Genomic DNA, 63,877 nt, shown 5'->3' on the forward strand with positions numbered 1-63,877 from the left:
GTTGGGCTTTGTGGGTTCCCATGAAATGGCACAGACAGATAAGGCACATAGTGAGGATCCAGTTGTCTCATTATGATAACTGCAAAGCATTCTTATGTTAAGATGCTTTCAGCCATACCCATTCCTGTCCACTCTTTGACATTCACACAAACATTCACACTGTTAGAAAAAAACCTTAAAATGAACGACAATTCAGTTCGGATAGTGTCACGGTGGCAGCTTGGAGAGCAGCGGAGCAGAAATTGAAGTCCAAACACTGTTATCCATCACGCGTCGGACATGTGCGAGGAAATGAGCTTTGAAATCCTCATGGACTTCATGTTGACTGAAGGGAAAGCAACAGCTTTATTGATCCACTCCAGCTGCCCGCTTGGTTCGTTTCCGTGGTGAGGTTTTCGGGGAAGCTTTGTCTGCAAGATACAAAGCAGAAATTTGGAAAATGAATGTCAATGCAAATTGCAAGACGGATTTCCTGTTACAGATAAAAGAGGAAATAAAACTGTAAAAAGAACCTACTCATTGCATTGAGGGTCTCCTGAGGAATCCAGCTGATATCCACGTCACTCATCCCGCCAGTGCCCTTCTCTAACTTTACTGAGATTCTCTTTTTCTGAAAAAACAAATTCACAGCCTTTCTTATATTCCTTCACAAGGAAACAAATCACACGGTAGAGTACCAGTAAAATCTCTGAATTGAAAAATTCAAAACAACATTCAAAATCTGAACAAATCAGACTTTAACCAGCAACTCTGATCGGATTGTTTTCAACCTTAAAGCGAAAATCAACCCAAATATAATTTTTTCAAGAATATGTTCCCAGCAGGCCCACAAGTTGAAACACGGCATTCTGATTAATTTTGCGCTTGTGGAATATGAGTTAAGCAGCAAAATCCACCCGTTTTTAGCCATCTCTGGCCATTTTGTCATTTCTGTCAACTGAAAATGACATCACAACTGCCTCAGGGCTCAGGTAACGACCAATCACAGCTCGCTTGACAAAATGGCCGCCCCCATAGATGGCTGAAATCGTGTGGATAAACTCTTATTCCACAAACGCAAAATTTATCGGAATGCCTTGTTTCAACTAGTGGGCTTGCATAGAGCACATTCTTGAAAAAAATATCTTTGGGTAGACTACCCCTTTAAAAGCTCCATTTGATAGGTGATTTAAAACACCTACCGTGCGTGATTCCAGGACCTGGTACATCGCAAAGAGTATCAGCACCACCAGCCCGGTAAGGAAGATGTACATAAACACTCTGCAAGATAATATTAAATTAGATGACAAAATGGTCATTGGTGTGTGTCCATTGCACTAAGTGTAAGAAACAGTTCTCTCTGTTTAAAGCCATTCATTACGCAATTTAGCAAGTCACCAAGTTGATAAATGGAGTGTGTCGAAATATATCTGCAGCATACTTCATGAACAAATAGATTTGAAAAGAGCACACACAGGAAACACGCTCCATTCATCACATTTTAGAAGGAAACTGAACAAAAGGGTTCAGACTACATCAGGTTCAGATATGTCTGATTGAAAACACTCTGTTTTGCCACCAATAAGCATAATTACGTCAGTTAAGGTTTCAAGGTTTATCCTCTGGTATTTGTCAATAAAATGAAGCCGCGGATTTCCACCTAACTCAGAATATAGGCATTTTTATGTATCTAATAATTACATTCCATAATTTTGGATTAAGAAGTAGGTAGGTATAAAAAAAATGATAGTATAGGGTCAGAAAGTCCACATCATAAGCAGCTCATGATTTAGGATTTTGTGAGGTGGGAGGCATAACAAGACGATGAGTTTCTGTGGATTTTCTTGCACTAAAAATCAGATAACTCCAGTCCCTGGGCCAATTTCACACCTCCTTTTACAGTTTGGTACTACAACACTTTGGGGAAATGGGAGCTGGCTCTGTGGGCATTATGTGTGAAATACTTCAGAGTTGTTGACATGATGCCGAGATGTAAAAATATGGCTAGCATCATTTCTTTTCAAATTCAATGAACAAATATCTACAGACTAGGACAAGAAAGGAATGTCTTACGTTTCACCATCCAGTCCTTCTTCTTTCTCAACGATGGTGACAGTCTGGTTGTAAATGGCAGTCTGAAACATACTGCCCTACAGGACAATTGCAAACAACCAGTATAAGCAATGAGCAATTTCTGAGATTTTTGGGATAATGTGGTCATCAGTGCATCACTTATTTCAACCAAACAAAAATGACAAATAACATAAAGCTAAACATACCTGTCAGGGTTTGTAAGATCTTTGGAGCTAAAAGAGGAAATCAACCCAAACACATTTTTCCACAATATGTTCCCAGCAGGCCTACAAGTTGAAACACGTCATTCTGATTAATATTGTGTTTGTAGAATAAGAGTTAAGCAGCAAAATCCACCCCTTTTTAGTCATCTCCGGGGATGGCCATTTTGTCTCTTCTGTCGACTGAAAATGACATCACAACTGCTCAGAGCTCAGGGAACGACCAATCACGGCCCAGCTTCACAAAACAGGTCAGCCGTGATTGGCCGTTACCTGAGCCCTGAGTAGTTGTGATGTCATTTTCAGTCAACAGAAGTGACAAAATGGCCGTCCCCAGAGATGGGCTGAAAACGGGTGGATTAACTCTTATTCCACAAATGCAGTATTTATCAGAATTCCTTGCTTCGAATAGTGGGCTTGCATAGAATATATTCTTGAAAAATATATGTTTGGGTTGACTTCCACTTTAACTTTAACAAACCTGACAAAGTTGTTGTGTAAAGAACAAAACGGAATCTCACAAAACAACTTCTTGACTGGAACAGGAATGAATGGGCACGATGGACAAATACATACTGTACTCTCTAACCTCAGCGTTATGATAGTTGAGGAGAATAACGAGACCAAACGGACGACCGGCCATGGGCTGAGCTGGGATGAAAGAGTACTCGAAGGAGGCCTGCGCGCCCGGATGAACCACCGTGCTCAGAGGCAAAGCTGTGAACTACACAATGAAATAAAAGTTATTAAGAGGGGACTTTGTACATTCCGTCAAACTCATCAGTCACTCAAAATTTCCGTTATACGATACTGATTGGTGATCGTTTATTGAAGCCATTCACGAGATTGCTGTATATAAAATAACATCGTGTTGGAAATTGAACTCCTGTACAGCCACTATTCAACAACATGATTTTGCTGGGATCAAAACAGGAGTTCAAAACATTCAGGCAGAGATTCTTTCATATAATTAATACAAACAACTTGAAAAAATAATTCATTTTCCCAGTTGGTAATGAAGGAATATTAGTTATTCCATAATGATAATACACCACATTAGTCACACTTTTACAATCTAAAGAGCTTGGATTGATATTGTCAGAAAGGTATTGTAATATGTTTATCAATGAGGTTGCATTGTAATATTGTAATATGTTTATTAATGAGGTTGCAGTTTACAATCGTGTAGGACTGCAGTGCATCACACTGGCGGGCGCTTTATATCTTAATACAATACTGTCTACATCACAGCAAATTACAATATAAAGAACTTGCCTGATGACAGGGCGTCATTTGGTTTGTAAAGGCACATTATTGGATAAACTCTTCTATTGCCTCACATTAGTGCATGTGTGCCTACTGTATTGTACTGTTCTTACCAGTTTGAGTATATACAGTATTAATGGACCCAATATAATTCACAGGCAGATATAAATAACTATGATGGAGTGAACTTGCAATGCAAAAAAAAAACGTGCTGGGATGTTTGATGGTGGTTCCGACTTACATTCTGAATGTAGAACTGGAAGTCCTGGGGATAACGGAAGGAGGCCTCCAAGGACTCAGCGGTGAAATCCTGACTTCCCTTGTTGGTGAAACCCACCAGGAACCTCACAATTTCATTGGCAGGAAACTCTAAAGTATTCATTTATGCAAGTAGATGAGTATTAGAGTGCATTGATGAACCAAAAAAAAAAACCCCAAATCGGACTCACCTTCTCCTGTTGTGAAAACGATAGTTGTGTCGGCATCAGCGTGAGATGTTAACAACTTTTCGTCACCTTCAGAGTCGTCGTCGTCATCTCCTTCCTGACATGCAACACGTGACATTAAAGGTACACTGGAAAATAATGCAGCTCAATTTTTATTTATCTTACATACCGAGCTTTGGATCTGATCTTCCTCAACTGGCATCTCTTCTTCTTCATCTTCTTCCTCCTCATCGACAGATGCGTCTGGGTCAATGTCCTCAGCAGATTCAGTACTGGCGGACACTCGGCCTGCACGACAATAAAGACAAGAGGAAATCTGATTTAAAACTTGTAATTTTGTTTGCCCTGATATATCAAGACCGACACTGAAAAAAGGTTGTGTTGAATTTACTCAATTTTATTTCTTCAAGTGGTTGCACAAAATAAAATCAACTGGATGCAGATAAAATGTTTATTTAACTGGACCCAAATGATTGTATTTTTCGCAACAACTCGATAAATTAAAATTGAGTAATTCAACACATTTTTTTCAGTGTGGGGCCCTATTTTGGTAGACTTGCACTGTGCGCTAATGGGTGGAACTTCATTTTCGTGCCAGGGCAAATTTAGTCAGCATGTAGCGGCGTTGCTCCTGTCTGGGCGTGCCGGCGCACAAAGCAGCCTTGCCCCAACACACCTGTTTATTTTGGTGAAAGAAAGTACTTTGCGCTTGGCGTAAAAACGAGCGCATCTTCATTTTTGTGGCGGGGCAACTTCAGTGTGTTTGTTAATTTGGTAGACTCGCGACACCTCACTGGGTGTTTCTGTCATGCCCTCCGCCGCATCTGCAAAATGTAGACTAAATTTTATACTGACTAAAAGGTGGTCTATTTTGCAGAACAGGTGGTATAACACGATTTTGGTGTATTTAATCAAGACGCAGGCAGGCAGATTTGTCGCTCCGCAGACATGCGTAGTGCATGAACCATGGTATTTAATTCATAATATGACACCAACATGCGACAATCAATTTATTGAACAAATTAATAATCACAAATGTTTCAATGGCACCCCGTCACTATACGCTTCTGGAAAGCTTATTAGTTGTATTGCCAGAGCAAGTCTTTAAAAACTGCGACCAAATTACACAATGAAAATTCATTGAATCGCAATTATTCAATCCACTTTAGAAAGGCAGTATTTAGACAGATCCTCATTTGAGCAATTCCTATGGACATTTACACAGCGGCAGAATGGGGCAACTTGACCTATGACGTCAGACAACGCTCCAAATACAAGTTAGCGTTTAACCTATGGTGACGTGTCCCATCAGGCGTGAGCACGGAGTGTTGATATACATTCACACACTTCAAATTAAAACGGACGCATATAAAACATCTGCTTCCTTGCTGGCGAATAAATTCAACTCTGCGTGACCACGCATGCGATAAAGCCTCACGAGTAACTGATGTCGATAACTTTCATTCATTCCAAACGAGCAATTGAAAACTTTGACTGTAGGCGAGCAATAGCTATGAAGTTTGTAGTTTCAGTTAATGAAGAAAAGTAGCTTGGAATGGACACAGCAGACGTGCTTCACATCTTCTCATGGGAAATATGCCACGTCGATATGTTTGGCTGTCTAAGTCACATTTTAACAGCACAAAAGAAACAACACGGCAACACGCGATCTAAAATTAACTTACCCATGGATATCAAGCCGCAGGGGAAAGACAGGAGGAGCAGTAGCAGCACTTTTGATCCAAAAGTGAACATTTTTTCGGTGTGCTTGCAGACTGAAGTTAGTTACACATCAGCGTTCTGCAGAAAAGGGAGACGCGGTTGAAAGGGGCGTGGCTAAGAGAGGTTAGACCCGCCCATTGACTATCCTTGGAGGAGGTGGGGGGTGGGGCCAGAAATTTGTAATATCTTGGCAGAATACAGACGGCCCCCCATACTCGCGGTTCGGTACCCGAGGATACCTATTCGCGGATTTTTCAAATATTATTTACTGTGGAAATTTGGCCATAGTTAACACAATTGGCTAATTAATTTACTTCTCTTTTGCTTTGATTAATGGCACAAGCATGCTCTTTTGACGGTAAAACGGAGAGTGTGCCGCAGGACTGATGTAACCTAGCAGGCTGTGTTTTGCTTAAAAGCCAACTGAAAAACAACAAACACAACAAGTTTTTGTCATCCCTTTCAGTTAAAGTCAGTGGTATAGCCAATCACTTCCTGCCACCCCAAAATACTCTGGTAATCAAACATGAAAACGTCAATCCACCGAAATGAGTCTAACATGCATGATTTTGAAATGTGGGAGGAAGCCAGAGTACCTAGAAAAAAAACATGCACACACAAGGATAACATGCTAACTATACACAGGAAGGCCGGAGCCTGGATTCAAACCCCCATCTTCAGAACTGTGATGCATACATGTTGACCACATTTGCACTCTGCTGCCCAAGTATCACACCAGTAAAACTAAAATAAAATAAAAAAACATTTAGATACCATATGTCTTCTGGCATATGAGAATTACCCTCCTGGCTGTCAACCTTTGAAGTTCGAAAATATGTCTGTCTGAGCAGGTTCTGCTGAAAACAATGTTTTATTTCAATCAGGCTTTTTTTGCAGCTACCTTTCTTGAGCTTGTAAATCATTACAATTTTACACCTTTTCTACTTTTTGACATGGTGTTATTATCAGCCTGTGGTTTTTCTGCAAAAGTGCACATCCTGTGCATCTAACAGTGTCTTTTTTTCTTTTGGATAGCATGCCACTTAAGACGACAACAGCTGCTTGTGAGTCACTGTTCAAAGTGAGCGCGAGTAAACTGTCTGTCTGTGATCAGAGAATCATCAACATGAATAACTGTTCTAATAGGACAATCCCAGACGGTAAGTCTTAAAATAGATATTATATATCTATATTATGATACACCCTCAACACTTCTTAACGCACAGATCTAATACAAGAGCTGTAGCATTAGTTCTGCTTTTACGAAGATTACGATGCTCGGTTTAGATTGACACGATCAGAGATTTGTTAGTTTACTTCGAACAATATTATATACTGAATTGGTAGATGCATGATTGAGTTGACCTTTATCACCCTGTACTTTCCATATTGAAGTGTGCCACGTGTCTCAAATGGTTAATATGTGGGTCACTGTTGACACAATGTTGCTCATTTTTAAAAAAGCAAAAGTTCATCACAGCACTTGGCGACATTAAGCAATAGGTTATCCAAGAAATAATAAAGACAAGTCAAATATTTATTTGCATGGCGTCTACCGAGACCAGAAACTTGTCCGCAATTTAGCTAGGCTGGACGGCATCCTGTCTCGGTGTTCCTACATGCTCACTCTTAATGCTATTATTTTTCATTTTTCATTTACTGCTATAATTATATTTTGAAAGTTTTGCCGATGTAATAAATCCATAATCAATGTATTTCTGTCCTCTCTTTTCCAAGGTTGTAATCCCCTTTATATGTCACCTTTATTCTGGGTGACCAGTGGACTACTGGTACTGTCATTGTTTTGCAATATTACTTTCTGTGTTTTAAAATTATGTCGCTCAGGTAATCAGTTTCTTTGGCTTTAAATCAGTTGAAGAAATGTATTTTAGTCATCTAATATTTGACTTGTTCTTCTGTATGCTTCACTAGAGAAAAAAAGTTGTTGTTCAAGGCTAAGACAAAGGTATTTACATTTTCCCTGATCCAAAGATTATAGGATGTTTGTACTTCTAAAACTCCATTGCTCGATTGAAAAGAAATCAAACCTCCTTTTATTTGCGGTTTTAGTCAGAGTCTTCGCCAGATGGAACATAATCCAATATATGGGAACGTCAGCTGCATGCAAGCTAGTAAGTGAATTTCGGAAATTTCCTCTTGCATTATGAATTTGTTTTGGCTTTCAGTATTTCGTCCATACGTCCGCAGGTACAACTGCAATTTCTCCAGTAAATCCTGCACACTTGACAGTCAGTTCGTCACCTCTGTGGGATCAACTGGGCTCAAACTCTGACTCGCAGGTTTTTATTTTGATGTTTAACATATGTAAAACCATTGGATATGCTATCATTACATGCTTTGACAGCAAGGATATAAGGGTACCATCCACAGTACAGTAAAAAGGAAAGTAACAGAGAAATTTGAAGACAATCACATTAGAAAAGAAATCAAAGAACTGGACTCTATGGCCACTGTTCACATATCTACCCACTCTTTAAAGAATGGATTAAAACACAGTAGAATCAAACTTTACTGCAGAAACAATGAAAAGCAACTTAGCCCAACATAAATATTGCCCTTCAATTGTAAACATGCAGTTAAAAATAAAGCAGTGCTATGTAATGTATCGTAAATAGATACATATAAATACCAGACAATAATCAAGAACATTATGTGAGGCTATTACATTGAGATCTTATTTCTTTCTCTTTTCAGCCACAAACCACAGACTGTTATGCCAACCTGGCCCTAAAGGCCCCTAAGACCAAGCCTGCTTGCAGCTCTCCTCAGATTCACTACTCAGTCGTGTTTCAGTCGAACGAGTTGGGTGAGGAAGACAAAGGAAACGTGCATTCAGCTGCCACTGTGTCGGATGTGTATGCTTCTGTGCAAAACAAGCGCACCAAAACCATCGATAATGCAGAGCGTGCAGAAGACTACGCCAATCATGTTTGAGAGGAGCCGTGACAGGTTTGAAGTGTCAACCTCCAATCAGAAGATGGCACTGTTGATCAAAAATTTGTTGCAGTCCTTGGTGCTAATGGCCCGCTGTCCCGGAACTACCACGAGACTGGCCACCCGAAGTTCACTGACACTGACCCGACTTGGCTACCAGTACAAATTTCAGAAAAAAATGTGATGAAATCAAAATGGTCTTGCTTTATAATATCTAATATTCTATATTGTGAGTTTTATACACTTAAATTGGTCAATCATCTTTGTTGTTTTTCTCTAGCACATCAGTTTTTCATAATAATAATAACAGTAATGTAATTTGCAATATAGTCATGTATTCTGTAATATTTATGAATTAAGGTTTAAATTCAAGAAACAGGCGGATTTTCTTCTGAAACATCATAACAATAAATTACAATGCATGGTAAAATCTGCTTTTATAGAAAAATGAAAATATCTCAAAACTTGATGTACTAGAAAAAATGTAAAGATATTTTTGAAATCAGTGTCAAAAATACCTTTAGGTACACATAAAGCCATCTGTGATTAAAATTTGCAGTTGACCACTGATATTTGATGTATATAAAGGGATTCATTGAGTAGTTTAATATCTTAAATTGGTTTATTATCATTATTATTATTTTGTATAATTCTTATTACTCTTGCTCTTATCACTAACGTTTTGAGAAATTAACTGTGTGAATAGTGACGGATCAATACTGTACATGAACGTTCAGTTAAGTCTGTGATTATGTTCTTAGTTCTCTTTTCAGTCTTACTCTGCCCCAAGTGTTTTCTCATTACTGGTGTTTCCTGACCGTTTTATCAAGATCAGACATACTGCCGTGTGTGTGCGTGCAGTCATGTGCATGTGTGTGTTAAAAGTCGAGGTGACCCTGTTTTCTTGTATTTTTGTATAAAAAGTATTATACTGAATAAAAAAAAAAAGGTTCATTGATTGACTTCAAGTTAAATAATTGCTGGGTAATGACAATTGTATTTTCTTTTTTTACCTTTTTTATTGTGACACAGCAGGAGAGGAGAGAATTTTCCACTTATGGTATGGGATTAAAGTGCAGCCCCTGGGTTGATACAGTGCTAAACAACCTGTCACCTGGATGGACCGGTGCTCTTTAACCATTGTTATTAGCTTACCTTATCTGATAAAATTGATTATAAAAGGAGGTATTCGTGCAAACGAGCGAGTATGAAACCAGACCGTTGTTAGTGCATGTCACCATGAAAGCGTCAACAAGTTTACGAGTGCGTCTGCCAGCATTGGTGTTAGTGTTAGAAGTCGTCATCCTGGCTCTATATGCTGTCTTTGTCACTTATGACGACAACGCCAACGCCAAGCTGCAAAACAACCAGACCAACCCGATGGACAACAGCGTGTATCGCGACTATCCTTTCTTCGCCGACGTCCAAGTGATGATCTTCGTAGGCTTCGGCTGCCTGCTGGCCTTCTGCCGATTCTATGGCTTCAGCGGAATGGTCTTCAACTTTCTCACGGCCACCTTTGCCATCCAGTGGGCTATCATCGTCCAAGGCTTCTTCCAGTTTTACCACGATGGTAAAATTCACCTGGGCGTCATCAACCTGCTGTATGCGGAGTTTGCGTGCGCCGTGGTGCTCATCTCCTTTGGGGCCGTGCTTGGGAAGACCAGTCCGGTGCAGCTCCTGGTGATGGCTTTGCTGGAGATCCCCGTGTTTGCCGTGACAGAGTGGGCTGTATTGAAATACATCCGCATAAATGATGCCGGTGGCAGCATTCTCATTCACTTGTTTGCCTGCTACTTCGGTCTCGGCGTGACATTTGTGCTGTACCGCCCAGCCCTCAATAACGGCCACTCCAAAGAAGTCACCAGCTACCATTCGGACATCCTCTCTGTCATGGGAACCTTGTTCCTCTGGGTGTTCTGGCCCTCATTCAACTCTGCGCTCACCTTAAAAGGTGACGATCAACACAGGGCAATCCTGCACACTTTTATTGGCCTGAGCTCGTCCACCCTCACCGCCTTCGCGCTTTCCGCAGTGTTCAATAAGAGAGGCAAGCTGACAATGGCCGACATCCAGAACGTGACTTTGGCAGGTGGTGTGACAGTTGGAGCGTCAGTGGACATGATGATTTCTCCTTCGGCTGCCTACGCTTTGGGCATCATGGGCTGCACTGCTTGTTTTTTTGGATACAAGTACCTCAGCCCCTTTTTAGCACGACGCATGAAGATCCAGGACCAGTGCGGCATCCACAATCTGCACGGACTCACGGGCCTCATTTCATCCACAGCTGGAATCTGCGCCATCCTGCTCGCCACTGAGGAAACCTACGGACCCAGCTTGTACCAGCTCTTTTCCCACCGCGCTCCGCCTGAGGGAGATCCAAAACTGCTGGAGCTTCAGATGCTGATCCCCGGGTTGAAGCCAGGCTTGGGGCGAACGGCGCAAGAGCAGGCCCTGTACCAGGGGGCAGCGGTCTTTTCCACCATTGCGGTTTCTACTGTTGGCGGGCTGCTGACTGGTTTGGTCTTGACGCTGCCATGCATGGCTTCCCCATCTGATGAGGACTGTTTTGACGATGAGGTGTTCTTTGATATGCCTTCAGATTTTTATGGAGTGGAACATTTCAAGAACTCTATAACCTGCAATGATGTTGTTGTCCATAAAAATAAATTAGCGCCATGAAGTCAAACGTCTGAGGAGACACACTTCACTGCAATTGTTTATATAAATGTGAGTCATTCAGTGTGTGATCTTTTGCTTTTGGTGATTGCATGTTATCAATCATTATGACTGTTATTTGTATTTATTTAATACATTTTTAAAAAGTAACGGTGCCAACTTTTTTTCCTCCAAACACCTATACATCCTACAACATATTTCCTGGTATTCGTCAGCAATTTTTATACGACACATCGTTTGAGATGAACTCAGGAGTGATCAGTTTTTATTATTGAAACTATGTACAGTAAAAAGAGGCAGAAGAGCAGTGTAGAGTGTATATGCGCACAGTTTGAAGATTGTATGCGTAATTTTACACAGAAATGTCACTTTGATCAACAGTAGCCTACTTCTTTAGATGAAAAGTGGCTGCTTATCTGCTTATGGAAGGTGATACCACTGTGTGCGATGATAATGTACAGTATGCTTTGGCACCTGACGTACAAACTAAACTTGAATGTTCAAAAAGTGACAACGTGTACACACAACTTAAGTACCTGAATGGATTAGTTGCCAGCAAAGCTGTGAGAATGTTAGAGTTAAAATTACTTCAATATCCACTTGACCTAGATAAGCTTAGTGAGGATTTAATATTCTAAAGAGAAGGAATAACAGCTACTACTGCTTTTATAGCTAAGTAGGCTACTGTAGTTAAAATCTTAAGAGTTTACAAAATCTTCCCTACCATAGTTTGTGACTGTCTGAATCAGAGGTCACTAACACAACCACAGGCACCAGGTAGCCCCTAAAGCTCACATGTATGGCCTGTTTTGAAAATAAAATTTAGGTCAACGGTGATGGCACATTGTGATTTCCTGGGAATTTTGAAGAATCATTGAAGCAATCGTTTCAAAATGTAAACACTCGTGGATATGAATTGAAATAAAGTGTTGCATATTGGGCACGGTGGTCGACTGGTTAGCACGTCCGCCTCACAGTTCAGAAGTCGTGGGTTCGATCCCGGCTCCGGCCTCCCTGTGTGGAGTTTGCATGTTCTCCCCGTGCCTGCGTGGGTTTCCTCCGGGTACTCCGGTTTCCTCCCACATTCCAAAAACATGCATGGTAAGTTGATTGGACTGTCTAAATTGCCCCTAGGTGTGATTGTGAGTGCGGATGTTTGTCTCTGTGTGCCCTGCGATTGGCTGGCAACCGATTCAGGGTGTCCCCCGCCTACTGCCCGAAGACAGCTGGGATAGGCTCCAGCACGCCCGCGACCCTTGTGAGGATAAGCGGTAGGGATAATGAATGAATGAATGAATGTTGCATATTGATATTTATCTGTTGCCTACCTTGCGAACACATTGTTGATATTATTGTAAGACTATAGTTATGATTAATATCTTGACATCGCTGAATTTCACTAGTTCTAAATGACAACAGTTTATTCATAATAAATAATGGTAATTTGAGGATATTTGTCATTTCAGAAGTGTGTATCAAAGTGGTAGTCTTCACAATTATTAGTACCCAAGAAATAGCTTTCAGTTTAAAAAATGTTGGTGACCCCTGATCTAAGGTATGTTATCTAATCGTTTAAGTCAGAGCTGGTGATCTAATAGTTTATCTAATCAATAAGGGAGCTCCATCCAGCCCAGCCCACATTCCAGTCACCCGTCTTTGTTAACATGTGCTAAGATAATACATACCTTTTGTTTTGTAATAAGTTGACTCACTTCTCATCTTTTTTTATTGTGTTGTGTATCATGTTATTTTGTGAGAACCATCGTTGAAGTTTTTCAGTCCAGCATCAAGGTGTGCTAATATTTAAAATGCATTTTGTTGTAGTTATTCATACAGTTATGATATTTGGTTTGGAGGTTGATACAGTAAAGTATTTATTAAATTCTTATACTTGAGAATGTTAACCTTTTGAAAAATTTGTGCTACTGTATTAAATGAGTCAATTTTGTCCACTTCATGTTTTAAGTGTCTTTTACTATCTAAAATATTAAATAAGTTTAAATTGATGATAGAATCAAATCAAAACAAATTTTATTTATATAGCACTTTTCATACATAAAAATGCAACTCAAAGTGCTGTGCAATAAAAACATCCAAAATACAACATAAAAAGAAGACACGCTCCATCTCTCCCTACCTCCCAACATACACAAAGACACATAACCACAAGAACACCTGCACTCACACACACTCACGCACACACACAAAACACACACATACACACGACCCGATAAAATATGTTTAAAAAGACATGGCAAGGGACAGAGGAACCATATGAGAAAAGAGTCCCCAAGGGGAGCTCATCCACGCTGAGAGGAAAGACAGCCCACAGCCACAGGGAGCGCCAGTATCAATGGTGAATGAATGCTGGTACCTGCAACAAACACAACACAAATTGAACAGCATCTAGTTTACATGGCTGACTGCTTAGCATGACTGTCTCACAGTTCAATGTTTGTGGGCTTAAATCCTGACTCCGGTCTTCCTGTGTGGAGTTTGATTCGTCTTGAAATTTCGTTTCACCAATGTAAGCTAAATTCGATTTAATTTGACTTGACAAAATAAGCACAAAAATGTTGATTAAATGTAAAAAAAAACAAGTTAGCTGAATGTAAGTGTTCAGAACATATTGTGCCTACTAAAGCATATTTTTCTTCAAGCAACATCATGAAAGGAGATCAAATTTACATGATTTGTTTGGATGGAATTTGGGCACTCTATAAAATCATGCTCAGTTAATGATTTTTTTTTGTGTAAATGGTGTAAATACGGTTGTGAAAACATTATTTTTGCTGATAATTGTTTCCCTATCTAAGTTCATCGTCATTCAAAAATACTGCAGTGTGATGGGGAAATACAAGGGTACTTGTCATGTGTGTAATCCATCAACCTGGTTAAACATTGGATATTCTGCAGGTGATGGCAATAGCACTATTGCCACAAGATTCTTTCCGAGGAAGGTTTTATCCCTTTACTGTTGCTTTAAACATATAATGTGTTGATACTTCAGTGTTCAACTGTGAAGTGGAGAGGTGGATGAGAGATGACAAAAAATATTAAACATTAAAGGCTGCTCAAGTAAGTCTGTGGGGGTCTCCATATCAATGACAGAAATGCTGTTGTCCTTAGAAAAGTCATCAATACAAGCATGAAGCATGAAACTGTTATTATTGAGTTCCGCATCGATTGTGTGGTATCAGTTACATCACGTAGGCTACTTGGAGTGTAAAGAGCAGTTATGGCATGGCATCTTCCAAACCGCTTATCCTATACAGGGTCGCAGGGAGGTGCTGGAGCCTATCCCAGCTGTCAATGGGTGAAGGCAGACTACACCCCGAACTGGTCGCCAGCCAGTCGCAGGGCACACACAGACACCGTCACTGAGCGGGAAACGATCCCACGCTGCCCGCACACAACTCAGGCGTGTGTACCACTACACTATCAGTGACCTGTTAAGAGCAGTTATTTAAAAAGAAAAAAAACATGCCTAGTTCAGTCTCTTAAAGGACTGCATTAAAACAATGAACAACAGTGCCACCTGGTGATTGGAGGCCGAGGTTTCAAACTTGTCACTGCTCTCAAATACTGTATGATTGGCATTGTCTTCTGCCCTGACTGCATTGTTGATGGTTTTGGTGCACTTGGTTGGCAAAGAAGCATACATGTTCGATATGGTGGTAGCCCAATCATGGGTTAATGATGGAAAGTCACTAGCCAAGTAAAATTCACAGCCAAATTACATCAGTGTTTGTACTTTTATTAAAAACTTGCTGATTGTTCTTGCGCTAATCTAATCAATGACCTCACTTGAGTGGCAGTACAATTCACCTTTTCAACAGTCAATTTTAATTTGTAGGTCAGGTGCCAAAGTGTACATTATTATCTCACACAGTGGTGTTACCTCCCAGAAGCAGATGATAAGCAGCCGCTTTTCATCAAAGGAAATGGGCTACTGATGATTGAAGTGACATTTCTGTGGACAATCCACCACACTACCTTCAAACTGTGTGAGTATTTAAACTCTACACTGGTTAAGTTAAGTTTAACCTATAAAAGCTTGCGCAATATGGCTTTTACCATGCGTAGGTATGACATTTGACACAAAAAAATTCAGATGTTGCTGAACCTAAACTTTAATTCATAAATATGACTAAATATATGACTATATGACTTTTTATATTATTTTTATTTTTCATTTTTATTAAAACGTGATATTGTAGAGGAAAAAGACGACCACAGATTTGGAATCAGCGGCCAAAAATACCTAGAAAGGATTATTTGCATCTGTGATTAAAAATTTGGTAAACATTTGTTGAGCAACATTATGGATGACTTGTACCAGGAAGATATGTTGTTCTATGTGTAGGTATTTAAAAAAGGAATTTGCACCTTCCCTCTTTTTAAAATGTGTTTAATAAATAGAAATAACAGTCATAATGATTGATAACATACAATCACCTATCAGAAGATCACACATTGAATGACTCACATGTATATAAACAATTGCAGTGAAGCATTGGTGTGGATGCTCAGACCTTTGACTTCATGGAGCTAATTTGATTTATGGACATCAACATCATTGCAGGTTATAGAGTTCTTGATATGTTCCACTCCATAAAAATCTGAAGGCATATCAAAGAACACCTCATCATCAAAACAGTCCTCATCGGATGGGGAAGCCATGCATGGCAGCGTCAAGACCAAACCAGTCAGCAGCCCGCCAACAGTCGAAACCGCAATGGTGGAAAAGATCGCTGCCACTTGGTACAGGGCCTGCTCTTGCGCCGTTCGCCCCAAGCCTGGCTTCAACCCGGGGATCAGCATCTGAAGCTCCAGCAGCTTTGGATCTCCCTCAGGCGGAGCGCGGTGGGAAAAGAGCTGGTACAAGCTGGGTCCGTAGGTTTCCTCAGTGGCGAGCAGGATGGCGCAGATTCCAGCTGTGGATGAAATGAGGCCCGTGAGTCCGTGCAGATTGTGGATGCCGCACTGGTCCTGGATCTTCATGCGTCGTGCTAAAAAGGGGCTGAGGTACTTGTATCCAAAAAAACAAGCAGTGCAGCCCATGATGCCCAAAGCGTAGGCAGCCGAAGGAGAAATCATCATGTCCACTGACGCTCCAACTGTCACACCACCTGCCAAAGTCACGTTCTGGATGTCGGCCATTGTCAGCTTGCCTCTCTTATTGAACACTGCGGAAAGCGCGAAGGCGGTGAGGGTGGACGAGCTCAGGCCAATAAAAGTGTGCAGGATTGCCCTGTGTTGATCGTCACCTTTTAAGGTGAGCGCAGAGTTGAATGAGGGCCAGAACACCCAGAGGAACAAGGTTCCCATGACAGAGAGGATGTCCGAATGGTAGCTGGTGACTTCTTTGGAGTGGCCGTTATTGAGGGCTGGGCGGTACAGCACAAATGTCACGCCGAGACCGAAGTAGCAGGCAAACAAGTGAATGAGAATGCTGCCACCGGCATCATTTATGCGGATGTATTTCAATACAGCCCACTCTGTCACGGCAAACACGGGGATCTCCAGCAAAGCCATCACCAGGAGCTGCACCGGACTGGTCTTCCCAAGCACGGCCCCAAAGGAGATGAGCACCACGGCGCACGCAAACTCCGCATACAGCAGGTTGATGACGCCCAGGTGAATTTTACCATCGTGGTAAAACTGGAAGAAGCCTTGGACGATGATAGCCCACTGGATGGCAAAGGTGGCCGTGAGAAAGTTGAAGACCATTCCGCTGAAGCCATAGAATCGGCAGAAGGCCAGCAGGCAGCCGAAGCCTACGAAGATCATCACTTGGACGTCGGCGAAGAAAGGATAGTCGCGATACACGCTGTTGTCCATCGGGTTGGTCTGGTTGTTTTGCAGCTTGGCGTTGGCGTTGTCGTCATAAGTGACAAAGACAGCATATAGAGCCAGGATGACGACTTCTAACACTAACACCAATGCTGGCAGACGCACTCGTAAACTTGTTGACGCTTTCATGGTGACATGCACTAACAACGGTCTGGTTTCATACTCGCTCGTTTGCACGAATACCTCCTTTTATAATCAATTTTATCAGATAAGGTAAGCTAATAACAATGGTTAAAGAGCACCTGCCTATGCAGGTGACAGGTTATTTAACGATGCATCAACCCAGAACTGCACTTTAATCCCTCATAAGCAAAAATTTCTCTAATCTCCTGCTGTGTCACAATAAAACAGGCAATAAATGAAATACAATTTTTATCACATGGCAGTTGTTTTACTTGAATTAAATCAATTAATCATTTAATTATTCAAAAAGATACTTAAAAAAAATACATTTACATCACACAAAGCGCATTATATGGGAACAAAACAGGTCCATATTAACACACACACACACGTGATAAAGCAGTTAGGAAACACCAGTGATGAGAAAACACTTGAAGAAGAGTAAGGAGTGCTAAGAACAGATGAAATCAAGAAAGAGAGTAATCGAAAAAAGTTGAACTTAATCAAATGTATCACTATCATCACATATCATGCAAAATGAGAGTGATAAGAGCAAGAGTCATAAAATTGTATAAAACAACTATAAAGATAATTAGAAGACAAAGGGTGAATCAAGACCTATAAAAATTACACCATAAAACAGATTACAGTACTCAATACATTCGTTTAAATAATCTGCAGACCAAAGTAAAAGAAACAAGTTTATATAAAGAGAAAAACCCATAATTGCTCGATTAAGACTCATCAGGTAGGTCTTGAGTTTGCTATTTAAAAATCCCATCCGGCCTATGCTGTATATACATTTCACTTTAATATGAATTTAGCTTGAAGTGAGTACTTTTTGGCCAGTGTTGGTAATTATCTTGAGCAAGAACCATATATTCATGGCATTTATGAGGAAAAGAAAATAGGACTGAATATGGTGAATGCCACATATTTTAAAGCTTCTGTAAACTTTTCAGTTTTTCTCATGTCAAATGTAGTGTCAATAAAATGATACAATACCACTTTCGGTTATAAACACTATTACACACCAGTATTCTGCCTGGATATAACGACCATTCGGCATCTCATCGGAACTGTGACTAATGGAGATGGGGTTCTTCTGACCTTGACTAGGGATGTTGTGAGTCGCTGGGCAGAATACTTCGAAGACCTCCTTCATTTCCCTGACATGGCTTCCTTGGAGGAAGATGAGTTGAGTGACTCTGAGGTGGTCTCTCCTATCTCTGGTGTTGAGGTCACCATGGTAGGTAAATGCTCCTCGGTAGTAGGGAGCCAGGGAGGTGCAAAATCTGGCCAGAGTTCCTAAAAGCTCTGGATGTTAAGGAGCTGTCCCGTTTGAAACGCCTCTACAACATCGGGAAAAGTGCCTCTGGATCGGCAGACCATGGTGGTGGGCAACCATTTTAAGAAGAGGGGCCGGAGGGTGTTCCAGTTATTTGGGGTGGATCACCCTGCTCAGCCTCCCTGGCAATGTCGGTTCATGGGTTTTGCAGAGTGGGGTCTATCAGGATTTTTGTATCCCTGATTCTGGAGGAGCAGTGCAGTATTTGTCCAGCGGATCCGCTCTTCACCTTCAGCAGGATCCTCGGGGGTGCATTGAAGTTCGCCCGACCAGTACACGTGTTTAGCAGACTTAGATAAGGCGTTCGACCGCCTCTTCGGTCACCATTCACTGAGAAAAAAGAAACCGTTTGCATTTACTTAATTGACATGATTTGAATGTTTAAAACTACTATATCACTTCTTTATTTTCAAGAATACAAGGGGGAATTACATCTGTTTTCCACCTTTTTAATCATGTGAAACCAAATACTTTTCTTTTTCAGTGTCAGAATTTGGTCCGCATTGCAGTAAGTTGAATTCATTTCCAGTGACTCCGCCAAGGCTTCGCTTTGTTCATAATCTCATGGACAGAATTTCTATGTACAGCTGAGGCAATGTGGGGTCTGATTTGGTGGTCGCACTACTGCCTTTCTTTTTGCAGATGATGTGGTTCTGTCGGCCTCATAAAGCCACAATTTTCAACCCTCACTGAAATGGTTTGAATGAATTGATATTTTTGAAGACATTATTATTACTGTATTATCAGTTTACAATTACAGATACAATTTTTTTTTTTTGTCCTGCAATAAAATACGTTTTATTACTGTGTGTGTGAGTGGTGACATAATAAAATTTGGAGCTACAAAACAAAAACAAACAAAAAGCATAAAAGGAAGAAAAAAAACAGAAACATTAATGATAAGAAAATTCCATATTTTTATTTACGATACATTATTTTAATGTTTAAAAATAATAATCCATTTTCATTTTTTTCATTTGATTTTGTATAACTAATCAAACAATTACTAAAAAATATAAATGAACCACATTAAATGTACAATTGTAAATTTCATTCATTCCCCCCTAACTTTATTTACTGTATGTATTACTGTTCTTTTGCAGTGTTTCGTAGCAGCAGAAAAAAGAAAATCCCACAATGCATTGCAGTGCCCACGTATGCAAACAGGAACATGGCTGCCGGTGTTTGACACAGTAGCAGTCCATTTTCTCTATTTTTGTCGGCCTGACGGCGCTCTAAAGTCGCCTCTTCGTCCTTGCTTTACGGCTGTGACTGAAGTAGAACGTTTGTGGTGTATTTTTACAGCATCTTCTGACAACGGTGTTTTTTTGTTGCTCGCCAAGCAAACAGGTAAGAGTTAGTTCACTTGATAGCCCGCCGGCTAACATAGCCTGATCGGTGTTAGTCATCTAAATCAGAAAGAGTATTGACAATCCATTTATTGAGCAACACCTCAAGACAAGTGACATTTACTTAAACATTGAGAACCGACACGCTGTACGGTACATTTTGATAGCGTTGTTTTAAATCGGCCTATCCCTTGCTCATTCGTGAGTGACTACCTTTTTCTGTTCTGTCCTAACAATTCTCTGATGTATGCTTATGCAATAAATCTAATTAAAGACATAAATACAATGTCAATTATTAGAAGTCACTTCATAGCCTAACACTGTCATGATAAAGAATATCCTCGAGCACACTTCGTTGCAAGATTTTATGGCCTTGAGAAAATGATTGTACTAGCAAACAGTTAACATTTTTAGTTTATTTTCACCGTTGGATACAACATTAACACTTTCATGAAACATTTTTTTGTTCAATTTGTTTTCAGTGAATCATCATGGCCAGTCCGAGAACAAGAAGAGTTTTGAAGGAAGTCAGAACACATGATGAAAATAATGTAAGTCCACAGAGAAACCCACTGTTGTTTAATATTTACATGGGGCTGAGGCTAGCTATAGTTGCTATATTTGTGCCGGTCCTGTTCATCTATCTATCTATCTATCTATCTATCTATCTATAGAGAGATAGAGATCTAGACCTGTAACTGGTAGAGCGCAAGTAAGTTAAAAAAACAATAATAAAAGAATAAAAAATATATTTCTGAGAGAGAACGTAAAAATTAACTGAAATAAGGTGGTCTTATAACTGTGGTGCGGCTGTTTAGAATTATCCAGTCACATTGAATCTAATGTTAAATGGGAGTCAGCACACACCTGCCACCACTCAAAGTGCCTCTGATGAACCCCAAGTAAAGTTAAACCGTTGTAGTAGGCTTTTCCTGACATTTACATGCTTTCTAGTTGAAGCCTGAACATTTTGTGCTACATATATTTCCCACAATTCTTTGGGAGATTTTGAAACCTTTTGGTGGTAATTCCAAAAGCTGCATTTGGTTCATCGCCAAAAGAACACCATATTTTTTCCCCCTTTAGCTGGAACTGGTGCCTTAGACCAGGTGGAGGGAATTATGAACAGTTCGACATAGCAGTCAGTGTAAGCACAAAACATTAAGACCTTTGCTAGAAAGCAAAAAAAAAAAAAAAAAAACAGCAACACGAAAAACAGCCAAACAACTGAACTTTATTTGGTGTTAATCAGAGGCACTTTATCATTGGTTAGCATTGGCTCGTTGCCGGAAGGTCGGGTTGTGATGCTGGAGCCACACAGCGGCTGGTGCTCAAAAAGGGGTTGCTCGTGTGCACATGGCATGCAGTGAGATATTGCTGCTGTAAAATCCCTTGCCGATATTATATAAATACCCGATTGGAATTGTCTGATACAGATCTGATATTACGGCAGAAGTGATAATATTTTGGATGACCCTGAGCCTGCACAAACAATAGAATGACATAACAGTGTGTTGAAGTAATAACCATTCCGGAATCTGCTGTGAAATGCAGTGTTTAGATGCTATATCTATCATGTCATAATTCCTTCAGTGGTGTTTTCATTGACAAATCAATTTCAGAAGGACAGGAGAATAAATGTTACAAAAAAACTATCTTTAAATCAACTGTATCTATCACTACCTGGTAGTTTCTCACAGCACTAGCAGCTACATCAATTTAGTACAACTGGGCAATGGAAAATGATCTTCTGGTACCACAATTGAGTATTGGCCCAATTCAATTATTTTTTTATTTTTTTTTTAGCAATTTTAGCAAAGGTTGTTTCACATAATTAAATAGGAGGAAGCCTGTGCCATATAAATTGGTTTTGCTTTTTATTTGGGAGTTTTCTAATTTCCTTCAGTTTGTCACCATTTCAAAATAGAGGAGAAAAAAAAAGGTCCTTCTTTCCTCAGGCGACAAAACCAGTTAATACAGGGGGAAGATTAAAGTAAATAAGGTCTGGACATTCTAAAAGCATCCTTTGTAACTAGGGATGCTCCGATCGATCGGGCACCGATCATAATCGGCCGATTTTCATGAAAAATTACGTGGTCAGAATATTCGACCAAAGCCTTTTATTGCCGATCAAAACATCCGATCACCCGCAGCTCATGCTTCGCAGCCTACAGCCGTGTTCCCTCGCTGTCCCTCCCCCTCTGCTCGCAGCTGCGTTAGGGAGCCTTTCTGGAGGCGCATTTCAATTGGAGTCAATGTAGCTCGCGCGGGCGGGCGCGGTTGCATACGTGGCGGTGCGGTGTGAATGATGCGTTTGCAGCTGTGGGACAGAGTGAAGCACCGAAAATGTGTCCACTCGCTCCATTCGTCGCGTATCAAACAAGTCAACTTTTTGCCATTGCGCCTCGTGGCAGCCAATCAGCATCGGGCATACTACGTGACTACGTCTCACACACCGCCAAACAGAGCCAGAGCTCAAAGGTACCCCGTACACTGCTGTGTGTCACAAATAGCCAGACAAAGCCACTCTAAAAACTGTAAAAAAAAAAAAAATAAATAAATAAAAAACGGCCGAGCGAACAATACGCAGTTTGGCTGTGTGTGACATTGAATGCTGATTGGCTGCCGCGAGACGAAATGGCAAAAAAGTAGATTTGTTTAATACGCGACGACGTCCCTCCGTCCAAAAGCATCACTCGCGCCGCCCCACACGCAACCGCGCCCGCGCAAGCTACATTGACTCCAATTGAAATGCGCCACCAGAAAGGCTCCCTAACGCAGCCGCACCTCTGCTGCGAGCAGAGAGGGTGGGACGCAACACTGCTGTAGGCCGTGAAGCATGAGCTGCGGGTGATCGAATGTTTTGAGAATGGCCAAAAGTTTCAACACAACCAACTTAATCCGACATTTGAAGAACAAGCAATTGGGAGACTATGGTGAGTTTGCGAGGCTCACTGTATTGAATAAAGTCAAGGCGGACAAAGCGCATTATAAGTGGCATTATGCCACTGGGAGATGCATTGTAGGTCACTTGTGGGCCACAGGCCCGCTATATCATTTTATAATTCACAAAAAGATTGACAGTGACTTTTTTCTCGTTAACAAATGCACAAGACTGAGTAATTGTTGCATTGTGCCATATTGTGTATTTCTTCATGCTTTTGAAAATATATATAGATTTTTGTCAATATTACGGCAATAATATGGCTGTTTTTTTTTTTTTTTTTTCAGATAATATTGCATAATAGCAGTCACCATAAATAAATGGAAAAATATACAGATATTCCATGTGATTGGAATCGGTATCGGCCAATCTCACTCATGCATGATCGGTATCGGTCCCTATTTGTAACCCTACTAAAATAAACACTCTATTCCTGATATAATGCATCTTGTTTTATTCCTCACAGCTGTGCTTTGAGTGTGGGGCGTTTAACCCTCAGTGGGTTAGTGTGACCTATGGAATCTGGATATGTCTGGAATGCTCTGGAAAACACAGAGGCTTGGGCGTACATCTCAGGTAGAGAACAAATATTTCATATGTTTTGAGAGATGAAGGTAACAGCTTCCAACTTTGAACTCATTTAATTGATGATTCTGCACCCTTGAATTGACACACCCTGAAATGAATGTAACGCATGTGATGTAACAGTTAATAACAGCATTATCTAATGTGAATGATTACCAAAAGTTTGTTCCCATTTTTTTCGGGGGGGGGTTTCTGAAGCATTACTTGCTTTGTGGTGAAACATCTCTGTTCTGTTTGCAGTTTTGTACGTTCTGTCACTATGGACAAGTGGAAAGATATTGAGCTTGAAAAGATGAAAGCAGGAGGGAATGGCAAATTTCGCTTGTTTCTCGAACTCCAAGATGATTACAATCCCAACTGGACCTTACAGGAGAAGTATAACAGCCGAGCTGCTGCGCTCTTTCGGGACAAGGTGAGCTGTGGAGGAAGCTATGGCCTGGTGACGGATACCCCTTCCTATGCAGACTGCAGTCCAAAAAGACTCTGGCCAAATTTTGGGTTAATGTTTAGTTTTGCTTGTGTAATCAGTGTGTTTGAGCTGGAGATGACATAGGAACGTGGTAAGACTTTGAAAGGAACCCTGTAATTGGCTGAACATTGCCACTTATTATGTAATACTGTAGGTCTGGACTGAAAAAGCAACTTTGCCCAAAATGATTCGGGAATGTTAAAAAAATAAAAAGATAATGGGGATTATTAAAACTCATTCACTGCCAAGGACATATTTATTTGTCTTTTCACAGTCCAGCTATTCAATCCCAGGAATTTATTTATATTTTTTTCAAATGTAAGGGTAAAAGAGGGTCTGAAAATGTCTGGCTGTAAATGAGTGAATATTTCCCAGCTTCTTAAAGTCTTTTGTCAATATCTTGTGACATTTCCCACCCGAAGGCATCCATTCACACACGTGACCTAAAATTTTGTCAATGGTATAATTCATTTTCGTCTTAACTGTGATTAATATTTGATGTCATCATATCAAACATAAAACCCACATTCTCTTGTTCATCTTGAATATTGTATGTATCAGGTTGCCACCGAAGCAGAGGGGAAGGAGTGGTCTATTGAAACATCATCTGCCAAAAATTGGACATCACCTCAACCCAAAAGCAGCCTTTCATCCTCACATCGGTAAGACTGAAGTGAAGCATATGAATGAGTGATCCGACTGTTGACTAAGTCATTACCGCTGTGAATGCGCGTCACAGTTCCGGGGGATCTGGAGCGAACTCTGCCACATCTGGTGATAAAGCATTCGAAGACTGGTTGAGTGATGATGTCAACTCTTATCAGAGGTAATAACTTGATCAATGATTGTTGTATTTTTCTTTTTTAAGAAGTTCATTACTTTGTTTAAACTCTTCTTCAGTGGAGGTGGCTACAGTGGGAATCAAGAGAATCGCTATGTCGGCTTTGGCAACACAGTGACCCCAGAGAGGAAGGAGGATGACTTCATAAACAATGCGATGTCCTCCATTTACTCTGTAAGACACATTGCAAAACAATCTAATTTTCTTTGATTGTCATGGATTTTTATTTATTCTGCTGTCTTTTTTGTTTTGAAGGGTTGGAGCAATTTCACCGTTGGGGCCACCAAGTTTGCTTCCATTGCAAAAGACAATGTAAGAAAGAACCCAAAATATTAAAACTGAGCTTCCAAACCAACATTTATTTTTACCATTTTTTTTTTTTCATAAACTGGTAACATTTTGGAGAAAGGTAGGCCTACCTAATAATTTTTCTGGTTTTCCACTCAGACAACAAAACTGGCAAATCAAGCAACTTTGAAGGTAAGACTGATGTGGTTACTGGTGATGTCTTTCAGGTACACAACACACCCTGATCATATACGTCATTATTTGTATTAATTAGTCAACTGTTTTTACGTAGACTGTATGCTATCTTTATTTCTTAAAATATACAATTTGCCTCGCTACACACTTAAAATTTAAAAGCATGATGCTCTAATCTCTGTTACTTTAATATCTCTTTGCCTTCTCTGGACGTAGTTAAGGGGCTATAAGGCGCCCCCAGAACCGGTAAAGCAAGAAATGAGCGCATGACATTTTTCCTGCATCATGGTTGTAATAATGTGGTGTCATTTTAATTTTCTTGAAAAAAAGAAAATGACTGCATGAGATGTTTTCCTGCCTTGTGTGTATTGGTTTAGTGTCATTTTATGTAGGGATTCATTTGCTTGCAGATTTACATTTTTTTGTGTTTTTTTTTGCTAGCAAAGAGACATTTCACAAATGGTGGCTGTCACCTGTGGGTTGTTGGCTCCTGCATCATAAAATGTGTACTATGAGTTTATTGATAACTTAAAGAATACATTGTTAGTCTTCTCTAGTCAGTATATGAACAGATGGGAAAAGAAAAAAAATTCAACCACGACTACTTTATACTGCAGACTTCCATTGCAATGGGTTATCCATTTATGCATGGCAGTTTTTAATTTTTTGTGTGCTTTTTGGGTGTAATGGCACACACAAGAATATAATTTTAATATGCCCTTAATTATATTTTCAAAATCGTTCTGTTAAAGGGAATCCTAAATCTATGCCTTCAATGTTCACTACAGCTGTCTTTGAGCCATTACACCGACGAGTTACTTCTGCGTCATCAGTTACTTCATGCCAAGCTGTCAATATGAAACTGTTTAATTGAAGTGATTTTTTTTCCCCCCTCCCTCTGACTTCCAACTAGGCCACAGAGTTAGGACACACAATAAATGAGAGTGTTATCAAACCTACCCAAGAAAAGGTAACATTGATGTTTGAAGTTGTTCAATTGGTGGTGGGTTGCAGCTCTTAAAAAGAAAACAGCTTCAGATGTGAATGTGCTATTTTCTTTAGTGCTTGCTTATCAGCTTCATGTGACCGCACATTATAAGACAAAAGCAGTGAAATAGTAATGGTTAACCTTCCAACTGTTTTAGTGGGAGATGATATTGAAGTTATTTTTGCAAAATTGTAATGCTTGATCATTTTCTAAACCCTTTCTGGTTCTAGACCATCATTCTTGACACCTGTTGTACCAAATCATGAGTTGTTAGAATTTATTTACAATTGTAGGAAGTCAGAATTAGTTGGCCTTTTTCATTTGCAAAATCTTAACTCGCTTAACTTAAAAATCTGTGACTGGACAAGCCTGATATGCATCTGTCTTTTGCCTTGTAATGTACAGTTGGCATATCTTCAGGCACCTGCAGCATGCACTTCTGTCTTTTTCCTCATACAGAATGCTTGTAGCCACATTTCTTTCCAATTAACTAACTTTGTTGAGGCAGTTGTAATAATAAGTGGACTCAACCAAAATGATTTCTTACTACCTGCTGTTGCAAATACACAGTGGATTAAAAAAAAAAAAATCTACATACTCCCGTTCAACTGCCAGGGATTTGTGATGTAATAAAAATGACGATAAATCATTTAAAGTTTGCACCGTTAATGTGACCTATGACCTGTACAGCTCAGTTAAAAATATATAGAAAAAAGAATAGAGAGATAAAGACTTGAAGAAAACTGGTTAGGTTGTCTGCCAAGAATCCGACAACAACACTGAAGGAGGTGCAGGAATTTCTGTCAAGAACTGGCTGTTAAGTGCACGTGATAAAAATCTCGTCTTCACGTATCTGGGTTATGGGACAGGGTGCGAAAGATGGAAGCCTTGTCTCACAAAGTAAAACATCCAACCCTGGCTACATTTTGTTATAGCACTTTGAAGTATAAGTGCATGTGAGAAAATGTGTAGTCCTATGAAATAGATTTGAAGTTTTTTGCCCCCCCCAAGTAATTCCAAAATATTTTTAGATTTGTTATTTGTTTAACATCACAGAATCCTGCAATGACCACAGCTTTATGTAGATATATTTTTTTTAACCCACTGTGACTGTACTAAAAGAGTATCTATACGATTTGTTTAAATCATTACAATTTGGCTCATCCAGGTGAAAGATGGCAAATTGCTAGATGAAATGACAGTCGGCATCACTGAGTTGGCAAACAAGGTAGGATGGATGGCAGAGCTCTGCCACATTGAAGGGACAAAACCAGTCTTGTGAGTGTGAAGCAGCGCAACAACAGTAATGAAGAAAATGAATGAAAAAAAAAAATCCCGCTATAATACAATAAATGTGCAAAGATCTCGGGGGTACCCCTCCTTGTTTCCACCCTCAAAAGAGACTGGTTTTGTTGAAACATGTATGTATGTGTATATTAATTCTGTACTGCTGTTTTTCTTGCTGCCATTTTTACACCGGTGGTGAGTACTTATGTGCACAACATTTTTTATTTTACTTACTGTACTTTTTTTATTTTTTTTATTTTACTGCCTCTTTTTCTCTCAAGACTGTAACTGCAGCGTTACTCTATGTTCAAGCAATAGTAAATGTGGAATGAATACGATATGACATTAGTTGTGACTGAATACACAAGATAACTATGTTATGTGTAACTGAATTATATACATGTATTTTTTTGAAGGGGAAGTCAACCCAAACATTTTTTTCAAGAAAATGTTGTATGCAGGCCCGCTAGTCGAAACATGGCATTCTGATTAATATTGTGTTTGTGGAATATGAGTTTTAGGCAGTAAAATCCACCCATTTTGTCCATCTTAGGGTCGGCCATTTTGCCACTTGCTGTCAACTGAAAATGACATCACAGTTGCACAGGGCTAAGATAACGACCAATCATGGCTCAGTTTTAGAAATCAGGTGAGCCGTGATTGGTCGTTCCACGAGCAACTGTGATGTCATTTTCAGTCGATAGAAGTGACAAAATGGCTATCCTCTTGAGATGGACAAAATTGGATGCATTTTACTGCTTAACTCAATATTCCACAAACGCAATATTTTCAGACTAGTGGAGTTGCATATAACATATTGCAAAGAATTTTGGGGGATTGACTTCCACTTTAAGTATAGTCTCTACTTACTTTAGGTGCAGGGAGCTGGTGCCAAATTGACCAATCTCTTCTCGGCAAAACCAGAAGATGGGTAAAAATACAGAAAATTGTGAAAAATACCACATACCAAAATAAATCCTTCAGTACCAGACTTTTTCCACACCCTTTATTGTGAATTGTATCCTTGTGTTTAGGGCTGCTGGAGATAGCTACCAGAACATGGATGCTACCGAGGGATATCAGGGCAGTTCCAGCCAGCCTGCTTCAAAGGACTTCTGGGAATCATTTGGTAGCAACAGCTCCCTAAAGGCCAAGAAATCCCCAAGCAGTGACAGCTGGACCATTGCAGATAATTCTGCAAAGAAGAGCTCTGACAGTTGGGACAATTGGGGCTCTGATGTTCCATCCAACAACAAACACAGCACAGAGGAGAGCTGGGAGGCCTGGGACAACAACTGGGAAAATGCAGATGCTAAGGCCAAAAGGAGTCCCACGAAACCTGCTGAGGAAACCTGGGGTAATGCAGACTGGTAGTCATCCCACGAACCTCAACTTCCCCCTTCTGCCTCTCTTTCGCTCGTCATCCTACTGGCACTTACAGGGAAGGAGCTCTTTGCCTAACTCTTCCTGTCAATCCATTCAAATGCTCTATGTTGAACAGATGCCCAAGGTTTACATTAGCTGCATGATAAAAGTCTTATTCATAAAAAGTACAACTATATTGACTTGGACTTGTTTTATAATATTGTAAATGATCACCCCTAGAAAGAAAAATCAGTGTATATAAGATTCTAGTTGACTACCCCATCCCAGAAAGTGGAATAGACCTATTGGTAAATAGTCAATGTTCATACTGTGTCTACTTCTGCTCATTTCGCTTCCTAAAGAAAATGACGCATGAGATTCAAAATCTGTTGTGTCTGTAAATCATTGTAAATACAGAACGAGAGACCTAGCGCTAACCGTAGTCAAGGTTCTCGTGGTCAGCCGCACTAACTTATTCAACCATATCAGTGTACATCACATTTTGATGATCTTGAATTCCTTTGCATACTGAGATGCAGTTACATAAAATATTGTGTTTTAAGTACAATAAAAGTCATCCATATAAATAAACATTGCCATAAAGATGTATGCGTTATACAAGCAGTTCAAATTTAACAACTGTGAACTGATGAAATCCGTTTAGAATTTTCTGAGTAATGCTCCACCGTCTTAAAGCTGCTTTAAACAATGATAGTCCAAAAGATCCCTTCATAGCTGATTTCCACTGCATTGGGTTAAAATAGATCATATTGGTGAAACATTTGTGTGAACGGTGATATACACTACTAACATTAACTTGGAAATTTCATCCAGCTCTTTTGTTATTGGGGAAAGTAGGTGCTTCTTTTTCGTAAAATTGATGGTAGACTGTAGTTTTTGTTCAAATGGTATTCACTTACACACAGAAAGCATTTACTATATTAACCTTAAATTGGACGGAGTTTTATGAAGTAACACATGGAGTCAATGCAAGTTGTTTGGGGTGTTGTTAATAGTGCACGCGGAACTGCCATTGTACTTGATCAATATAAAATATTGATGTCCAACATGTTCATGTGCCGACATCTACATTTTGGCCTGCTTTGTCGACAAATCGTGAATGCTGAATGCTTAGACAGGTGTAGCTCTCATCACCTCTCGTTTGACTGGAACCAGCAGACATGGTGTTCGTAGCAAAGTTTCATTTAAATCAAACAAATTGACAAGGTTTACAACTATGGGGAAGTATGCAACCGCACCTTTTATAATGTGGCCTTGAAATCTCCGTGACAAATGTGTCATAAATAAATCCGTGAATACCCACGTATTTGCGTTTTGACATTTGTGGATTTGTCTAATAGCTTGTTTTTTTTAACCTACCCTTATTCCTGGCAAAACACCCAATTTGCTGTTTTTGCTCAGGTGCCATCTTGTGGTATCTTAATGTCAAGGAAGTATGCAGGAGTGAGTTGAGGAGTTTCATTAAATTTTAGACGTAAGTTTCCGCCATCTTGTGGCATCAACATGTAATTATAACCTTTTTATTCAGGGGGATGGTTGTCTATTGCTAGCAGACTTTTGCTATTTAATAGTGGAGGGTCACTGTACTTTAAATGGCACCCAGACAGACAAGATGATCAGTGTTATAATCATTAAAAATAGTATATATACAGTACAAAAAAAAAAATTTAGTTCTAATGTTTTTGGGGCTTTGCTTGTAAGAAATCAGACATTTTTTTCCCTACAGCATACTTTGTGTAACACTTTGCAAAATATCTACTCCACTTTTAGGTTTTTTTCTTCTTCTCTGTAACCACCATTTTATGTTTTAATCATTAAGTCATATTTGATGAAAACTGTATTCCATTCTGTTTCTACCTCAAAGAAGAATTGACTTCACAGTAAGAATATGCGGTATATCTTTGTTAGGTGTGTCTGCATTGTTATAATGTGGGTTTCATGTTATGTTAAAGCAAGAAAAACATGTGATGGCAGCAACTTTGATGTGTTTCAATGTCAGTGCAGTACTATGATTAAAAAAAAAAACTAAAGAAAACAGCACTCCGAAAACGGTTGTCCTGCTGGCCCAGGTGTGTTCATTTATGCTTATGTGTTTCAAGCCTTAAACTGCTCTTTGCTTTGTTCATTCATACTCATGTCTGCTTGTTGTGAGTCAGCTGTGTGTGTGTGACGCTGTGAGTTTTACAAGTTTGTAAATGAACATCTCGTATCATGCCTTTTTTGTATATTGTCACCTGGAAGCTCTACTTTGACATTTTTTCCCCATTTCATGACACCATGATATACATGCATATCAAATCTGATCTTCGTTTAAAAAAATATTTTCCTATTCACGTGAGTAAACGCTGAAGTGAATGTCTTGTGGGGGTAAATCGCTCAACAAAATGCATCCAGGAGCTGACATAAAAACACGAGAGACAAAATTGAGTCTACTAAGCCTATTTAAAAAAAACTGTTCATCTATGCCTGTAAAACGTTGGAACTGTGCTGTTGTTTCTCATGACAGATTATTCTTGAGATGTTATTCTTGATGTTGTGCATGAGATATGTGATGTGAAAATTAAAACATCCAGCTGTTGTTAAATCCTCTAAAGTTGTTTCCTCGGTATATTCAAGTGCAGTTTCTGTCTGCTTTCCCCCTTCCGAGTTACACTAGAAGCAAACCCTTCAAGTGAGCCAGTGTTGCAAGTTGCAGATATTTTCCCTACACACGTGGTTTCTGTGCTGAATAAATGATTAAATTCACCGGTACTTTGCACAACTCCCAGCATGTGGGACATTTGACCTTGTTTTGAGAAGAACGTGCAGTAAAAAAAAAACTCCAGGAGACCGGTCACCAAGTATTTAAGGCAGTATCAAAAATGGTATGAAAATTAAATTGGATAATTTTTATATTTTAAATGACGGTGGTGTGCCATATCCTTCGATAGCTCAGTTGGTAGAGCGGAGGACTGTAGAAACAACTTGCTGAAATCCTTAGGTCGCTGGTTCAAATCCGGCTCGAAGGAGGTTTTTCTTTTGAATATACATTTTAAAGATTTTTTTTAAATCGGGCTATACAAAATTGAATTGGATCATTGTTATATTTAAATTGACGGTCAATGCTCATATCCTTCGATAGCTCAGTTGGTAGAGCGGAGGACTGTAGGAGCAACTTGCTGAAATCCTTAGGTCGCTGGTTCAAATCCGGCTCGAAGGAATTTTTTTTTCCACGATTCGATTTGCTAAATCACCTTAATTGCAATTACAATTGCACTTTGTGAATACTCAAATTCATTTATTGTGATTGTTAGATGTATTACAGTATTGATTGTGTTCTGGGGCGCCATTCACAAGCCCTCCCACACTACTCGGTCCACACAAGCAACCAAGCAAGAGGACACATTGTGTGTCCTCTGTGCTTATTTTGGGAAGATGTGACATTTGCATTGCGTCCCGCCTACAAGGCGTTAGAGGAGTGTCTGCTGCTCTTCTAAAGTATTTCACCGGGGAGAAAGAGAAGGGGGATGCTCTCAGCATCATCGATGGCCCAGCTACCGGGTGAGTAACACGGAGCACCGACACGAACAATATCCATCACTTACATCATTCGTTCCATCTCGGGGCTCAAAGTGAAGCCCTGAAGCATAAACACATCTCACCGAAGAAATTGATGCATAGATAAAGAGAGTCATTGCCGCTACCGTGGCTGCAATGGGGGTGAAGACCGATGCGTGCTGGAAGAATCACGCTGTTAGAGAAGCGACACTTCTGCTTAGACGTTACACTGACTTTGCCATTCAGAGCAACTTTCACCTTTGCACCAAGCCAAGGGTCGTTTATCTAACATCATCTAATCGGTGTTACTGGTTGAATATCTCGAGTTTACATCCGGTTCAGCATCAGCCAGTCACAGCTGCTGATAATGTCTTTCCCCCCGGTGTCAGCCCGGACTACGACTCAAAGTCTTCTTCTTACAACATTTCCATTAATTAATTCAATGCGAGCTTCACATCTTCATCGTCTCACCGTCACACACACACATGCATGTCTAGCGGGAGCTGTACACCGGAAACAATCGACCATCTCTCAGCAGGCGCGAGCCGACACTGTATTTCGTTTCATATCAAACGTTTTGTCTTTAAATGTTTTTTAACAATGTGGTAAATGTGTTGTCATTCATCTGCACCGGCGTCGTCTCAACGTAGGGGGCGTTACAGCCCACTAGCTAATTGAAAGTTAGGCACTTCCTGTCGGACTCGTCGTGTGTATTCTATTTAAAATGAAACTGCCAACCTCACGGTAACTATGGCGTCAGAACATTTTGTGCAATGCTAAAAATAGCATGTGGTGGTCTTGCCTCGTCATAGACGTTGAACCTGTATTTTATCTTTATGTAGCCGCCAGGCTAGTTAGCGGTTGTTGCTAAGCTACCATTGAGCGCATGCAGATGAGACCGAGGCCATTGGTGTGGACAAATCTTGCCACTGGTGTACACTGCAGTTCCCTACATTGACTACCATCTTGTGCATCAGTTGAAACCAAAAAGTTTGGCTTAACATTGCAGGCTTAATTCGGATCCCAAGAACCTCGATGCTGCGCTATTTGTATTGTTCCATATGGAAATATTAATTCAGAGAGAGAAATTAAGGAAAATGCAGGTTGCCCACAACATCTCTCAACAATGAAAAACAGTATTACAAAAGCAAATTATGACATGCTTAACAGATTCGTTTCTTGAGTTTGGACTTACCGGTAAATGGTTCCCGACTTTTATTTGGCTAAGACACACATTTTACATTAGAAACATCTTATGGCAAACCACCAAACAAAAATGTGGCAAAAACTATTTGCAATATATAAAAACAAATGATCTTAAATTTACATAGTGTAAATACTACTGTGCTTGTTTAGTTGAACACAAAGCTGTTGTGTTGTTTGAATGCAACAGGTTGATTCACAGGTTAATTGGACGTTGTCCTTTTCTAGTGGAAGAGCATTTAATGATAGATAGATGAGCAAGGATATAGTATTTGAATTCAATTAAAAAAAAAGACAAATCTGACACATGAATGTGCCGTGGCATGGATAGTGCGGAATCACTGCTGTAATCAGTGGTTATCAAAGTTTTGAATCACAATGCATTGTGTGCATCGCGTATTTCAAATTTTGTGTGCAAATACAGTATAGAATGACAAAAAAGAGGATCTTCATTTTCTTTTAAAGAGACATCGTGGAAACATTTATTTTATCTGTCAAATTGTTGTCCATAAACCTAGAGTTAATCCTTTGATGATTACCGAATTGAGGTCTTCTGCTGATCTCTTGTGAAGTCATTTTGGAAGAATTTGCAGGTCTGAACTCCGGTCATCCAGAGCCTAACCCCTCAAGTAATACTTAAAAAGTATTGTAAAAGCTTCATTGGCATAGATATACTGAAAAGTCAGTCACCTCAGTGGTAAAACAATGATGATACTTTATTCACCAAAACCAAAATCATATCTCTCACAGACTGCCTGCTGGTGGCTTTGTTCCAGTATCCACAAAGGCTGTTGGTGCTGCAGCATACAAATGCGGAGGCTTTTCGACTGGTTCATTTGAGTAGAAATCAGCCATTATTAATGTTATTCATTGCACTGGTGTTGTGGTGACAATGTTGTCCGTGGTAGAAGATTTTGGAGTTAGATGTTGGAGTTGGAGTTAGTTAGTCGGATTAGATGGTATTTAATGGTAATTCATGGTATTTGTTTACATGAATAGTAAGTTCACATTCATTGTTATGTAATTATAGAACATACAACCTTATTTGATGTTCTATGTATGCATTGATCTTTTGACATCCCATGTAGAAAGCAAGCCATGCTGATATTTTTGGGTCAAATTTAATAGCTGAGGGGTGCAGCTACGCATGAGTTGTATTCTATCTCAATAAAACAACACTAATTGTACCTCGAGCTGTATGTTTGTCAGAGTGGATTCAAATGAGCTAACATTTGTTTTTGTGTTCACAGGGGAACTAACACAGTGGTTACTAGAGCAGTGGTGTGCAACAGAGTGACCCCATCCACACTTCTCCATTAGGTAATTAGCTCTTAGATTGAATAACAAAACATAAATTCCTCTGTCAATTGGAGGAGCTTTCATCCCGCACTCTGGTTGCTTGCAACATGCAACTAGCAGTATAAACAGCATTTGTTTGGCGATGTTGTGGTGGGAGGGCAAATCACTCCAGACTGTCACTTTAAATTTAGATGTAAATAACGTGTGTGGAACTTTGTTTGTCTGCAGGTGACAACAAAAAGGCAGCCATGCCCCCACCTGCCGATATTGTGAAGGTGGCTATTGAATGGCCGGGTGCAAATGCTCAGCTTATCGAGATGGACCAGGTCTGTGCATCCTCAAACATTACAAATATCTTAATTTTATCTCTTTCACAAGCATATGCACTCACTGATATCTCTCATGAAGATGACTAAAATATAGATAGTCCCTCTTGATCCTGAATTAAACAAAGTGATCAGTCCACACTTTTGACTTGAAATGGTCCATGTTGATTTTTAAACTTATTTTACAAGATCAGATTTTTCCTCTACTTTTATTTCTCTTCTTAATATATCTTACCACATTTCTAAATATTTGTATTAGAGGTTTTATATTTGGCTGGTTCTCATTTTTTTCCACCTTGTGGATAATGAAGAATTATTCTATTCTATTCTATTCTATTCTATTCTATTCTAGTCCTCATTATAATGTGGTACATACATGTATATCACTCGTAGCTATGACTACATTAATGGGTTTAATACTTTCTGCCTTTTTCTGTTTGTAGAAAAGACCTTTGACGTCAATCATCCGTGAAGTCTGTGATGGGTAAGTGTCTTCTCTATTTTGTATTTTAGTAACTGTTTTTAGCTTTCAGTGACAGGAGTCATGTTTACGTCACTGTTTATTTGTTGTCAGTTACTTTGAATAATACACAAATCCAATGTCAGACATCAGACATGCAGGAGGAGGGTAGAATGAGAATGTGCAGTTTCATTTATTGCTGGTCCTTGGCGGAGGTTTGAAATCTTTTGAGTGTCCTTCTATTGTTGCCCTGTTCTTGTTTGTTTTTAAAAAATGAATCAAAAATACGGGGGGCACGGTGGTTGACAGGTTAGCACGTCCACTGCACACTGCAGAGGTCGTGGGTTGGAATCCGGCCCTGGCCTTCCTGTGTAGAGTTTGAATGATCTCCCCGTGCCTGTGTGGCTTTTTCCGGTTACTCTGGTTTCCTCTCACATTCCAAAAACATGCATGGTAAGTTGATTGGACTCTCTAAATTGCCCCTAGGTGTGATTGTGAGTGTGGATGTTTGTCTCTGTGTGCCCTGCGATTGGCTGGCCACCAATTCAGGGTGTCCCCCGCCTACTGCCCGAAGACAGCTGGGATAGGCTCCAGCACGCCCCCTTGTGAGGAGAAGCGGTATCGATAATGGATGGATGGAAAGTGCCCCTAGATCTGATTGTGAGTGCAAACGTTCACTTCAGGGTGTACCCCGCTTACTGCTTGAAGACAGCTGTGATGGGTTCCAGCTTGCCCGCGACCCTTGTGAGGATAAGCGGATTAGATAAGGGATGAATAAAAAATACATTTAGTATTTTATTTTATCGAAAGAAGGTTTTTATAATTGAAAAAAAAAATGCACCAATAGAATTCATTTCTGTTACTGATGTTGTCTTGGCATATTTGCCTGACTTATGTACAGACAGCGTGGGTTCAGTTCCCACTCAGTGAAAGTGTAAAACAGTAAGTGTGAATAGTTGTCTGTCTATGTGCTCTGTGATTGGCCGACAAACAATCCAGGGTGTTGTCTGCCTTTTGCTTGACGTCATCTGGGATAGACTCCAACCTTGAACAGAATAAGTGCTTTTAAAAAAAACTGAATGCATGCATGGATAACTCAATTGGCACGTGTTATCACCTATAAACTCAATTTTTGCTTCCATCCTTTTCGTGCCCTCAAGTGTAATTGTATTTAGGTCATCTCTGATTTCATATATGAAAGGCTCTTTCCTTGGCAAATTACGCACACTGTCAGTAGATGTGATTTATTTATTCTGTTGTGTAGCTTTAAAGAGGTGGACACTGTTAATATGAGCACATTGACCTGCTTCTTAGCTTTCAACAAATGCACTCTTTCATAAAACACTATTTAAGCGTTTTTTCTTCCCTTAAATAGACTTTAACTGTGGGTTGTTTGCTATAAAGACTGTGCTGTGGATTATGATGCAAGAAGACAGCAATAAGAGAGACCTATGGTTCACAAACTTCACTAACATCAGTTCATACCTTGCAAATGCATTCTTTAGCTTCCTTTTTATATGATGATTTATGACTTTTGCCGTTGTTGCTAATTTCAGCCTTACATACTGTGTGTACACATATTGTGTTGATTGTTCACTTGGTATTGGAATACATTTCATTTCTCAATTTTCAGATGGTCTTTGTCAGGTTCTGAACAGTTTGCTCTGCGATATGCTGATGGTCCTCAGCTTTATATCACTGAACAGGTAAGCGTCAATGTTTTCTTCCCCCCCACCGCCTGTACTGTAATGAAAACAGAAGCGAGCACCAAATCTCTGCTTTTTCTTTAGAGTCGCAGTGAAATAAAGAACGGGACCATCCTACGATTAGCTATTTCACCCGTGAGTAACATTTAGCTATACTTTCTTTTGGGTTAGAGTAAGACAATGGTGGAAATAGATGCTCTAATCCGAGTGCAATGCATAAACATATGACCACACTTCCTGAAAGTGGTTCAATCAGCGTGCACTGTTTCTTGTCAGCCATGTGAGTGTAGCATGGTGGATTGTGGTTGGCCTCTACAAGTTTGAGACGTGTTGTTTTTCTGAGAAGCACTCACTAATTATGCACACCAGTTTGTTTCACTCCCAACCAGATTCTCACACCTCCACCACAATTTCGACAACAAAAGATTTAATCCACGTCCGTGCAGAAAACCTGCATACATTTTCATTTGCTACTGTCTTTTTATGTGCAGTGACATGTTTTTATTAAATCTTTTTCTTCCACTTTACTTATTGTGTGTATGTTCCCCATTCCTTTATTTTCTTTATGACCTCGACATTTCTGCATGTGTTAAGTCACAATTCAGAAGTATTAATTAGGGATGATATTTGACAACATTTATGAACAATATTAACAATCACATTGTCTAAATGTGTAATATTACTTTTACAAGAAGATTTGAGAATTTCTCTTTAAAGGTTCGGAACCCCTGTTTCATTGTCAACGTCATGTTTTTGTACACTCTATTTTACTCGACCCCAACAAGACAGGATTAACAGTGCAGTGTTTATTATACCCATCCCCTGTCACAAATTCTTAACATAGCCATTAGGCCTCTTTTTTTTTTAAAGTTTTGAGTAATACATGGGGACATTTTAGCTAAGCTACTTTTAACTCAGCGATTTTGTTCAGTCTACACCAGGGTATTCAAACTCAATTTTGAGGCAGCCGTTGTAAACTAAAAAGTTTGGAGACTGCGTCTTTTATTACGGCCGCACAATATATCGAAAAAATATAGATGTCGCGATAATGGCCTATGTAATATGCATATCGCAAAGATATGCAATAATTTTCATATAAAATTATACAATACAATACAACTTAATTAATATAGCACATTTCATAACAGCTACAGCTGTGACAAAGCACTTTACGTAACAATAACAAAATAGCAATAATATATAATTGAAAGCAATAAACTAAAACACAAATTACTATATACAGTAGACACCGGAAAACGGCAGAAAACTGTCAGTCTACACTGTCAGTGTAACGTTGTGCATTGTGGTAATATCATTGCTATAAAAAGTGTAATCGATTTTTTTCTTTGAAGAATTTGTTTCATTTTTTGCAGTTGCAATGCCTTGATTTTTGTGACGCTAATACACCGTCATTTCCATGAATGCAGTTGTACAGTATAAAGATAAATGTGAAATGATCACTCAAATGCAATCGATTGTATCATGTTTATACGGGACCAGTTCCGCTTCTCACAGATCCACCACAATTTGGCTCATGGTGTCCCAAACGGGCCACCACCCATGGAGGCTTAATATCAGACCCTGATACAGTTCTTGTATTGGATCTCTTCAGATTGTGCAGGTGGTCTTAGTGTTCTGTCTGGTCAGTGTAAATTGCCCTAAATGGTCAATTTATGAAACACCCGAAATTATGCATTGACTGCAAATTCATGTGGTAGTGGTTGCATGAATGGGGTCTTTACTGAATGATGGTGTCTCCTTTTGGCTGGCAGGTCCGTGCTGCTCGTCAGCTCCTGGAGCGTATCCAATCCCATGGGATTGACGCCCGTTTAGAGGCTCTAAAAGAGCTGGCCAAGCTGTCAGCGGACCCCACGTTTGCCACAGAGTTTATCAATATGGAGGGGATTGGGACGTTGGCCCGCCTCGTCGAGAGCGGCACCCAGTGAGGATTCTGTCTTTAGTTTTGGCTTTTTGTCATGTTATTGTAGATGTAATAAACATCACGAATCATTCCTTTGTTATTATGTAGTGTTATACTGTACAATGGGGATTAGATATAATTGCCCTCTTAACCATTTTATACAGATGCTGATTAAATGATATGAAAGTAAGATGAATGTTCTCTTCTTACTTCAGCTTCGGTGAAATGCTGGCGTTCACTCTCACTGCATTTCTCGAGTTAATGGATCACGGCATTGTATCCTGGGATCTTATCTCGCTCTCCTTCATCAAGCAGGTACCTCACATCGTCCCACGGTTGCATATTCTCAACTTCTGGTGTCTTAGTCCTTGTTATTTGCTCGCTTTGATTTAACTTTGACCTTCCTTACTTCCTACACAGCGGAAATGAGTGGGTGCTGTTGCCTAGCAACTCCTCGGATTATCCAGAGCTCATTCAGTGTGTGTGTGTGTGTGTGTGTCTATTTTCTGAAAGCTTTACTATGGCCCTGAGAGTTTCTGAAAGTAAACAAGTATAACTCTTTTGTTGAAACATTTCATCATTAACCAAGATGTTCCTATCCCCAGTGGCATTGCTCTAATAATGATTCACAACCAGTGTATGATGCAGAGATTTTCCAGTGCCCCATCCCCCTTTCACTTCTTTTATCTTCTCAAAGATTGCGGGCTATGTGAACCAGCCCATGGTGGATGTGTCCATCCTGCAGCGCTCTCTGGCCATCCTGGAGAGCATGGTACTCAACAGCCACAGCCTCTACCACCGAGTGGCTCAGGAGATCACCGTGGGACAGCTCATCGGGCACCTGCAAGTGTGAGCACACACACATGCACAGGGGCTCTTTGCTCTCTGATTTGGGGGGGGGGTCAGATGATTGAAGTGCTGTGGGCTTGATGTGTACTTGTGACGCTGTTTTAAAAACCATTCAGCAAGACTGCTATGAATATAAACTTTTAAACATCTAAAACTATCAATGCGGCGTTAAGTTAAAAGGTCATTTCTGTGGATTTGTCCGTGTTTAAAATGATTTATATTCTACATCTTGGAATGATGAAGTAAGGCACTTGCTGAACCCACCTATATTAGTCATAGCGGAGAAATTTAAAAACGGATGTTTAGACTTATATTTAGCAGTATAATTTTGGGGAATTCTGTGGTCGGGTATGTGGAGCAAGATACTTCTAACAGGATTTGTTTGTTGCGTGATATACTTTCAGGTCAAACCAAGAGATTCAGACCTATGCCATTGCCCTCATCAATGCTCTTTTCCTGAAAGCACCTGAGGAAAGACGGCAGGTCAGTTCACCAGAGTGCAAAAATCATATGGCATAATACTGTAAATGACTAGGATTCTAATAATGAACTTCTAATGAAGGGCATCACTTTTTTAGTAAACACATAAGCACAGCTTGACATGAGCATTCTTGTTCACCAGCCACTGCGGCTAGTAATTTTCCCCGCGTTACCAGCCACTCGGCATTTTCATTAGCCATAATTTTGTTGTTGAATAATAGCGTTATGCGCAACGAAGCTCCGTATTTGGTAAAACAGGTTAGATGGAGGGATAATAAAGAAAAGGAAAATAAGAAAAAAACTGTTGATAGTTTTGCATATAGTCAAATCACTTCCTGTCAAAGTACTATACATGTCTGATCACTAGCGGGCTGACTGCTTACAAACGTAGAAAATACTGTCAACAATTTCAACACAGGACGTTTTAACACCGTTTTTGTTGAATGTAATAGCAACCCTGCTAAAAAACAAACAAACAACAAAAACAAAACAGAAACACCATCGCAAAGCTAGCATATCTTGGCCATCCTGGAGAGCATGGTACTCAACAGCCACAGCCTCTATCACCGAAAGTGCTCTATTTTATGTGCGCCCGTATGTATAACGTGGCTCTTTGCAATAACACTTTGAAAATCGTGGCTCTAGTGTTAATAAATGAATGCTTTAACCCAGTGTTTTTCGAACTTTTTGGAGTCAAGGCACATTTATTTCATTGGAAAAATCCCGCGGCACACCATAAAGACATTTTTACGCTGCCAGGCACTAGACCGCACAGGCACACAAATGAGATCATTTCCCACGGCACACCTGACAATTTCTCGCGGCACACTGGCACACAGTTTGAAAAACATTGCTTTAGCGTGATAATAGTCATTCTATTGGAACTCTTAACTTTAAGTATGCTCCCTGTAAAAGAAAGCGAGTACGTTGAATTTACAGAATACATGCACGTCATGGCGCGTGGTCGGGATGGTACCACCTCCGCCTCAATCTGAGCCAGGAAAAACCCTGGTGTAAAATGTCCACTTTGTATTTTCTACGTACTCTTCTGACTAGAATATCGTAATTGTGCTGTGTTGTTCTTCGTTTCTGTGCCCGCCGTGTCAGTGATGTATTTCTGTATCTCATTGTCCATGTGTTCACTTTTTATTTTCACCACCGCACATCCACCTCCTCCCCCTCCGTTGAACCTGTAGGAGGTGTACACTAACCCGCTGGAGCAGCACCTCACTGTGAGTACACACCAGCATCTCATATCATCCTCTCCGCCCCACAGGCTTTCACGCCTTCCCTTTTCTTTGTTTAAAGCTGCTGCACTATCCATGCAAATGCGGAAAGAGCATCAGCTTGCCCGTGCTGTGCTGTGCGCCGATTCACGTTGGTTCAAATTGTCATGTTGCAGTAGAAGGTGTGAATGAGAAGCGAAGCTGTTTTCGGCTAGAGTAAACCTCGTGGTTGCTTGTTTTTGCTGTGCAGAATCAGTCTTTTATCATTAAACTTTTTTTTTTTTTTTTCTGTTGGATGTCTCTTTGTTCACAGGAAATGGCCAGCACCTTGGCCCAGAAGCACTTGCGGTCCATCATTCTTAATGTGAGTAGTCCCCACGTACACAAATTCTCATCTACCAAATGGAATGACTGTGTATGTCTATTCAACTGAGATTAGGTCAAAGACTGCTGATCAACGCTAGGTTCTTCAAATTATATAATCCCTATTTTAAATGGTGCCTGAAATGAAAATCCAAATATTATGATTCAGCCCTCTTTAAAGTGATCCTCCAACTGAGGCTTGGATGCTCCGTGCTCCAGACCAGCTGCTCAGCCAGTGGAAAGATTGACTAACGTGAAGCGTGTTGAAGCAGAACTAGCAAATGTGATATGGCATGAAGTCCATGGAGTGGAAAAAACTCTCAGCTCTCAGAATGATTCCTTTCGACACCAACTTGTGTGGAAGTGCTTCCCTGAGCTGGCTGCAAATGAGGAAGACAGGAAGAGTGCAGTGTTATTTCCTGGAGCAGTTCCAGCATTGTGAGCTCTCTGGAACCAAATCCTTCAAGACTGTGACCCCGTTATTGTGACTGTTGGACCATAGCAGTGTCTGTATCCTAATTTGACCTGACTAAGTCCAAATAGCACGTTTTGCATCTATGTATGGCGTGTAGTCAGACCGAAAATTCACTATGGGGCAAAAGTAATGAGTCACATCTACTAATCCAGTGATTATTGTAATGAAAAAAGACAAATAAAATAGTAAATACCATACGATACTTGAAAACTGCCATCAAACAAAAATTCCCAAAGACAAATTCTTTTCCTCCATTTTCACTTTGTTGATGTATCAGATGTCCGACTTTCTAAATCGGCACTTCAAAGCGCAATACCTTGTGGCTCTACCTGTTTTTCCTTCCAGCATGTCATAAGAGGAAATCGACCAATTAAAGCAGAGATGGCACATCAACTGTATGTGCTGCAGGTGTTGACCTTTAATCTTTTGGAGGAACGAATGATGACCAAAATGGATCCTAATGACCAGGTAAAATTTCAAATGAAGATGGTCTGTTTTTTTGTTTACTTTATGAAGCATAATTACTTGAAAATCCAGAAAACGTGTGGCTAAATATGTGATTTACATTGAGCATATATTACATTTTGGGTGTGAATTTGTGCTGCTTCGAAGTACTTACTGGGCTGAAATATTGCACGGACTAGGACCTCAGGCCCAATGGGGTGCAAAAAAAGGTGCTCCTAAATAACCACTAAAAATAAAATTATTTAACTTAAATATACAGTACATGGGATGGAAACCATGTGAATGGTTGACAAAAAAAGTTAAATACTGTCTGTAAAATAGCTGATTGTATTTATGCAGAAAGTTCATTTTGTAAATGATTCTGGGGATTGGGCAATTTTGAGAGGTTTAACTGACTGTAGCCTAGAATCCCTGATCAGTTGAATTTGACCATAACTACAATGGACTGAATACTTACTGTTTGGCCTTTACACTCTGATTTCTGTGACTCAGACTCAACGAGACGTAATTTTCGAGCTGCGGAGGATTGCCTTTGATGGAGAAAATGACCCGACTGGCACAGAAAAACGAAAGGCCTTGTATGCTAAGGATTATAAAATGCTAGGTTTCACGGTAAGTTGCCTCTAAAAAAGTAAACAATGAATAATCAATTAGTCATAAATCACAACAGAAAATAAATTTTAACGTTGACATTTTTTTTCTGTTTCAAACATAGAACCATGTGAACCCTGCTATGGACTTCACTCAGACTCCCCCAGGGATGCTAGCTTTGGACAACATGCTGTACCTGGCCAAGGTCCATCAAGACACATACATCCGTGTAAGTTTGGACTTGTGGCAGGAAGCTGCTCAACTCGCAGGTGTGTGCAAATCACATGAAACATATCTTCCCAATGATGGCAGATTGTTCTGGAAAACAGTAGTCGCGAGGATAAGCACGAATGTCCCTTTGGCCGGTGTGCCATCGACCTCACTCGGATACTCTGTGAGATACTCCAAGTTGGAGAGTTGCGTAAGTGCGGTGGAATGTAGCGGGAACTGACATAATCCTAAATCCAAGCCTCACAAATGTTGTTGTTGTTTCACAAGCTAATGAGGGCTGCAATGACTACCATCCCATGTTCTTCACTCATGACCGAGCATGGGAGGAGTTCTTCTGCATCTGCATCCAGCTTCTCAATAAAACCTGGAAGGAGATGAGGGCTACCTCCGAGGACTTTAATAAGGTCAGTAAGGTCTTCGCTAGCATGGACCTAAACGTATACATCTACAATCCTATGGACAGATCATGTACAGTATAGCTCATTTTCAAATTTTTAGGGCTGAAACTGTTGTGCACATTTACACCATTGTCTAGTCGCTAAGATTTTATTTCCTTAAAGAGGGATGCAAAAAAAAATGCACAACTGAGGAATATGTAATTAGAAAGCCACTGCTTTTGTGAAACTCTGAACATTTCATGTTACAAATGCTGTGATTGAATTTCCTTTTCTGCTTGAAAATCATTTCATTAGAAAGATACATACTAATTCATTTCGTTTTACTGACTGTATTAATTTTCTATTGCAAGTTTCCCGGAGGTGTTAAATTATTCATTTAATCCTCTCCAAACAACAAGCCCAGGTTAACCCCTGACAACAAGAGCAACAAAAAAAACGTTTTGACGTATTATTGTGGCTGTATTTTGTAGGACTTTAGACCTACACTTTATCATACTAAGAGGTATTATTTTTATTATGTATTATCTTAAATTTGGGTTACCATTTTTAGTTACACCAGAGGAACTGTGTGGCTTGGCTCTGATTGCTTATTTTATTCAATTTCCAAGCTTCACAACAGTCTTTTATTACCGGTATTACACTTTTATTATTCTGATAGGCGCGTAACTCCCATTGTGCAGAAGGTGTGTTTGTTTTCTCATAGTGAGAGCTGTATTAGATCACATTTCCATCACTCAGTGTGAAAGGCAACAAAATGTGTATCCTTGTAAATGCTGCTCACTGCCTGTACTGTTTGCGTGTGTGTAAGTATGTGAGAATCCCACAAGAGTAGGCGGCTAAAAGGCTTTTGCCTTCAATTAATATTCCACGACAGCTAAATTCTTAATGCTGCTGACTGCAGTTCAGAACGCGTCCTCCGCATCAACACGTTTTGAGTCGCTGCAGTCTATTGTTACCAAATTAGCATTGATTGTTTATCTTGGGTAAATTTTGAATATAAATGACTTGCGATGAGGAAAGTTGTTTACTGACAGAATTTGTTTTTAAATGGGAAGACAACCCCGTGACTCAGTCTTGATCCAAAAAGTGCAAATTATTATGAGGAATGTGTGCGTTCAAACCAGGTTATGCAGGTGGTCCGAGAGCAGATCACCAGGGCTCTAGCCATGAAGCCATCGTCTTTAGACCAGCTGAAGAACAAGCTGCGTGGTCTCAGCTACTCAGAGATCCTGCGGCTACGACAGTCTGAAAGAATGAGCCAGGATGACTTTCAGTCTCCGCCCATCATGTCAGTGTCACGTTAAGCATCTTTTCTAGTTAGCTGTGTAATTTCACAGACTTTTTAAATGGTCTCCAAAGCAAATATTCGGTGTAATGTATCATAAAAAAAGCCTCATGTGTCTGTCATTTATGCCATCTATGTGAGGCAGTGAGTTGCGAGAGAGAATTCAGCCTGAGATTCTGGAGCTCATTAAACAGCAACGACTCAACCGGCTATGCGAGGGCAGCTGTTTCCGAAAAGTGGGGAACCGCCGAAGGCAAGGTACCACTTCAATACAATCACTTTGCTTTTTTTTTGTTTTGCTTTTTTTTTTTTTTTTTTGTTACACAGTTATCGTGGCTTCAGTTGACTGTGTTGAGCAAAGCATTTCTGCCTGTGTTTCAGAGAAATTTTGGTTCTGCAGACTCTCTCTTAATCACAAAGTGCTGCACTATGGGGACTTGGATGAATCACCTCAGGGTGAAGTGCCTTTTGAGATGCTCAGTGACAAGAGTAAGGGTCTTTTTTTTTCTTTTGACACAATATCTTTTTCTTTAAAGGGGAAGTCAACCCAAACATATTTTTTTTCAAGAATATGTTCTATGCAAGCCCACTTGTTGAAACAAGACATTCTGATTAATATTGCATTTGTGGAATATAAGTTAAGCAGCAAAACCCACTTTTAGCCATCTCTGGGGGCGGCCATTTTGTCACTTCTGTCGACTGAAAATGACATCACAACTGCTCAGGGCACAGGTAATGACCAATCATGGCTGACCTGTTTTGTGAAGCTGAGCTGCTTATTGCAGATTTTGGCATCATTGTGACATAGATTTGCTTCGCAATATTCAACTACCTGCCCGTTTTGTGGTTGCTACACGCCCACTCAACTCAGGAAAAATGGCTGTTTCGAATGTTTTTAAAAAAGGAATAATTCATGTAGTCAATTTTGGTTGAAGCCCAAATTGGTCGACTTTTGAGGCTCATGGTATAAATGTAATAACTGTGTCAGTTTGCAATGACCTACAATGCAGTATTTCATGTGAACAACAGGCATATAAAATATATGTGTACCATTAAAAACGCTTCTTTATGTGGACATGGACTTAATTTCTTAACCATGGTATTCTTTATGACACTCGACCATAATTGGAGAACATCACCTTTGTACAATAATAACCTTTTTGTATATTTAATTTTCTTTTCTTTCTAGTCCCTGTCTCCGACATCAAGTCTGTGGTGACTGGGAAGGACTGCCCTCATATGAAGGAGAAAAGTGCTCTGAAACAAAACAAGGTAGGTTTTCGTCAAGTTAAAGTCAGTCCAGTCGTATTATGAGTTTGAAATACAGTACACTTGGCCATGGTCTCTCTGACAATGCACCCCAGTGGTTCAAGGATTGTTTTGCCGAAGCAAGAACGCTTTCAATCGTGACAAATACTGTATGCAGTACAATACGGGCCAAGGTAGTGCTCTACTAGGAACAGTTTACCACTGATATACAAATTCTCAGGGTTTATTGTACCACAATGAGAACCCTCTGCACTGTATATCGAACCAAGGATGTTTGAGTTAGCTGTGGTCAAATATCTCATCTGTCTTGACTGTCTTAAATGGTCTTGTCCCAGGAGGTGCTGGAGTTGGCTTTTTCTGTCCTTTATGATCCGGATGAGACGCTCAACTTTGTTGCGCCCAACAAATATGAGGTAGGCTGACAAGAGAACATCAGTGTTTGTACCCTTGTGTTCCATAACTAATGAAGGATTCTTTAAATTTCTGATATAAATCTCAAAAACATTTCATTTTCCGCCCTCATTTTATGGGCCACTATTATCTATTCCAGAAGACACTTTGTGAAAGAATAAAAATAAATAAATATGATCATAATAATTAATTATGTCTATTCAATATTTAGCCCTAAGAACAAAAAATAACTAAATGGGGTTTTCCAGGAAATCTCAAACATTAAACTGTGACTTTTAATTGTAAAATTGTATTTCGTTTGATATGGGATACAAAAAATAGAGGTTTAAAAATAGAGGTTTAGACAAGGCAAGGCTTTCATACACAAGAGTATATACTTTAGTTATCGTTATAATAATAGTTTTTTCTGTTGATTAGCAAGCTGGCTGACAAAAATCAACTGCCGCAAGAATGTAATTGATCCGCAACCACTTCTGCCAGGACATTGGCAATGACAATTCTCATCTAGTCCGCAGTACTGAGCGATATTGCTACAATGTCAGACATGTAAACGACTCAACACATCCATTAACAGTAACTAAAAGAGCTCTGACGGAAAAACCGCGATGTGCAGGAAACGAGAGTCGCAATGCACTGGAAGAAGGCATGCTGACTGAGTTAATGGAATGGAATTACTGACCGTTTTAAAATTCCATCTGGATGTTGTTTTTTTCCCCCCAAAGTCACAGAAAATGGAAAAGAGGACTTCTGGTAATTGCTTTAATGTAGCACATACTTACACGTCACATCCTCTGGTGATCCGTGATTCTTGCGGTCATCTCGGGTCTGTACGTTTGTTTATGGAGCAGTATTGCATCTGGACGGACGGCCTGTGTGCGCTGCTGGGCAGAGAGATGAGCAGTGACCTGACACGCAGCGACCTGGACACTCTTATCAGCATGGAGATGAAGCTTCGCCTCCTGGACCTTGAGAACATCACAATCCCGGAGGCCCCGCCCCCTGTTCCGAAGGAGCCAAGCTCTTATAATTTCACTTACAATTATAGCTGAGATGTGTTGATTGTAAAACAAATGATCAAAGGTCAAGAATGTGCATACTATCTTAACGAATCCTGCAGTGTGCCATTTCGAAAAGGCTACAGTGGAACCTCCAAAGGCAAATGTCAAAAGTGTTTTTTCCAGTCTTAAATTGTTACCATCATAGCATCTTTATTCATTTCTGGCAATGTTTTTATTAACATTCAAAAAGAAAAAGTAGAAGTGGCATAGAAGTATTTACTAGTAAACACTGAACATTAAAACTAAACAAAAGTACAGGGAATTCGGAAATTCAGCTATCTACTGATGTCTTATTTTTTTATTTGAATTAAAAGAAAATGTAATCGTTAAGTAACTTAAACCCCAGGCCAAATTAATGAAAGTATTACAGCGGAACCCCGCATACTCATTGTTTGGCTCCTGCGGAGTCTCATATTTGGATTTTTACTTTCAAATTTTTTTATTTCCAATGCAATTCACTAGGCATCAATTATACGTGAATTTTCACGGGGCGAATTCACTAATAGCGACGGTGCACTGTACGTAAGCCCCAGCTTGTGGCGTCCTGGTGCCAAGAAACTCTTAAATTGTATAGAGGAGCTTCACTTAGACAAAAGTAGTGCTTTGCCCCCATCTTGTGTCACACTGCGGAGGTATAGAATATGAGGTCTGCGTAGATATTTAAGTCACCAGCTCATTTCATGAGGGTACCCGTTTTCTGTTGGCACACCGGCCAAGAGCAGTGGCAGTGCAGTATGTATTGCTGCTTCCTTTTCCACACCAAGATGTCTCCATGCGAGATGTGAGTCTGCCACTTTTAAAGGAATGAGTGGAGCCACTTCAATGGCGGCGACTGGCGTCAGCTGTGTTCACGGCCACAACGTCGCAAACCGCTTCCGCGTTAATTGCGCATAAAAATAGAGCCCTTGGTGTTAATTCTTGAGTTGAAGTCTCAGAACATTTGGGTGTTCAACCTCCTAACACAAGCTTTGAATTTTGACGGATATTTTGCCTAGATGATTGAACCACTTTTGGGGCCTTGAACTCTGGAGGTTTCACCGTAGCAATTTTTTTCTTTTGTTTCTTATTTGTTATTGTATGACTCATACATTGCATCTGAAGCTAGTATGCATTTTACACAGTGCGGGTGCATGTGTGTGCATGTGTTTACTGTTTTGCCTCCACATCCTGCCAATTTTAAATTTTTTCCAAACACCGGTACACATAACTGTGAATGATCAAAACTCCTTTAGCTCAATTAAAGCACCGGCTACAAACTACCCCGCTCCAAACTAAACAATTAATAAACATTTTTAAACACCACAACATACAGAAATATGTTCATCCATTTCTATAGCACTTGAGTTGGAGTCTATCCTAGCTGACTTTGAGTAAGAAGTGGGGTACACCCTGTACTGACAAACAACTGACCTACTTTCAATGAATGTGTGTTTTTGGAATGTGGGAAGAAGCCCCACCAAAGCACGGGTAGAACACGCAAGCTCCATACAGGAAAGAGTCAAGATTCGAACACAGAACCTCTAAACTGTGTGGGATGTGCGAATTACAATACAGTAATATATCTGTAGGAAAATGTTTAGGAATATTATTATTCTATACTTCTATACTATGTTTTTATGTAAGAATTCATTCTTTAGCAGTCACTAGGAGATCTGTCTAAGAACATGTAATATTTACTGTACTATGTACATGGTTTTACAAGTTTTTTTTTTCATAGGTCCACACTGTACGTAAAACTTGAAATATGATTACAATTGTGGCAACGATCAGAAATGCATTTGTTACATTTTGAAAAATGCCTCTAAAAAGAATGTTGCCATATATGGAATGATTGTAGTATTTTATGTGTCAAAAAGAACAATTACCACGTTTTTTTGTCTTTGTAATACAAGTGGCTATTACGGTACTAACCCTAAAGTGTTATTTGTTAAAAACTATTTTGTCATGTAATAACCTGTCAATGTTGAATCTAGTACAAATCATGTCAATGATGTCATTTGTTAATGCTGAATAGAATTATATTTTTGTAAATGATTGTACACTGTGAGGAGAATGGTATTGAAATAACGTCATCACTTTGTATAATGCTTTTTTTCGGCTTGCAATTTTTGTTTGACGTATTTCCCATGCTGCATCGACCGCACTGCCACAAAACATTTTGGACCATCTTTTGACCCTGTTTTCAAACCTCATATTGGCTTTTTTGCATTTTATTTTAGTATTAGGCACTTTATCAGACAATGATGATGTCAAAGTTAACATTGTTTTCTGTATGGCTAAAGGGTATTGCAAATCCCAGTAGTATTGATGCGATTTGTGGAAAAATATGTCTGTTTCTAACTAACTACTAATGGATGTTGTAATAGTTTCATATTTTTTACGGATAAGAAGCTGCTATCACAGAATTCCAGTTGAATTTAGCATATAGCATTAACTGCAGTGACTGAGGGGTTTTCGCATTAGATATGCTAACAGTATGATTTTGCATCTGGTGCTTTTCCCCACTTGCTTGTAACGGTATTGAATGTTGTTGGTTTATAAATACAGCTGAGAAAAAAAACCCTAATCTAAATATGGTATACATTTGTAGTAGCTCTGTGTATATATGGTATTGTGTTGCCTTAATTGGAGAAAATGTACTGTATAATGATCTGTGTGAATAAATACAAAGTAACTACTGATCTGGACCTGTACCTTTTATTTAAATACCAAGTAACTACTGGTCTACTGTTTTATTTCAAGTAATGATATGCTGCTTCCAAAACATGAACGTGTAATTACAATATTTGTCGACCAACCCGGACATCTCTGGTGTTAACATGCACGCATTACCCTTAATGGTCCTGATACACAAAGAGCTCAAACTTTATCAAGTAAAATCTTCAGCAGTCTTGAATGAAATCAGGGAGACCGGGGCTTGATATTGCGCTTTTTACACTTTTATATATTTATTGGAATCAATATGTCGTACACTATAAACAGAATGTGTACCAGATGAAAGACCGAATTCTCAGGTATATATTTTGTATTCATGCTATTTTCATGTTTTGTGCCAGTGCAGGGTTACAAGCAATCAATAGAGAGTGTGAACTTGTGACATGTTGCCCGGGTAATTATTTGTCTCACCATATAGGGTAAGATAAAAAAAAAAAATTATAGCTGTTCTCCTTTTTGTTTTTAACCTGAATGTGAATATTGAAGCCATTCATAGACAAAGTATATCAGTGATCTTGAAACATTGAAAACAAACATACACTGGATTAACCAGAATATGCACTTTCATTTTGGGTTTCATTTCACTACCTTTGTCTACTTTACTTTGTATAATTTAGATAAAGCTGAGAATTAGTGTAATTCTGATAGCGAGTCTGTTGCATAATTATGTCAGCCTTTCTGCAACTATGCTAATTTACCTCCGATATTTTAATATAACAACCTGCCATTTTAGATCTGATACAAAACATGCACAGCTGTTCTACGTATACACATATATGTGATTTTTTTTTGGGAGTATTATAATGGAGGAAAACGATCTGTATGTGTAAGGAAAAAGAGTCCAGCAGTGACAGCTAAATTAAAAAGATTTATTGTATAATAGCTCAAAATAGAATTTGACACAATCACTTTGAGAATCATTTTATGCTGACAGAAGATATTGGATGTTCGGCGAGGAATGCTGTATAAGAACGGTAGTCCGAGATACTGAGCGCTAAGCATCAATCACTTTGACATACAAGAACAAAACAAGCAGTCACTTTTTCTTTTTGGATCAGTCATCAGACAGTGTTTCATCTGCTTGGTTACAGTATGGTTCAATCTGTGAAACATTAAGACAGGAAATGTAACAAACATCCTGGAAACATTTGTCTCCGGATTGAATCAATTTTCCTTTATTTCCAGCCCAGCAGCAATAAGCAGTAATTTATATTGGATTTATGCACTCACTGTGCACCGTGCGAGTGTCGAAGCACAGTTTAAATCCACTTGGTTTGGATTAAGGTATTCTTTACAATGTGTCTCAACACAAAAACAATGCCTTTACTGTACATACGTTATATAAAATAAATACAAATCTTCCCTACATCACTGTGACTTCATAAAACGACATTTAGTATTCGTTTTCTGTTTGTCATTTCTAATTTGATGATCTCAGCAGTCGTGATGGAACAGCAGTTTCTCACTCTGCTTTGGCTGCTTGTTCTTGCTCCTCCCTGTCTTCTGCATGATGATCACAGCCTTACGACTTTTGATTGCCTGGAAAAGAGCACCTGGGTGTTTCCCACTGTCCCATCCTCGGCTGGCCAGCAGCATCAATATGAGCACAAGGATCATCAGGAGTGTCGCCGCGGTGGACGTCAGCTCCGGGCTGAGCTGCGGGCCGGCCCGAGGCTCTGCCGCTTGCTTGGTCCTCAATGAGATGCACTGAGGTTTCCTGCTAGCTTTGCTTCTCTTGCCGGCATGCTTGCTAGCCTCACTTGTCGCTAAATGTAAACACACTCTGTAAAACGTCTCTGCCTGCAGGTGGGTCAAGTTGAAACTGTGCGTGCCGGCAAGAATGCGTGTGGTGTACGCGGCTGCGTCTGAGCTCATAGCTTGCCAAGACAAACGAGTTGAGGGGAAATTGCGCCTATTCTGCCACGACAATATAGCGTAGCGTTCTCCAGCCTCCGTCACCTTTAAATTTGTCTCCACTCGGAGCATTGAAGGACCCTTCAAGTTAGAAGCCGTCACCCTCCTTTTTGTCTTATGTCTCCTGTGCACGGCCACAGTTACGCTTCGCGTATCAGCCCCCAGTGTATTCTCAGCTATGCAAGTGTACAAGCCGGACTCTCTCGGGGTGACCTTTCTGATTTCCAGAGTTCCCTCAGGCAGGAGCCAGTAGCGTGTAATGGGGAAATCAACTTGGGCCCGATTGGGGGAGATGCCGGAAGCAGGTGAGTCGGCGATTGCGTCGGTGGCTGCGAGAGAAGAGCCCGGCGGTCCCTCCGATGTGTTGCTGGAAGCCGGTCCAAGTCTCAACCCGGAGGGAGTCACCCAGTAAAGTTGAGGCTGCGGATCTGCGAGAGCTCGACAGTGCAAAAGGAGATTCCCCCCTTCTCTCACAGCCACGTTGGAGGGAAGCGAGGCAGTGGGGATCGTCGGGAGGCAGGTGGATGACATCTCCCTGGAGGACAACTCTCGAACCCTGCGAGCCTTCAGTTCCGGGGGTTCCGAGCACAGCGTTGCCTGGGGTAGAATGAAGCGCACCACCCGAGATGTTTGCCGGTTACTGGCTGGCGTGTCCCGGTGAGCGTGGGAGTCGCCCTGTGCGGCCCAGTGAAACAGGCAGTCGCAGCGGAGCGGGTTGGAGTGCAGGCTGACCTCCTGGAGTCTGGGCAGGGAGCTCATGGTGTGACGGTGGAGAGTACTGAGACAGTTGGAGTTGAGCATGAGACTCTCAAGCCGGCTCAGCTGCGTGAAAGCCTGCGGGTGAATGAAGGACAGTCGTGGGTTGTTGGTGATCTCCAGTTTGGTGAGCTCTGGGAGGTTCTCTAACGCCGCTCTCTCAATGGACATCAGCTCCTCCATGTTGTTAAGTCCAAGCTCCTTTAGGTGCACCATATCTCGGAAGTCTCCCGTGTTGATCAGTTTGATTCGGTTCTTGTTGAGGTCGAGAAACTTCAGTCCTTTCACTCTCCGCAGAGCCCGCGACGGGACCCTGATCAGGAGGTTATCGTAGAAGGAGAGACTCTCCAGACCCTCCAACCCATCCAGAGCATTATCAGCTAAGCCTCTCAGGCCCATACCGCCGAGAACAAGACTACGGAGGGATTTCAAGGCTAAGAAGCCGTGCTCGGGCAGGGTCTCTACCTGGTTTCCTCCAATCATGAGAACCTCTAGCTTCTGCAAAGCCCCAAACCACCTCGGATTGACGGTGGTGAGTCTGTTGTTGTTGATGTGAAGACGCAACAGAGAGTTCAGGCCAATGAAGGCTCCGGGTGCAATAGAACAGAGATTATTATGGCTGAGAAAGAGCTCCTGTAAAGCCGGCAGTGAGGAGAAGGAGGCCTCTGGCAGGTGGCTCAGATGGTTTTCCTCCAGGTGCAGAGACAGCAGAGAGGGCAGAGAGAGGTTTTGCGTTATAGCCCTGACACAGCTGAAGTGATTTTGTGAGAGGTCGAGGTCGGTGAGGTTTGGGAGCCCGTGCAGCGCACCGGCGTCCATTTGGGACAGATTGTTCCCCTGCAGGTGCAAGGTGTGCGTGTCGAAGGGCAGGGGCCACGGGAGGCCAGTCAGCAGCAGGTCACTGCAGTCCACAGTCGGCGCTTCGTGGTAAACCGAATCTGGCGAGAACCACGGCTTGATGTGACACACACACAGCCCCGGGCAGGGAACGTGCCATGGCACAGCTTGAGGCAGCGAGCCCAGCGCTCCGAGCACGCACACACCGACAAACACACACAGGAGACACTGAGATTGTAGAAGCATCAACATTGGCCTCATAATCTTTCGGGGGTCACAGGTGCAGCTCGGAGGAGGTTTTAAGATCTTGTTGAGAAGATGTGAGGAACTCAACTGTCCTCACATCTTGTGTGTGCAGATGGCGGAAGACGTTTCAATTGCTGTCAACAGTGTGAAATTCTCAAGCAAACAGGAAAGGATTATCATAGCGACACCTATCTATATTTGCTTCACACACATGGAAATATTGAAATGTGTGTCTCGCATCAAAAGCTACAGTGCGACTCTTTAGGAACAATTTTGATTGCAGTGGTAGAACATGATGACGGTCTTTTTCTTGTCACGCCATCAATCTCACATCCTGGCGGCAGGCGGAGGACTCCTGGCTCATAGCTCACTGCTCTATCAAGCACACACACGCACAAACGCACACACACACACACAGCACGGGAAATAAATAGAGTTAGAGTGGGAATGGGAAAACTGGAAATAACTGAAATTGATCATACTTTAATTCACACTGTGGTCTGTTTGCAAAAACAGTGTGTGATTTTTTTGTGAGCAGATGGGAAAAAAGCCTCACGTAAAAATAACATTACATTTTATTTGTCAATTTGAGGTGTCTGGTATTCATCTTATAATTCCTTTTATTATGTATTATAAATGGACAGCCTTAAGGGGAAGTCACCCCCCAAAATTATTTGCAATAATTTGTTCTATGCGCCATTCACTAGTCTAAACATGCCGTTCTGATTAATTTTACGTTTGTGGAATAGGAGTTAAAGGGGAAATCAACCCAAACATATTTTTTTTCAAGAAAATGTTCCCAGCAGGCCCACTAGTTGAAGCGCAGCATTAATTTTGCGTTTGCGCAATATGAGTTAAGCAGCAAAATCCATCCGCTTTTAGCCATCTCAGGGGGCGGCCATTTTGTCATTTCTTTTGACTGAAAATGACATCACAAACACGCATGGCTCACCAGTTTTTGTCAGCTGTGCCATGATTGGTCATTATCTGAACCCTGAGCAACTGTGATGCCAATTTCAGTCGAACCAGTGTTTTCTCCACCGTCATTCCAATTGTGAGTGCTGAGAGAGAAGCATTTGCTTTGTACAATCTTGCTACTGTGCATTAAAAAAAAAGAAATCCTTTGCAGTACTTCAACTCTTTCTTCTCGTCTAACCCGCATGAAATCCTGCGGCACTTGATTTGATTTGTTTAGTGCGCAAGAAGAGGCCAGAGTTGTCTCACGACCACTCGTGGCTGCTTCAACAAGTCAGTGCGCCTGCTTGCAATGCTCTGAGCATCTGACAGTTCCTGGCTGAGAACAACATCACAGTCCTCGAGCAAATTCCCTACCCACCCCACCTGGCTCCATGTGGCAGAGAAGGCTGGAAATGGGCGATAGGGGAACATTTGCAGTTTATATTTTGGATTTGATATATATACTTTATGACACACCTCACTGTAAAGCTCATGATAGATCATTGCATTGCCTTTATATTTTACATTAGTGATGAATTTCAAGAATCCAATCAGGGTGCTCTAATATCATCATTGAACTGCTTCCAGCCAATAGAGAGCGTACACCGTGATGGCTGCGATGTATTAAATCGAATCGGTCTCTTGGTTTTAGACTAAAGTTGAGTAGACTCATGTACCGTATGATGTAAAAAAAAAAAAATCCTTTGCAGTCTGACATTCTTCTTTTGACAAGATCACCGTCTACCGAGATGTAGAATAGCAGTGACTACATTCATTGGATTATATGAGCTACGCAAAGTGAGCATTGTACGACAGTGTGTTTGAGTCAACATCATCTCGGAGCAGATCTTTCCTCCCGGGGTTCTTCAATCTCCCATCAGCCATTCACTTTCATCTCCACTCTCTCATCTTCCCACAAGCAACCTGCTCAATAATGCATTTGTCATTTAATTTTGATGCCCCCTGTTGTTGTCGTTTGCTCTCAGACGTCAACAATGTCCGTTTCAGGAACGCAGAGCGGTGAGCTGAAGCATGCCTAAGAAGGTTTTGTCCTTCATACTGCTCAAAAGAGGCTTTTCCAATATATAACTGTGCATCAATTGCTAGCTTCTTCCACCTCAGCATTCACCCCGATGGCTTCTTTTTTCTCAGTTTCCCCGTCAAACTTTACAATGTGACTTGGTAGTAGCTCACGGATTTCCGCCAGCAACACCACGCACTTACTTACTTGTAATACTTAAACGCTTGGCAGCCGCAGCATTGGGTCCCGCACAATCTAATGAGATCCAGTGCAGAAACTAGATAAAGAAGATGATTATGCCTCATGACGAGCGGTGTTTCTAATATTTTAGGTGCCTCGCTTAGCTATATGTGGTGGTCAAAGTCAATATAAAGCATGCGGCTGTGCAATACTACCACCTGCAACTACAATAACAAACATTTTAATATGAATAGATGTCTGACCAAATTGAGCAATTTTATATTTGATGCAACTCTTGTACTGGGCATCAACAAATTCAATTCAGTGCTGTTTGATTTATTTTTAGAAATATGATTTTTCAAAATGATGCCCGGATACAACGCACTGTCTTTCGATAAATGATTTTATCCATGCTGATTACTAAAGGATATATCCAGAAAAAAAGATGTTTTGAGCATTGAGACGCAGCTGACGTGGGGATATGTTCATACTGCAGCTCATGCATTTTGCAGAATCACCTCTTTGCAAACAAGGATTTCTCTGTTCTTTATACACTTGGGGGAACTCAACCCAAAATGAAATCACTGTTTACTAGTAAAGTAAAGGAAAAACCTTTTGATTGGTCCGTATCCTCCTCAATTGTACATTCTGCAACAGCATTTCATATTTGTAAAATGGCAATGGTGACATAAAGCACATGCATGTTCACCTGTTAGCAATAAATTAGAGCTCTGTCCCCTGATGGATCATGAGTGCCCCAATCATTTCACTACTCTGCAAGGCTTTGATAAAAATCTGCTTTCTCATTAGCACATTGATAAGAACGCTCATGCTCATCTGAGAGAAAACTCAAGATAGACCTTCAAGCTTTTTTTTTTTTTTTTCAAGCGGCTGGAGGTGACAAACCACTGCTTGTATGGAGAATGTAAATATGTACTAAGAAGAAGGATTATGTACAGGAGCGGGATGCTTTGACAGAGATGGAGGACCTGGATACAGATTGTACTTGGCAAGAGAAAAAAAAAATGACAGAAGAGACATATGATAATGCAGGCTGTTGCTGCACAATTTATCATCTATTTCTACTTACCACCGAGCCTCTCCATTTGTAAAGCACTCACATCGAGTGAGCATGCATGCATCCACAGCTACATGTGTACATGTCTGTGCTATCAACACAATTCAGTTTTCTTACCGGAGCTGGAAGGATCACTACATCGCTGTATTCAGCCTCGCTTCTCGCGCTGAGGTGGTTATTTCTTGTCTCCCTCTCAGCCACACAATTAAGATTCTTGAAATATCACGTCTCTGCTGCACTGGAGCTGGATGGAGTGAACATTGGCCAAGTCTTTTTCTCTTTCTCTCTCTCTCTCTCTCTCTCTCTCTCTCTCTCTCTCTCGCTCGCTCGCTCGCTCCCTCTCTCTCTCTCTCTCACTCAATCTCTCGCTCTCTCTGCTCTGCAGCAGAGCTTGCGTCCCTCTCATCCTGCCTCCCCTCTTCCATCGCCTGCCTTACTCGTTCCCTCGCTTCTCTTTACCTCTGTCACATGCTGCTGGAAAAATACTTGCAGTGGGGTACAGTATGTAGATGACAGGTTGTCTCCCAGTGTGTAATGTATGCATCTGGTTTATTTAAAAAAAACAAACAAACAAAAAAAACAGTTTATCTTTTTATCAAACAGATGACTTCCAACGCTGTCAACATTCATCCAAAGCTGCCATCCATGCATTGTTTTGAGCATTCCATTAATGTGATTAAATATTATAGTAGGAGCACCACTGCGTATAACTTTTCTCATTAAAAACACTCCACTCATTGAAACCGCAGGGAAGACACACAATTTAAGCTCAGTATTTCTAAAGAATTTTGTAGAAAAAAAAAAATTATATATATATATATATATATATATATATATATATATATATATATATATATATATATATATATATATATATATATATATATATATATATATTTATTGTTGTTATTTTATTTTATCATCAGTTCTGTGATTATTTTTGTATATTTAATGTGTTTTTTGCTTTTGTTATTTATCATCATTTGGTGTGGATGTAAATATAATTACTAACAGGACCACAAATTACACCCCCCAAAATGTTATCATGATCTCCCGGACACAAATGGAGATTAGTATTTTTTTGGTGTACTTCCCTGCGTGTGATGTGATACATGCTAATAAGTGATACCAGCAGTCGATTCAATGTTGTCAAAAATTTCAAAAACACACTTTACTAATTCTCCTCTCTCCTGTAAAATAACAGGTGGTGGATGCATTTTGTAAGAGTAATTTAAAAAGTATGCCTGCAGATGTTTCAGCAGAATTACCCCAGTGAGGACATTTTAGGAAACACTAAAGCTCAAATCATGCCATCATAAAAAGGAAAATGGAAAGAGGCAATGACTGTGCAGCAGGGTTCCCCAAATTGCTCTCATTGAAGGCCAAATTATGTCAAGGTTGCCAAGTTGTGGGCTAAATTGTCTGCGAGGTTTTTTTTTCTCTCCATTGGTCTGGTAAAGGGAGAAAATCAGTGTTGTGCTGTAAGTGACACTTCACACTTCACTTTGACACTTCAGAATCAAGATGTAACTGCATGAAGCAGCTTTATCAATATTTTCACACAAATGAATCAATAATGTAATGAATCCTTACAGAATATCCTCGAACCCCTCTTGGCTTCACCTTGAAGTGTGCCTCAGCTGTTTTTCATAATATACAAATGCACTTTTTGCTTTGCTGTCAATAACCTAACAGTGTAATTTTCAGCTGCTATTGCAAGTGACAACAACATCAAAAGAGGTCGCATGCTGGCACCAAGCACCAAAACATCACAAAAAGCAGAGACTGCAGTCAGTTCATTTCTCATCAATGGGCTGTATTGACAGTTGCGTTAGGAAGCAGAAGTTTTTGTCGTGTAAAATAAAAGTAAGGCAGACCACAATGAGAGAAAGAGAGACAGAGCTGGGCATTTTATTAAAATTTACATTGCAGCCGGGGGTATCCGTCTATCTATCCGCCTTTTTTTCCGGCCAGACCAAATAGTAATCACCAGAGCTGGGCATCGCCTAAGCGCCACCGCGTTCCCGCGACCCACGTGGTCCCAGTCAGTCCGAGTCAGCCAAACAGCGTCGAAAACGGAACCGCGTCACACGCAGGAGTAAGGAAAAAATGAAAAATAAAACAGTGTTGTGTATCTTGTACCTTACCTTACCTCGTTGTTTTTGTTTGATATTTTTTTCTTTGTTTGGCGGCGTGTCTCCTCATGCGGCGCCTACGTGTCACGTGAAGATTACGTTCTCGATGCCGATTAGCTGTCGCCGACGAGGGAGGGACTGCGACCACGTGGCGGCGTTTCCGTCTGCTAACGCTGAGCAACTTCCACTAGCACTAACGCTATTATTGGAGTATTACAATATTCTCCTGTACTTGAAAACATTCATTTTCATGTAAATTAGAGTCGTTGTTTTTTTCTTTTCGGTGTGGCCCAAAACTGAGCGACAAGAAAATACCACTAAAATTCAACGTTTACGTTCTCTGTGTATATTCGGAGAAAAGTGCAAGGATGAATTTCTTTTTGTTATCGTTCAAAACAATGTTTTCCTTTTTCATCAAAGCCCATATAGATATTCTGAACTAAGATCCTTTTCATAGGTAAAAAAATGCAATAAAGCTACCAGAAGCAATAAAGAGCCCATTTCCCTTTCATTCATTGTTGCAGTAAACTGAAAAACAAAATGAAATGAATGTTTTATTTGATGTATGTGATAGACATTATCAAACGTGTTCAGACTGTTTGAAACGATGTGGATAGCAACAAGAGGCCAATGGTGCAGCCAGCTGCGAAAACTGCTTGCGGCCATACATTTTTTATTCAGCACTTAGAGTGCTAATTAAATGATGAAAAAGAGAAATACAGCTTCTGGACCGGTAACAAAAACACTGTAGCCACAATGAAAGCTTCTTTCACTAATGTGATCTATTGCAGGTATTGTCCATGTCGTAATCCCCTCAGCATGTATGGCTGCTTTTGATGAGAGTTCTATTTTATGGGCTTTGTCAACAGTGTGTCTGTTTCCTCATGTGCTTGGATTTGATTGTGTTCTATTGAATGTCATTCAGCTGTTATTTTTTTCCCCCGTAGGAAAATTACCCAGAACAAACTCCCCGCATAACCTCGCTATTTTTCTTTGAGCTCGCTTTTATAGACATAAAATTGTGCGCGGGCGTGTGTGAGTGTGCGTGTGTGTGTAGCACATAAGTGGATGGGAGAACATAATTGCATGAAAAACAAATTCAGGAGGCCCAACAAGTGAGTCAAATAAGGTTGCGGTACAAAACATTTTGCTGCTTTAGGGCAGGGCTTTTTGTTTTTAGTTGTGTGCGCCAAAGTCCAGCTTGCTTGTCTAATGCGTCTCCCTTCATTTGCTGGATTCACGACACAGCCAGCACACAAAAACTTGCACACACCCAGACTGAAAGGCAGCAAGGATAAGTGGTAGCATGCTGAAAGGAAGCGAAAGAGAGGAGGTCTCCATAGCAACACCGAGGGGTTGTTGTGCTTTTATCGTTGCATTTTACCTTCATATCTGTCATGCGGAATTGGCCTCACCTTTTTAGTCTTGGTGTGTATTCATTTCTTCTCCACAAAAGCACTCATTCACCACTTTATTAGGTACAGCTGCACATTTGACATTCAATGCCGTATCCCGAAAATGGGCAGCACAGTGAACTAGTGGTTACAGTGTTTGCATCACAGTCTGAGGTTTGTTGTTGGAATCTTGGCCTTGATTCCTCCCGTGTGGAGTTTGCATGTTCTCCACGTGCTTGATGGGTTTCCCCTTCGGGTTTCCTCCCATATTCCAAAATTCTGCATGTTAAGTTTGTTGGAGTCTCTTTAGCTGTGAACTTCAGCGTAAATTGTTGGTTGTCAATATGTGTCCTGCGATCGGCATCCAGTCTAAGATGTATCCGTCCGTGTCTGCAGTACTACGAACAGAGCGGGGCATTTTACTAAAAATTGAGCGTCCGTTATTCTGCAGCGTGGGTACCCTTCCGTCATCCGTCATGGTTTTGTTGTGCTTTCGTGCTGGTCTCGCTGGCGTCACAAAACATCTGGAGTAAAAGCAAAACAAAACAGCTAAGATTCAAACAGAAGAAGCTTTGGCCACTGGGCAGCCCGCCCTATAAACGGAGTCACAGCTGTCCAGCAGGACCGATATGTTGCTGGGGCCCAGCCAGGAGCTGGTGATAGATGATGACCAGCTGGAGTCCGGCTGGTGTCACCAGGTACCAGCAGGGCAACAAAAGCATGCTGGTCTTTCTGGGTGGCTTGAGCTCAGTTGATAGAGCGGGTTGACCAATGACCAAAAAATTTCGGCTGTTGGAATCCTGGCTGTTTTGTTTTGCTTTTGGTGTGATTTTTTTTCTATTGCTACACCAGCAAGACCAGCGCAAAAACACAATAAATAAAACAATGCTGCTCTATGCTCTTTCGTTTTCTTTTTTTTTCTTTCTTTTTTAGGGGGACCACAATGATAAACACACATCTCCATGAGGATCAATCAATATAGATTATTACCTTTGTAATGTTAGAATTTTTGATACAGCTCTTCTATTGGATCTCATTGTGCGGGCCTATTGAATGAAGTGGCCCTAAAGAAGGTGAAGTTCATATCTGTTAAATGCAGGCCCTTTTATCTACCCCGGGACTTTACAGCTGTCCTCAATGCTGTTGTTTGCATTCCACACGATACTAATGCTATCGCTGCATTCAGGCTATTATGCGATGCTGTCAGCAGTCAGCAGAATAGATATCTCGAAGTGGTTCACATCATAGCAGGGGATCTGAATCAAGCTGAATTAAAGATAGTAACCCCCAAATTACATCAGCATGTAAAACGTGCAACAAGGGGAGAAAATACACTGGGGCTACAAAGCAAAGGCGTTAGCACACACGGGTCAGTCGGACCATACGCAGTATCTCTGCTCCTGTTATCGGCATACGTATATCCTGTTCAAGAAAAGTGCCCCCACCACAGCCAGAGCTGTTAAAACCTGGCCCAATGGTGCAGCTCAGCAACTTCAGGACTGAAAACCTGAATGTGTTCAAACATCAGGATTTAGAGTAGTACACGGCAGCAGTTTGGGATTATTTGACATTTTCTACAGCCGTTACCACAGTGGACAGGAGTATAGTATCCCAACAAAAAGCCCTTCATGACAAAACAAGTGCAAGTGGCTGTTTAGGGAGACGAACGTGGCGATCAGGTGCCATAAGGAGAATGTCGTACCTGTTACAATGACAAGAAATACATTCTTACTTAATAGAAGTTATCGAATATGAAGAGTGTTCTAAGAAATGCACACATGTACATGTGCAAGATGATTGTGTTACAGTAAATGTGAGTTCTTATATTCTTATGTCGTCCCCCCCATTGCCAGAGCTTTTCATATCCACTAAGGTGGCTCTTCTCATACAGGACTTTGTGTATGGGCTCAAGGACATCCCACCCACCCACAAACACATCGGTAACGTACTGTGTGTGCATACGTGGGGGGTGCACACATGGGCAGGAGATTGGGAATTTGCTACCATGGCGACAAGCCTTGCAGTATCTAATAACAACAGGACGTTAAGAAGCCTGCAGTTTGTGGGAGGGGTGGCGGGTGGAGGGGAGCA

General features: G+C 40.5%; 5 protein-coding genes, 2 non-coding genes and 2 pseudogenes across 23 annotated transcripts; 6 read left to right on the plus strand and 3 right to left on the minus strand.

The window, feature by feature from the left end:
* Positions 1-226: 226 nt before the first annotated feature.
* LOC147142301 (translocon-associated protein subunit alpha-like) lies at positions 227-6,500 on the minus strand. Of its 2 annotated transcripts, XM_086041687.1 has the most exons (10): positions 6,482-6,500; positions 5,671-5,785; positions 4,155-4,273; positions 3,989-4,082; positions 3,781-3,908; positions 2,863-2,997; positions 2,053-2,129; positions 1,182-1,260; positions 517-610; positions 227-410 (listed from the first exon to the last, which is right to left on the minus strand). In XM_086041687.1, the coding sequence occupies exons 2-10, from the start codon at positions 5,738-5,740 to the stop codon at positions 346-348; spliced, it is 861 nt and encodes a 286-aa protein (XP_085897813.1). In that variant the 5' UTR covers positions 5,741-5,785; positions 6,482-6,500; the 3' UTR covers positions 227-345. The 2 variants fall into 2 exon arrangements, with proteins under 2 accessions (XP_085897813.1, XP_085897812.1); XM_086041686.1 differs by lacking the exon at positions 6,482-6,500 and having other exon boundaries at positions 5,671-5,850.
* Positions 6,501-6,779: 279 nt separating this feature from the next.
* LOC147142302 (uncharacterized) lies at positions 6,780-9,624 on the plus strand. Its single transcript, XM_086040912.1, has 5 exons — positions 6,780-6,867; positions 7,640-7,673; positions 7,778-7,839; positions 7,916-8,007; positions 8,423-9,624. Exons 1-5 carry the CDS (start codon positions 6,834-6,836, stop codon positions 8,660-8,662), a joined length of 462 nt encoding a protein of 153 aa, XP_085897038.1. The 5' UTR covers positions 6,780-6,833; the 3' UTR covers positions 8,663-9,624.
* A 265-nt stretch (positions 9,625-9,889) lies between these two features.
* Positions 9,890-11,491, plus strand: LOC147142303 (ammonium transporter Rh type B pseudogene; annotated as a pseudogene).
* A 4,401-nt stretch (positions 11,492-15,892) lies between these two features.
* On the minus strand, positions 15,893-17,338 carry LOC147142304 (ammonium transporter Rh type B pseudogene; annotated as a pseudogene).
* Positions 17,339-19,798: 2,460 nt separating this feature from the next.
* On the plus strand, positions 19,799-31,584 carry arfgap1 (ADP-ribosylation factor GTPase activating protein 1). Of its 7 annotated transcripts, XM_086040775.1 has the most exons (14): positions 19,799-20,018; positions 20,500-20,568; positions 23,428-23,537; positions 23,787-23,958; positions 24,577-24,677; positions 24,755-24,841; positions 24,916-25,030; positions 25,112-25,168; positions 25,304-25,336; positions 25,556-25,585; positions 26,253-26,309; positions 27,496-27,555; positions 28,490-28,545; positions 28,649-31,584. In XM_086040775.1, exons 2-14 carry the CDS (start codon positions 20,509-20,511, stop codon positions 28,986-28,988), a joined length of 1,278 nt encoding a protein of 425 aa, XP_085896901.1. In that variant the 5' UTR covers positions 19,799-20,018; positions 20,500-20,508; the 3' UTR covers positions 28,989-31,584. The 7 variants fall into 7 exon arrangements, with proteins under 7 accessions (XP_085896901.1, XP_085896894.1, XP_085896898.1 ...); XM_086040768.1 differs by lacking the exon at positions 25,556-25,585; XM_086040772.1 differs by lacking the exons at positions 26,253-26,309; positions 27,496-27,555 and having other exon boundaries at positions 28,496-28,545.
* Positions 31,585-31,920: 336 nt separating this feature from the next.
* On the plus strand, positions 31,921-32,008 carry trnay-gua (transfer RNA tyrosine (anticodon GUA)). The gene is given in 2 exon segments: positions 31,921-31,957; positions 31,973-32,008. It is a non-coding gene; the product is annotated as a tRNA-Tyr (tRNA).
* Positions 32,009-32,111: 103 nt separating this feature from the next.
* On the plus strand, positions 32,112-32,199 carry trnay-gua (transfer RNA tyrosine (anticodon GUA)). The gene is given in 2 exon segments: positions 32,112-32,148; positions 32,164-32,199. It is a non-coding gene; the product is annotated as a tRNA-Tyr (tRNA).
* Positions 32,129-51,234, plus strand: elmo2 (engulfment and cell motility 2). Of its 9 annotated transcripts, XM_086039590.1 has the most exons (24): positions 32,129-32,540; positions 34,991-35,060; positions 35,268-35,365; positions 35,809-35,849; positions 37,459-37,531; positions 37,616-37,666; positions 39,304-39,473; positions 39,668-39,767; positions 40,150-40,301; positions 40,706-40,784; positions 41,978-42,013; positions 42,321-42,371; positions 43,191-43,313; positions 43,803-43,922; positions 44,026-44,130; positions 44,214-44,322; positions 44,400-44,536; positions 45,655-45,818; positions 45,961-46,073; positions 46,197-46,304; positions 47,005-47,087; positions 47,420-47,497; positions 48,218-48,245; positions 48,344-51,234. In XM_086039590.1, the coding sequence occupies exons 3-24, from the start codon at positions 35,288-35,290 to the stop codon at positions 48,397-48,399; spliced, it is 2,055 nt and encodes a 684-aa protein (XP_085895716.1). In that variant the 5' UTR covers positions 32,129-32,540; positions 34,991-35,060; positions 35,268-35,287; the 3' UTR covers positions 48,400-51,234. The 9 variants fall into 9 exon arrangements, with proteins under 9 accessions (XP_085895716.1, XP_085895707.1, XP_085895709.1 ...); XM_086039581.1 differs by having other exon boundaries at positions 32,130-32,540; positions 48,218-51,234; XM_086039583.1 differs by having other exon boundaries at positions 32,130-32,540; positions 40,150-40,295; positions 48,218-51,234.
* An 882-nt stretch (positions 51,235-52,116) lies between these two features.
* Positions 52,117-58,685, minus strand: LOC147142309 (leucine-rich repeat neuronal protein 2-like). Of its 2 annotated transcripts, none has more exons than XM_086039580.1 (2): positions 58,375-58,685; positions 52,117-55,391 (listed from the first exon to the last, which is right to left on the minus strand). In XM_086039580.1, the coding sequence occupies exon 2, from the start codon at positions 55,034-55,036 to the stop codon at positions 52,703-52,705; it is 2,334 nt and encodes a 777-aa protein (XP_085895706.1). In that variant the 5' UTR covers positions 55,037-55,391; positions 58,375-58,685; the 3' UTR covers positions 52,117-52,702. The 2 variants fall into 2 exon arrangements, with proteins under 2 accessions (XP_085895706.1, XP_085895705.1); XM_086039579.1 differs by having other exon boundaries at positions 52,117-55,396.
* Positions 58,686-63,877: the final 5,192 nt, after the last annotated feature.

This window comes from Filicampus tigris, chromosome 9, assembly GCF_054856515.1.
Source record: "Filicampus tigris isolate MCC_2025a chromosome 9, RoL_Ftig_1.0, whole genome shotgun sequence".
Taxonomy (NCBI): Eukaryota; Metazoa; Chordata; class Actinopteri; order Syngnathiformes; family Syngnathidae; genus Filicampus; species Filicampus tigris.

What these genes read in the sequence shown, in the direction of transcription:
- LOC147142301 (XM_086041687.1), bottom strand. Translation starts at nt 5,740, where the DNA reads ATGTTCACTTTTGGATCAAAAGTGCTGCTACTGCTCCTCCTGTCTTTC. An exon ending in TCCAGTTCTACATTCAGAAT is followed by an intron (nt 2,998 to 3,780) that starts GTAAGTCGGAAC and finishes TTCATTGTGTAG; the next exon opens with TTCACAGCTTTGCCTCTGAG. An exon ending in GAAGGACTGGATGGTGAAAC is followed by an intron (nt 1,261 to 2,052) that starts GTAAGACATTCC and finishes ATTATCTTGCAG; the next exon opens with AGTGTTTATGTACATCTTCC.
- LOC147142302 (XM_086040912.1), top strand. Translation starts at nt 6,834, where the DNA reads ATGAATAACTGTTCTAATAGGACAATCCCAGACG. An exon ending in TGTTCAAGGCTAAGACAAAG is followed by an intron (nt 7,674 to 7,777) that starts GTATTTACATTT and finishes TTGCGGTTTTAG; the next exon opens with TCAGAGTCTTCGCCAGATGG. An exon ending in GCTCAAACTCTGACTCGCAG is followed by an intron (nt 8,008 to 8,422) that starts GTTTTTATTTTG and finishes TTCTCTTTTCAG; the next exon opens with CCACAAACCACAGACTGTTA.
- arfgap1 (XM_086040775.1), top strand. Translation starts at nt 20,509, where the DNA reads ATGGCCAGTCCGAGAACAAGAAGAGTTTTGAAGGAAGTCAGAACACAT. An exon ending in TCAAACCTACCCAAGAAAAG is followed by an intron (nt 26,310 to 27,495) that starts GTAACATTGATG and finishes TGGCTCATCCAG; the next exon opens with GTGAAAGATGGCAAATTGCT. An exon ending in TCACTGAGTTGGCAAACAAG is followed by an intron (nt 27,556 to 28,489) that starts GTAGGATGGATG and finishes TACTTACTTTAG; the next exon opens with GTGCAGGGAGCTGGTGCCAA.
- elmo2 (XM_086039581.1), top strand. Translation starts at nt 35,288, where the DNA reads ATGCCCCCACCTGCCGATATTGTGAAGGTGGCTATTGAATGGCCGGGT. An exon ending in TGCGGTCCATCATTCTTAAT is followed by an intron (nt 42,372 to 43,190) that starts GTGAGTAGTCCC and finishes TTTTCCTTCCAG; the next exon opens with CATGTCATAAGAGGAAATCG. An exon ending in GTGCTCTGAAACAAAACAAG is followed by an intron (nt 47,088 to 47,419) that starts GTAGGTTTTCGT and finishes GTCTTGTCCCAG; the next exon opens with GAGGTGCTGGAGTTGGCTTT.
- LOC147142309 (XM_086039580.1), bottom strand. Translation starts at nt 55,036, where the DNA reads ATGAGGCCAATGTTGATGCTTCTACAATCTCAGTGTCTCCTGTGTGTG.